This window comes from Rattus norvegicus, chromosome 1 (assembly GCF_021556685.1).
Source record: "Rattus norvegicus strain SHRSP/BbbUtx chromosome 1, alternate assembly SHRSP_T2T, whole genome shotgun sequence".
Lineage (NCBI taxonomy): Eukaryota > Metazoa > Chordata > Mammalia > Rodentia > Muridae > Rattus > Rattus norvegicus.
Genome location: NC_141534.1, coordinates 67,533,875 through 67,605,963, shown reverse-complemented (window position 1 = coordinate 67,605,963; position 72,089 = coordinate 67,533,875). Strand labels below are relative to the sequence as shown.

Sequence of the window (72,089 nt, the reverse complement as noted above, 5' to 3'; positions counted from 1 at the left end):
CTTTCATTCTTACTTAGTAGGTCAGTGTCCCCTAATCAGTATGGGTTTTCAACAAATGGTAAAGACTAACTTTCTACATTCTTATATTTTTTTAAAAAAATATATGTATTTAATAAAATGTGCCCAAAACAGTAGTACACACACACACACACACACACACACACACACACACACACACACACAAGTCACATTAGAAATCCACTAATCTTTTTGCCAAAAATATGACAAGTTTTTAATAAGTAAACGTCCAGCTCTGCTGGAAGATCCTGACTGAAGATTAGCCCCTCTAGTCTCCCATATATCTTTCACCTGTAGCTAGAGAGCCTACCATGGCACAATCCAATGTTCTACTTGGAAGAATTTCACTGCCTGCTTCCCCATCTACCTACTTATCATGTCCCAGGTTATTTCTCTGAAAATAAATTTCAAGTCTTCATTGAAATAAATAAAGATTTTTAATGACTCCTGAGATAAGTCTCAAGTATATACATCTTCATGTAGGCTTATATTTTTCAAAACATACTTTAATAAGGGTGCTTAAACATTTTAACCTCCCTTGTAGCCCACCACCCACCAGAGGGAGTGGAAAGGAAAGGTTAATAGGGCAAAGGGAACATGGACCTGTTTAGAAATAGTTCTCTGGGGCGATTTCAGCCTTCATTGTCAGGATATCAGCAGTTCAGTTCCCGTGAATCGGCAGAGGTAGCTCAATCTACTCGCAAACACCTTTCATGAATTAGCAACGGCAGTTCCATCCAGAAGGAGCCACAGGGTTCTGACAAACGGCCGGAGTCCACAGAAGCAGAAAGAAGCCACTGCAATATCAGAAGAAGTTCTTTGGCGTGTTTCCTCTCTATGAAGTCATGACAAGTGATGGTTAGCAAAGAAGGCCAGGCAGAGTAATAACACACAGTGTCACCAGAGAAGACAGCATCAGTAAAGCCCAAGGACGACCAGCAAAGGGTGGCAAGGCAAACCAATGCCACACAGTGTCACTCACTGTCTGTTGGGTTCTACTTATATCCTTTCCAAACATCCCAGGTCCGCTTTAGTCTATTTTTTGTGCTATAAATTAAACCCAGAGTCCTGTGCATGCTAAGCACATCCTTACACTGATAGAGCCTGCCTTATACAGGTAGTTTAATGTCTTCCATTTATAAGTTACTACCATAAAAAGGACTATTCGGTAGACCTTAATCTATTAGCTACATTTTCAGTGTTTATGCCATATTTATTATTATATTTATCAAAGGCGTGTATATATTATAAACTTCTTTTAGAGATGGTGAAATCGAGTTTGGGGAATTTCTGTCATCACACAATCTACTTAGTATAAAGGTGAAATGAGTCGATTGTTCTTTCTGCTCTACAAAACTCACTATAGTGGTCACCAAAGCTCATAAAAACCTAGCAAAGTGACAAGTATGACAAAAATTAGGTATTCAACTTAGATTCATGATCACCTGAAAAACTGTTTGTCACCATAAAAAAAAAGAATATCTTGAGTACATTCATATATAGAAGGTCTTTAAAAGGTAAGTATCAATCCAACTACTTCATATGATGTCGTCATGACGTTCGACTGTTAACCGAGTTTATTTTTGCTCGCAAAATGAAGATGAGTTCACTCCTTTACTTTTTAATACTGAATGAAATTATCATTTCTATTTTGTGATGAAATACAAAAGATGCGACCTCCTAGAAAATGATTTTTTATTTTATTTTAATTATTACTCAAAATCTTCAAATGTGAATATAAGAGAAACGTGCAAAAATAATCATCATGGTTTCCTTTAGTTATTGACACATTACGCAGCAAGAAGTGTGTGGTAAAACTCAGTCAATGTACATAATTCAGTTACATTTAGATCTTGGAAAAGATTGTCTCACAAAAACCAAACAAAATATCTTGGTAGATCCTTTGAGATCTACCTGGTTTTGTCTTCCTTGATTACACCCTCCATCCTTTCCCTCACGGAGTAAATAGAAAAGTGCAGAGGTGGTCGATTTACATTCAATCTCCTTTTTAGTTCAACTACTATAATTACTTGGCAGGACCAGAGGCTCAACATTTAAATCTGGCAGTGGTGGCACACACCTTTAATCTCTGCACTTGGGGTTAGAGGAAGGCAGAGCTCCAAGCTCAAGTCCAGCCTGGTGTTCAGGGTGAGTTCCAGGACAACAAGGAATACACACAGAGAAATCCTGTCTTGGAAAAAAAAAAAAAAAAAACAACAACAACAAAAAAAAAAAAAAGCATGAGGTTGTTCTGAGGACTTCTCAGTTGCCAAAACTGAATGCTTCTCTTTGTCTTACTAATGGGAAAAATGATAAAGGTAATTGAATTAATTATACATGCCATAAATAACTGTAGTTACTTTCTTGCATTAACTTTCTGTTATTGTGTTCAAAAGGGAACTTGAAGATTTTTGCCTTTTTATTCTGTACTTTTAAAGTTGAGTTGAGAATTTTCAATTCTGTACCCTTTTCTAAGCCCAGGCAGAAGTAAACGGGAAGTAGAGCTAACAAAAGACAGTTGCGCGCTTATAATAGCACTCATCGTTGTTTTGAGGTGGGAGTTCATGTAGCCTAGGCTGGCCTCAAATTCATCATGTAACCAAGAAGGAGCTTCTGATCTGCCTCTACTACCTGAGTGCTGGAATCGCTGGTTCGTGGCATTATGTTCTTAATTTGTTTGTTTAATGCAGTGCTTGGGATAGAACCTAGCGCTTTGCACATAAGAGGCCAGCACTCTACCTAGTGGACTTCGTCTTCTCAATAGTACTTTTGATCATTAGGATATATGGACAGTTATGAGAGTGTATGTAGAATAAACTCACAGTCTAACTAGATGGAAGAAATGGAGCATGATTAGGAAAACTGTAGGAATCATTCATTATTGTAAGTGTAACAGCCATTTAAAGTCTGCGTGAGTAAGTAATTAGTTGCTATAGTTACAATGTAAATTGAGCAATAATTACTACATCATCAACAAAAAATTTTAAAGATACAGTTTCATTAAATCAACAGTAAAGTGTACAAACGAGAAGGGAGGTAATTCACAAGATCTAAAATTGCAATTGTTGGTTAAAGTGGTAAACTACAGTGTGCTGCCATTTGAATATTATCTAGCGAAGCCGTAAACCATCACAATTTAAGTGAGAGAGAGACACACACGCAGAAAAGCACAGAAGGGGGTAATAGAAGAATTCATTGTTTAAAAAAAAAAAAGTCCTCTAAGGTCCTTTCTGCTTTTTAGATTCAGTTTTATTTTATGCATGTGTTTGCCTGCATTTATGTCTGTGCACCAAGTGTCGGGAGGCTCAGAAAATGGCCCTGGGTTCCTTGGAACTGGAGTTACAAATGACTGAGTCCCATGTGGGTGCTGAGAGTCGAACCCTGTGTGAGAGCACCCAGTGCTCTTAACCATGAAGGCATCTCTACAGCTCCCAAAGGGAGTCTTTCATAACTAATTTTGAAGTTCTTTACGATATAATTACCATATTGGAGACAATGCACAGACAGTGATCACAGTTGCCTCCCAGTGTCCTCCCTAACCCTCCCTCTACTCCCACCCACCTCCTTCTTACCAACTCATGACCCTCACACACTCATGGCCCTTCGTCTCCCCCTTCTGAATGCCATGCAGGCAGTCACAGCTGCTTTGTTTTCATGATTGTGATGCCATATCCAAATGACAATGTCCTAACATGCTCCTCCTGTCCTTCACCTCCCCTAGTCCTTCTACCCCCTCTTCTACAATGTTCCTGAGACTCTAAAAGTGAAACGGGTGTTCGGTTTGGGACCTAGCTCACTGACTCACTGATTCTTGGCACTTTACCACTTATGAGTTCCCACTTTGATCGTTACCTAACTGCCAAAGAGATTTCTCTAAACATACCCAAGACCTGCACTACCTATGGGTAAATACATAAGTATTTAAAACTCTATTACTAAAGTGTGATTTTCCTTCTGGTCCCAAGCTCCTGGAATAAAGACTCAGACTCAAAATACACTTACAGATACCTAGGCCATACAGCTAGGCTCCTTCCCCGACTAGCTAATAATTTAAAATGACCCATTTATACCAATATAAATTCTGCCACATGGCTGGTTTCCTCTGCTCAGATGCCAAGCATCTGTTCTCCTTACATCTTCCCCAGTGACCTCTCCCACACGTAGCGCTATCCCAGAATCCTCTCTGCTAGAGTTAGATGCCAAGGTACAGAAGACATAGCCTCTGTTCTGGGAAGTGAGATGCACTTACGACCTAGGACAATGATTGGGGTCCTGAGGTAGATGTGAACCCTAACCTGGGGAGTAAGTTCCACATGGTCCCTGCAATGACTGGGGAGGTAAGGTATCAGAATGTGGCCGATGGGGCCTCTGACCTTTGGAATGAGCTCCGTGGAGGTCATGAGGCTCATTTCAAAGGTCGAAGATGCAGAGCTAGACGATCTCTGACCTGAGAAGCAAGTTCTGCTCAGGTCTGAACAAATATTTTTAAGTTCCACTTTTCTTTTCTCAAACGACGATAAATTTGGTATCCTAAACAAGGCATAATTTTGTGTATTTTTTAGCATTTGATTTTGCCTTCTAAGTACCCATGATTTTTAACCTATGTGTAGACATGAAATGGGAGCATTACTGATGTCTTTTGTGGGGAAGTCATAAAACATAAGGTAGATTTCGAAGGTTAGTCCTCATGCTGTTAGTAGCACACAGATAGTCCTGGTCACGGAGTGATTATTTTTGCTATTAAGAGCATATAGGATTTCTTACATGATACTGTGAGAGATAAACGATACTTTTATTATTAGTTTGTCTAATATTATATTGGAGAACTAAACATGTTTAAAGTATTTTGATGAACACTGGATCACAGCGTTTGAAAATTTGTCAGTCTTAAATTTGTCAGTCTTAAATTTCTTACATTTCCCAGATACTGACTTTTTATTTACGGTTCTTATAGTTTATTTTATCCTCTGTTGTTTTGTGGCGTTAGGGTCAAACCTCAACTTTACACGGAAGGCGGATGCTTTATCACTGAACCCCACCTACAGCCCCTGGATCTTAAAGGTCCTTCTGTAACCCAGGATTGCTTCAAACTCAGAGCTTTTCTGCCTCAGCCTCATTGGTGTGCACCACCGTGCCTGGATTCACCTGTAAATTTTTGGAACTCACAACACCTTAATCATTTTGAAGATGAATACATTTAATTTAATATCTCTATCCATTGTGTGGGTATTGTTTTGTTTGTTTATTATGTTCAAAACCGTCAGAGTTAGAATTAATTCCTCGATAGTGGTTTCATTGATTTGATTCTTTCTCAGAAAGGCTCACACTTTCAAACAACTACTCATTAAAATGTGTCGAGGTAAAGCCAGTGGGAAAGCATAAGCCTGGTTAAACTTGGAATGTTTTGAAGTGACTTTTGGAAATGAAAAAGTTTCAAATTAGAATATTTATCAGGCAGTATCTCTAAGGACTCTGGAAATTAAATATTCAGATATCCCTAAGGCAGGAAAGTTAAAAAAAAATATTCTATCTAAACCGTTAATAACAAGCCAGCCAATTCTTTCCAAAAGATATATACAATAGAAAATAATATGCAACAAGTTATGTCTGACATGCAGACTGCTTCCCACTAGAACGCTATTATTCCAGTGCATAGCAGAATTTTTACCTATGTCTAAATATAGTCTGTAAATTTATTTCTTGTACTATAGAAAGTGAACACGTTGTTTAACATTTACAGCATCCAACATCGCTTGGTCCTGTTCCAGGTTGGGCTTTCTTCTCTTCCCTTATATGTACATAGCTCGACTCGACCTAACGTGGTCTAAAGTCCATGGCGGCTCTGCATATTCAAGCACTAGGGGCTTTGTCAGCGGCACTAATTCACAGTGCAAAACCTGAGAGGACAGAGCATTACACTGCAGTGAAAGAGAGACACTGTCACTTCTAAACTATGTGCAAAGGGTGAAAATAAGAACAGCCGGGTTCTGTTTTCAGCATACAGTTACCCTGAGTCATTACTGAAAAGTTATTGAACTCAAGGCATTTTAATGAGTCTTTACCATTAATTTATGTTGGACAACCCTGGAGAAAATGCTCAGAAAGATCTCCTTTCCTGCTTGCCAAGGAAATCCATAGGTTGAAGAGAGATATCGGCTTCATCGATAAATGTGTATGTAGATGCCACCGTAAAGGTGACAAGCTTTGAGATTTCTCCCATCTGCACAAAAAACAACCAGGTTAGTAGCAGATTGGTCTTCATCGCCATCTGAATTACCCACACTGGGGTACTTGCAAGAAACTATGAGTAGTATTACCAAAGGATGCCAGCTCCTAATTTAGATGACGCTAGGATGAATTGCGCTGTGGTGTTCGGAAGTGGTGTGGTCTACGGTGAATGAATGATATCAGCAAGATCCAGCCACTACTAACAAGATACTGAGCACCTTAATTCAGTCAACAAACCTCTACCTCAATGTAGGCGTTTAACAGATCGAAGTACGTAGAGAACGAATTGTTAATGTATTGTTCCAAATTGTTCCAAGTTACTTTAGTAAAAACATAAAAAAGAGAGCAAATATTTCTGTTAATATAAAGTAGCTATGATTTAGCTTAGTACTAAGCCGAAAGAGTACCTCCATCGGTTTTCTGGCTCGCTGACCCTTCGTTGCTAGCTCTTCATCGTGGTTTGTCTTCTAAATAACAAATTTTAATGATTTGCTGGCCCTCTCTCAGAAAATACCTTGTGCCATTTCCTATCTAGAGAACTAACCAAAACAAGGTGGAGTGGGGGACCTTGCAACTGTATATTCTAGAGTTGAGTCTGAGAATACAGAAAGAAACATCCAAAACGATGTGAGTGCATGAGACGGAGAAGTTCAGAAATGGTCAAGTGTTGAGCGTTCTTGAATTTTATGTATAAAACTGATAAAGAACTAAAGTAATTTGACGAACAATGCAAGGTCTACAGCAAGTAAAGACATCTGTAAACGAACAGCATTAAGAATTCCACCTGAAATTCTTATGTTACATGAACCATCTATCTAACAAATACTACATTGGTAGCAGAAAAAATGGAACAAAAAAAACTTAATGTCCCCCATTTTATTAAAATATATCATCCACTCCAGAAAGCAATTGTACACTCTTTGTCATTATTCAAATCTGTAGCAAACAAAAGTCCCATATTACATATATCACCATGTTTTTATAGAATACAGACCAGCTGTAACACAAGTACCGTGCAAGTGAAAATTGCATGTATATTTGCACTGTTGGGATGTCACCCCAAGAGAGCTACAAGAGGATCTCTGGGCTGATGAGATGGCCCAGTGGGTAAAGGCATTTGCTGCCAAGCATGGTTCTAAGTTCTGTCCCAGGGACCTGCTTGGTGGAAGGAGAAGAGAACTGAGTGTTGTAGGTTGTCTTCTGTCTAACGTCCACATAGTGTCATAGCAAACACATCCACCTCCAAATGAATAAATGAGAGATAAAGTATTAGAATCAACATTACTGAAGAGAGTTTTTAGAAGCAAAGTCTAAAAAGCAGAGAATTGTTTTATCTCTGCCATAAAAGAAAAACACGACAAACAAAATTCTCACAAGCCAAAGTCTACTTGTCTTGAGAAGTCTCCTTGTAAATGGGGAGCATTAAACGCTTTTTTATTTAATACTGATAACTTTACATTTTTTGAGGATCTTCCATTATCATAAACATCAAAACAAGCCCACTTAAATTTTGTCTTCCTTCATCTTCAGATCAACAGAAAAACTCAACCAGAAAAAAAAAACACACTTGCCAAAAATCAATATTCTTTCTTGACTAAGTTTCAACATGAAAGACCTGTACTATAGAAAAATAACATAAGTTATATGTGTTCAGGACTTGGTAACAAACAAACGTCCACTCACTATTCAAGCAACCACCACAATTGAAAAGACCCAACTTACCCAATTCTGAATATTCTCGTACACAAAAAAAGCCCACGGATGCCGGCTGTCATTGTCTTGGCAGAGAGTGTATTGCTTTTCCTCCTGCCAAGCCCACACACCTCCTTTCCCTCTCTTGCTTGTTTGTACAAGCGAACCAACCCTCCCTACAGTTTTCCCTGCTGTCTATGGGGTAGAATTCTTATGAATATTCCTATCTGTTCTTCCGTGAAAAGAAGCTAAAATTACCCTACTTAAACTGAGCCTTACTCCCCTTACCTCTAAAGGTAACATAAAAGGACTCCATGCAAGGAAGGAGTTACTGCACACTGCTCAGTAACTTCAGCCCCAGGGATGACACTCACAAGTCCTGGGATAGGAACGTCAGCTCCAGGCAGGAAACGCAATAGCCTTCTTCTCTGTCCATAGTACAGGATGTCAAAGTCACGCCAAGTCCCTTCTTCCTTCTCAAATATCTTCATGGGGCTCTTCTTTTCAATAAGAGTATGATCTTATTTTCAAATTATATAGCAAATTTCTATAGAGTATAATCCCATGTTTATTATTCATAATCGCACGCTATTAGAAGAACCAACAAGGAAAAAGAATTTAAATATCCAAATTTCCCTTGCAAAAGGTAGCATTTCAGACAGAAGGGGAGGTGTTGAGTTAGCTTCTTTTGTTAGCTGATGTGTTCGTGAGAACTTGCATGATCTTAATGTGCAAAAGTACAAATTTCATTTTCTGAGAATATTTTTATTTTGTAAATATTCTCTAACATGTAATTATTATGATTGTCAATTTTTAAAAATTAATTTCAAAGTCTAAATGACTGTATCCACATCTTCTAGTCCTAACGGGCATTAAGGAAAAAATGATCCTCTGTTAAATTTTGATTGCCCTTTCCCAATCAAATTCTTCATGGATCGAATTTTCAGACAGTTGTTATGAGTCAGAAAATATTCACTCTAACAAGAATCTCTATTTAAGAACACAAGGACTGGGGCTGGGGAGATGGCTCAGCGGTTAAGAGCACTGACTGCTCTTCCAGAGGTCCTGAGTTCAATTCCAGCAACCACATGGTGGCTCACAACCATCTGTAATGGGATCTGGTGTGTCTGAAGACAGCAACAGTGTACTTACTCATATAAATAAAATAAATCTTTTAAAAAAAGGGGGGCTGGGGATTTAGCTCAGTGGTAGAGCGCTTACCTAGGAAGCACAAGGCCCTGGGTTCGGTCCCCAGCTCCGAAAAAAAGAACCAAAAAAAAAAAAAAAAAAAAAAAAAAAAAAAAAGAACACGAGGACTATGGAAACGGTCTCTCTTATTTTCTCACCACCTCAAGAAAAATTGAAAAAGTAGTCACAGGTATCAGAAAAAAACGTGCTGACAACTCTCCAATTTGAGGGCAGCAGTCTGACCTGCTGGAAAACAAGTTTCCAACAGGAAGATGCAGCTAGACTACTTACTCCACAACACTGGAAACAAGAAGAACCCCCTCCGTTACCTTATTTTTCTCTCTCTTGAAAGCTAAAAAGTGCATGCTGAAAGGGATCGGTTATAGATCTCTCCTGAGAGACGCAACCAGAGCATGTCAAATACAGAGGTGAACGCTAGCAGCAAACCACTGAACTGAGAACCGGACCCCCTTTGGGGGAATTAGAAAAAGAATTGAAAGAGCTGAAGGGGCTTGCAACCCCATAAGAACAACAATGTCAACACACCAGAGCTTCCAGGGACTAAACCACTACCCAAAGACTCATGGACTGAGGACTCCAACTGAATATGTATCAGTGAACAGCCTTGTTGGGGCACCAGTGGAAGGGGAAGCCCTTGGTCCTGCCAAGGTTAGACCCACAGTGCAGGGGAATGTCGGGGGCGGGGGGATGGGGGGAAGCACCCGTATGGGGAAGGGGGAAGGGATGGGGGATTATGGACAGGAAACCCAGAAAGGGAACATTTGAAATCTAAATAAAGAGATATATCTAAAAAAATAAAATAAAATTCCAAAGAAGGAATTGGAAGACCTGTGAAATAACTTCCCTAAACTAATTCCATCCCACCACAAATGCTTTTGGAACTGAACAACAGAATAAAAGAAAACAAAAACAAAAACACACCAAGATGTCAATCGCTAGGTGAAAGAAAAGTGAGCCTGCTAAGTGAAGATCGCTCGCTCGCACTGTCGGAGTTAAATGGCACCAGAATCACCTAGAGAACTTATTACATTTGGACTCAATGCTCTCCCTCACAGATAAAGGAAAGCAAGCGATTAGATGAAGAGAGAAGAGACACAGGAGGGCTTCCAGAAATAAATGTAGTAGAACCGAACTGGTAACCTTGCTATCACACAGCAACAATTTGGACCCAATAGCATTTCCCAATAGGTAGGGGTAGGTATCTTCATAATCAATTCGGTTGGATCTGGACTCAGGCCTCTGGATCGATCTATAAAGGGGCTAAACGAAGGGAAAGACTCTACCCCAAAATGGATGGCATCTTCCACCTCCAGCCTAAATATAAAGAGGTGCAAGGAGAAAGCTCTCTCTTTTCACCTGCTAGCTTCACACCCTACTAGTAAGTGCATCTACTCTATTGCTGCCTCCGTGGTTGCTCCTTCCCTAACAGAGGAACCCATATTCTTCAGGCTTCCAATATAGACTGGAGACCAGCAGATCTCCAGGAATTTCCAGGCTTTCTCCTCATGTTGGGAAGGCTGAGGCATCTATCTCATTGGTTGAGCAGCTCCCAAGTACTCAGCTTCTCGGAAGTCCAGACAGCCATTGCTGGGGTACCCAGTGTATCATGTAGACTAACAAATAAATTCCCTTTGTAATATATGTTTTTCTAGTGGGTCTGTTCCTCTAGTGAACCCTGACTAATGCAGTATCTAAATACACTATTTTCATGTAATGCACTCTCTTGATAAATAATCTGTTGATAAATAATCTGTTACGTTTCCCCTGCTCCACCCTTTAGTTCTATTGGCCTAGAACTTGAAAAATCTTAAGCCTCGCCATCTTCCTCACATATCCACTTGGTCCAAAAGAAGTCTCTTAGTATTCATCTTCCACCAACTTACAGAATAAAGCCTGGCCAACTGCTCACACGTCTTGATGTCTGCTTTACAACAAGAACACACACCTGCTTGACCTTCTTCTTTGGAGTTTTCCAGATACAAGGTAAGTCTTCTCTTTGTGTTTTCAATTTTTTAAATTATATTTATTAGTGAGTATATGAGTGCAGGCATCCAGAGGCATCAAATCCTTGCAACTGAAGTTGAAGGAAATTCTGAGCTGCCCAGTATGGATGCTGAGATTGAACTTGGTCCCCCAGGAGAGCCATGAACTCTCTTAACTAATGAGCCATCTCTGCTGTCCCAAGTCTTCTCATTTAACAAGTGGTTCCAATTTCCTCTATGGATATTTTCAGCCCCCTGCATCTCTTTGGCTTAAGAAAAAAGCACACTTCCCAAAACTCCTTTTCCTTCCCTTAAATCAAAGAGGAAAAAAAAATACTTCTGTCTTATTCGTGCCTAAAAATTTCCTTTGGAAATCTATTTCTCAGGTACTGGCTCATATCAACTACATGGAGTGTGGGTCCCAAATCTGCAGAGACACCAGGTAAAGGCCCAAGAGGTACGTCTAACATATTTTATCCATCTCTTCTCCACTTTAAGGCTTAGCCAGCGTTCTAAAGTCTAAGGGGAAGTCCTGTGTGCTTTGTGTTACATAATATTTGAAATAATTATGTTTAAAATATTTGCTTGCAGCCACAAACTTTGGATTTTTCTATCCATGTTTGCTAAATTAGTCACCCTTCCTTCAAATATTAAAAATAGCATGTAATCTAACTCTTCTATAGTCTAATAAAAAGGTCATGCTTTTTAATACTTTGGTTTAATGGTTTATGCAAATTTCAAACATGAAGTTCTGTTTTTTATTAGCTAAAACGGGCGGCTGATGCTCAGTTCACTGGGTTTTTCACACAGGAACTGAGTTTTGTCCCATGAGTCTAGGTATTCTTTCAAAATACAAAAAGAGGTAGATATTGTATATATCTATATGTATATGTATATATATCCTTATTTTATTATGTCATGTGTGTATGATTTGTGTGTGAATATAATAATGCATGCTGTGGTGTGCATGTATAGGACAACTTTTAGAAGATGGTTTCCTCTTTCCACTTATACTTGGGCTCAGGGGTGTGAACGCAGGTCATCAGGCTTGTGCCATCAACAAGTATCTTACCTGATCAGCCTCTTCTTTCCTTTATTATTTATTTATTTATTTACATCCCAAATGTTGACCCCGCCTTCTGAGGGGTCACAGAGTTCCTCCCCCATCCCCTCTTCACCTCTGAAAGAACAGCGCCCCCATATTCCCCCACCCTGGGTCATCAAGTCTCTGAGGCCAGATATGGCAGCCCTTTGCTACATATGTGCTGGAGGCCTTGGTGCAGCCCATGAATGCTGTTTGGTTGGTGTCTCAGTCTCTAGGAGCTCCCAGGGGTCCAGATTGGTTAACACTGTTGTCCTTCCCATGGGGTTGCCCATCTTCTGAGGGCCTTCAGTCCTTCCCCCAACTCTTCCACAGGAGTCCCTGACCTCTGTCCAATGTTTGTCTGCAGTTATTTGCATCTGTCTCCATCAGCTGCTGAGTAGACCCCCTCAGAGGGTGGCTATGCTAAGCTCCTGACTGCAAGCACAATATAACATCATTAATAGTGTGAGAGATCAGTGCCTACCCATTGGGTGGGTCTCAAAATGGGCCATTCACTGTTCTGGATTAAGAAAAAGGTGAGCCTTGCTTTACTTTGAGAAGTAAGTACAACTTATGCCAAAGTATGACTCTTCACAGCCACACATTTGCAGTGAATGTTGAGGGTGAAAACTGAGCTCATCTTTTTGTAGGGAAAAAAAATTAAATCTAACAGTGTAACTTTCAGGAAGGTACAGAATTTCTCTAGAACTCATTGAAACATCTCTTCATCTTCTTTTAGTAACAAATCTAACCCACATTTACCAGTGTTCTTTGCAATTAAATGTGTCCATGTGGCTCTTTTGTAAATCAATAGAACATGAACAAACGTGATATGTACTTGGCGTATCTAGCCCATGAAAGTTTTGAGTACATGCTCCTCTGTCTTTTCTCTTTCAGCTGATAGGATGTAGATGAGTCTTAGGATGATTCTGGCAGTTCTGATGAATGGACAAAAAGCATGCACCCTCTGAGAAAGACTCAGTATCTTTTCTTCTTCTCAAAGACAGCACATGCTGCCTAGACAACTCTGGCTCTGTCAGTGTTCATACCCCTAACGAGAATACCAAGTTACCTGGATCATTAGGAGCACCCCTTCCAAACAACACTATACCTGTAGTGTCTCATTGTCTGAGTAGTTACTGCAGGGAGAATCCTATATGCTAAGTCAGAGCTCTATAGGATGACTTTTAACCTCACTCCATAGTGGCTGACTTCAAATTATCACAGGTAGAACATCAATCTATCTCTAGGTGAGTATGCATACATGGGTGTGTGTCTATGAGTCTGTGTCTGTGTCTGTGCCTGTTTCTATGCCTCTATACATGATGGGGCTGTGCATGTACCATGGCATGCATGAGGAAGTAAGAGAATTTCTCTTCAAAAGTGAGGGATGGCGCCCTCACTACTTTATGAAATCAGTTCTCTCTTTCCCTCTTTGTATGTGTTCCAGAGATTGACCTCATTTACCAATTTTGTGCAGCAAGGGCCTTAACCTTCTCTCTGTTCCTTCCCAGTAACACATAATTCTTGTAGTCAACTAACACTTCATTTCATGATGTTTTGCTTTGTCATTTAAGCCCCCAATAGAGATAACTTTAGAGACATCTTTTGAAGAGAAATTCTATACATATGATTCTTCGAATATAAATCCCATTCCAACGCCAAATTTGCTTGCCTCATGCACATTATGACCTTAGCCATTGTGCCTGCACAACCTGTCTGCTGTGCTCCCGTCTTTTCTTGTGTCTCTTGCCCAAGGGAGTGTTTCTTCTGAGTCCATCTGCTCTGCGCACTTTCTATTCCTAATGCCCTTTGTTACTCGTGCTCTTTGTTACTCTGTTCTGTCTACGTCTGGTTTTAGATTCTGGCCTATTTGATAAGAGTTCAGGCTACTTCTACTCTGAAGAGGAAATATGCCACAGCATGGATTCATACAAATGGAAGTATGTCACCACATGGTATATATCACTTTCCATGAATGAACTCTTTATTTGGAGAAATATAATGCTTCCCCATACCATGATAGGGAATATATTTTTCTGATTACTCAGAATATTTGAAATAGGAAAAAATGTGATATTAAACTCTAGGTCTATAACTTTCAACTTTAAGTTTCAACAAGCAAAAGTTTTCCCTGTGTGAGAAGGGATTTAGCTTAGTAAAAAGAGCAAGAAATAACTGCGTGGGCTACAAAGACCCCACCTTCAAGGGGACTTAGAGCACTTTTGCCCTCAGCTTTCTTCCTAGCCCTACTTATTATATTTGTTCAATCTTTTTCATTAATAGTAGTAATATGGAGTGTGTGTATGTGTGTGTGTTTGTGTGTGTGTTTGTGTGTGTGTGTGTGTGTGTGTGTGTGTGTGTGTGTGTGTGTGTGTGTGTTTTCAGGGCTGACCATTTGACATTGAATAACCAATTGTGTTCTTCCCTGGGCAAGACGATTTCTTCCACTCTTGGCATTCCTTAGTTGCCTCTAGTTCTTTGTGTAGGACTGAGGCCTTGTGGGCTTTTTTCATCTACTTCAGCATGCCTATGTCCTGTGAACAAGGATACGTTCATATTTAGAGTTGTGTAGACTTAAAGTTGTAGCTTGTAGCTTTTGACATGTCTAGAAAACTCAATGTCATAGCAGACTCCCTTATCCTTCCACATTTACAATCTCCTTTACCCCTCTTTGGGGATGTTTCCCAAGCCTTAAGTATGGGACTTGTTTTGCACAAGTATCCATTGGTTGGGACTGGGCTTCCTAACTCTGCTGTGATTGTGATTTCTGTAATGGTCTCCATCTGATATAAAGGGAAGTTTCCTTGATGAGACCTGAAGACTACAGTTCTCTGTAGATATAAAGACAAATATTTGGAGTGCACTTAGAGATTAGGCTGCTTCAGCAAAGTGGTGGCTAAAGCACTGTGACTGTAGGTTCTCCTCCAAGATCTATGCCCTCACCCTCCTTGAGTAATTGGCTAGGTTTCCAGTACCAGGCATGATTTCTCTCTAGTTGAATGAGCCTTAAGTCCAACTTAAAGAGCTGTTGTTTTCTGCCAAGTTATGCATGCTACTACTACAACCTTAGGAGCAAGATGGCTCCTGTGGTTCATAGGTGTCATAGCTGGGTAAGACTATTAGCGCCTTCCTCCATTGGAACCTTATATAGCACCTTCTAGAACTCTGAAACCTAGTCCTCAAGGAGGAGGTATTCAGGTCATTCCCAGCACAGGGGACTCTATCCAACCTTTCTCAAGGTTGTGTTGACTCTAAATTCATTATCCATCAACGCTTAACTATGTATATAATTTCTGCCAACTTCAGCCTTTCACTGCCACGAATTGTCTAGAGGATCAAGTATGATAATGTGTTTAGAATGTTCTAACATATGAGCCATCACATGGTACATAGTTAGTAAGGCAGTGTGCCATTCTCTTCCCTTTTCTGATCTGATCTTCCTATGGATAATTGACACTGAGTCAGCGGTAAGCATGACCATGAAAAACAGATCATAGTCAACTGCAGGTAAGAAAGTTAAGCTGTTCCCACCACTCGTGTATAATTTATGCAACAGGACAGACTGCCTCCTGTATGAGTAACTGACCCATTCACAAATCTTGGCTTTGATAATTCTAGGGCTTTTGTTGTAAAATCAAGCCACACATTAATGAGTTTATCCTTATTTCAGGATAGGGAAGTATAGACTCTTATAAACACTTGGGCTTTCCTAAACCCATCCCAGTTCCTGAATGGGGGCTATATTTTTATTAACAATGCTTATGGCCTTAGTTTATGCTTTGTTCCCCAACTAGCTCCTAACATATTAACCCTTTTATACTCATATAAGTTCTGCCACATGGCTGACTACCTCTCCTCAGTTTCATACCTCCGACTTCCTCCGAGTCTGGGTAGCAAATCTTCCTACACCTGACACTTTCTCATGGTTCCTATCCTTCCTGGAACTCGCACCTACTTCCTGCCTCCACTCTAAGCCATTAGCTTTTTATTTTATACAGTCACAGGGTGCCTTAGACAGGCAAGGAAGGACAAAGACACATCTTCCCCCAGAATATAAACATTATCCCTACAGGCTCTGTCCTAGAAGCTTCTCTATTCCTTTTAAAATCATTAGAAGTCCTGCATCTGTCAAAGTAAAAGCAAAGACCAGGAAAGTTAAAGACAAACTGTACCGCCTGATACTCTCTTTACTGACAGCTAAACAGACACTAAAATAGCACAAGAAGTTAATCTTTTCTAACAATATGGATATGAATAACATTATAAGCGATCTCTTTCGACCATCCTTAGGTCACTTGGTCCAGTTCTTATAGGCTCCAACTAAAATCCATCAAAATAAACGGAAGCCACTATTTAGACCAAAACCAAAGTGTCTGGGATCTTTTAGCCTTTAAGCTATGTTAGGGTAAAAAGAGTTATATACAGTCTTAGTCACATACTCTTTTTTGTATTTTCTCTCTCTGATTTCATTTACCATACATAGGTCACAGTCAGTCTCTACGGCGTGCTGTGTATACACGCTTGAACACGCATTTCTAAAGTGGAGTCATCTCATCGTATAACTTTCTAAAAACCCTCAAAGGCTTTGCAGAGTAGGATCCCAGCTCTTACAGGCCAAGCATTGCTAAGAGAATGAGTGTCTTACCTGCTTATTACAACTCGTGCCTTTCAGCCACCCGCTCTAACGTGCAGTAATTCAAAACATGGGAAAATAAACAAAAGCCAAATCACTAGACCTTTTTTCAATCTAGGAGACTGTGTCTTTTTCAATTTAGCTCATAATAATAAGCACCCCATTGAGTTCTTATCATGTACGAGAGCATTAGGGGCTATAATCAAATTATCAGGTTAAACGTCACACTAGTGAATTCAAGTTTAGAAAATTAAGCTCCAGAGTGGCTCAATTAATACAGCTCTATTATCTGACCACATTATGCTTATCTAAGGCTAGAACTTGAAAGTTAAAGATACCCATTCCTCAGAGGAAAGAGAAACTAAGCAAGAGTATGGCCCCTTTAGAAAGGTCCATCACATTCCCTCCAGCTCTGACATCCAATAGAAAAACTTATTAATTGTTAAGTAAGTGCCTACAACTCTGAGCTTCTTAAAGCTTCATCACCTTTAAAGTGTTCCTGTTTAATTAACACATTTTCACAGTAGCCCATGTGACACAACCTCTCAGATCTTTCCCCAACCTTTAAAAGGCCGTTGGCAATCTGGTCCCATGTTTTACTTATTAATTCTGGTGTTTTATGAACCTTCCTTATCTCGGAGCTTCGACTAATGAATGTCATAAATAAATATTATTTCCCTATTGCTTTTCAACTCTGGGGTCGAAATGTAGGCTTCATACATGCTAGGCCAGTGTTCTGTCACTGAGCTTCTCCCCAGCCAAATACTCCCCGCGACACACACTGGAATTTTAACACCAATTAGATACCTTGGACTGTGGAATAAACATTTTGAGCCGTGTTGAACTACTTCAAGTTTTTCTACAACTTTTCTTCAGATAGGAAAAACTGCTGGGCTGGTAAGATGGACCAGAAGGTAAAGGAAGGTGCCTGCCTCCAAGCCTGATGACAACGGAGCTCTGAGTTTCTGTGAATTCATCCTTCAGTTCTCTGCAATACCTATGGGTACATGTTTACAGCTATGAAATCTAAACTCCAAAGAGTTTCTAAAGTGCTCCTCTTTTCTCTAATGTGGCCTTAGATAGAAGTGTCCAGAGATCATGCTCTACTCTTTCCTTTTCATTTACAACACTGGAGAAACAGTTGAAGACTCGGCAGAGACTGCTAAGTCCCAAGGACATATTGATGGGTGTTAGGATGATACTACAGTTGGTTGCCATCATTCCATATTTATGAATTTACCTACTTGATAAATCTATCTGCCCAAATCAGTGTTTGTTGTGCTTTTCTGGGCTTGTTCATATGTGTGGAGAAGAGAGATGTCTGAGAGAGTGGTGTGCCTGTTCCCAGCTGACACTGCACTAGAAGCCAGGTGACTCTACCTTTTCACTTCTGCTTACTTTTGTGAGCTACAATACTAGTTCCCCCACCTCATGATCTACTTAATGTCAGTTTGTTCAAATTTAATAATTTTTCACTTGGTGAATTCAGTGTTTGAAATGTCCTTCAAGTGAAAAACTGAAGTGCCATATGTCATCTCTGAATACAAGAAGGCTGTGATGTGTCTTATGAAAAAAACATGTGTTGGATAAGCTCAAAGCCCAGTTGTAATGCTGACAGCCAGGGCCTTGGTATTAATCAATCAGCAATATTATTAAATAAGGTGTTTTTAAACAGAATCACAAATGACAAAGCTATTTATTGATTGGTTGGTGCAAACTTTGTAACCATAACACAGAAGAACTAGACTGTACTTTCCCTGATTGTATATTCATTAGTTTAGTATTTTTAGTAACTTTTAAAAAGACAACTACTGCTAATACAGAGAATTAACTGTAAAAGCTTGTGGTTAGAACATACAGATGACCAGATAATAGTAAACAGACCCCCTCAAGGTGTTCTTGATCATGACTCCATCATTGTGTTGATGTCAAACACCATTACACAAACACATACAAATACACACATGTACTCACTCATGCTCTCACACACATGTACAAACACACACACTCACATGCATGTACACACATACAAATACACACATGAAAATACATTCATCTTTATGAAATTCGTAGGCAAATGGTTGGAACTGGAAAATATCATCCTGAGTGAGCTAACCCAAACAGAAAGACATACATGGTATGCACTCACTGATAAGTGGCTATTAGCCCAAATGCTTGAATTACCCTAGATGCCTAGAACAAATGAAACTCAAGACGGATCAAAATGTGAATGCTTCACTCCTGCTCTAAAAGGGGAACAAGAATACTCTTGGCAGGGAAGAGAGAGGCAAAGATTAAAACAGAGACTGAAGGAACTCCCATTCAGAGCCTGCCCCACATGTGGCCCATACATATACAGCCACCCAATTAGACAAGATGGATGAAGCAAAGAAGTGCAGACCGACAGGAGCCGGATGTAGATCTCTCCTGAGAGACACAGCCAGAATACAGCAAATACAGAGGCGAATGCCAGCAGCAAACCACTGAACTGAGAATAAGATCCCCGTTGAAGGAATCAGAGAAAGAACTGGAAGAGCTTGAAGGGGCTCGAGACCCCATGTGTACAACAATGCCAAGCAACCAGAGCTTCCAGGGACTAAGCCACTACCTAAAGACTATACATGGACTGACCCTGGACTCTGACCTCATAGGTAGCAATGAATATCCTAGTAAGAGCACCAGTGGAAGGAGAAGCCCTGGGTCCTGCTAAGACTGAACCCCCAGTGAACTAGACTGTTGGGGGGAGGGCGGCAATGGGGGGAGGGTTGGGAGGGGAACACCCATAAGGAAGGGGAGGGGGAGGGGGGAAGAGGGATGTTTGCCCGGAAACCAAAGAATTATTATTAAGTATTAAATAAATTTAAAAAAAAGAAAATACATTCATACACATATACACTCACAGACACACTTACATATGCCAACACACATACATAAGTACACACACATGTGCAAATGTACACACTCACACACATATACACATGCATGTTCGTACACACACAAATATTCATTCACACATGTGTACACACACTCACACACACACATACACACACACACACACACACACACACACACACACTTAGCTAAGCACCCCTTGTGTTTTTTTCCACATAGTCAAATTCATTTTTATAAACACTTGTGGTGGGGTGCTTGGTATTTCTGCATGAAATTCTAAATGCTATATGATTTCCTCACTCTCCTCTGGCTCACTCTGCAGCTCCTGCTGACTTCATTCAGTTTATGAACTTTCTAACCATTTCATTTTATTAAATCTATGCAAATTGGGGGTAGAAGTGACTCCCACTGCTTAAAATGCGGCCTGACATGAGATTTCTCATATACAAAAGGGAGAATGCAGGGATGCAGGGAGAAAGGAGCAGAGGACTTGCTAGTAACGACTTTGACTTTTACAGAAGCTACAAACCTAAGACTACGAAGGGAAACCCAGCCTTGGCACTAGAAGCTAAGCTAACCCCTGTGATGGGTCTTCAGTGTTCCCACTCCCCTGTGGACCACGCTGTAAAGGTAGGCTGCAGAGCGGAGGCTTAGAGAACTTGGAAGCAATTACGAAATAGCTCAAAGAGTCTGCAGCATTCTAAAACACGGTCATGCAAAGACAGTTACCACACTCATAGGCAGTCTCTGGATTTTAAAAAAAACAACAACAACAAATAAGTAGAGGAGGGACCCTTGGGGGACAGAGAGAGAACAGCAGAAGATAAATGGGACAAAGAGGGCAAGTCACATGAATACAAATAAAGTGAATTATTCCCATGCCAGATCTTATTAATGTGTCTCTTCCTTTTTCTTGGCTTATCTGAGAATCGTAACTACCTTCATTATTATCTGTGAATTTGCTTGTTCCTCCCATTTCCAAATGTACAGATGATACGGAGCTCTTCTTCGTGTGGTCCGGTCTCCTCTCTGAAATAAGAGCTGCACAATGGGGAAGATTATGGCTCCTTCATTTCAGATCTACGGAGCCTCTGCCTTAATTTGGGGAGTGTAGTGGATTTTCACACTAACTTATAGAACAGGTAATAGAGAGAAGACAAAGGAGCAAGCACGAGGAGGATCAAACTAGCCACTTGTTATATGACAGACATGTTGGCATCCCCAATAGCCTCATACAAAAAAAAATAAGCATAAAAACGCATCATCTGTAACTGCTGAAAAAATTAAACGATGCTCACAATGTGTCTATATAATGACTATTGAAGAAAATTCTCAATATCTCTTCATTGTTTTCTACCCCATTCCCTATAAACTTTATATTAGATGATAAATTATGTAACAGGTAATGAAGGAAATACTACAGAAGTATACTTACAGGCAACAAGAAAGATAAAATTTAGTAAATTATAGGAATCCCAAAACCAACAAATTTTGACAAAGTACTAACTAGAGTAAAAAATAGAGAGAGAGAAAATTAAATGCAACAGAAGATTAGAAGTACAGAGAACTTGAGTGATGGTTTCCACTACAGAACAGAAAATAAGCACAGACCATATTATCTGCCATTTAAATTTCTTTTCCAAAGTTCCAGCAATGTAAGTAACTATGGTAACATAGTTACATGCATAACAGTAGCTATGGTAAACTGTATTCTAACTACTCTGAACTTGTTAATTAGTCAGAACCTTACTTATGCTCTGTTAGAACTTCATCAGCAATTCCAGGAAGTAATCGTCCAAATGAGTTGTAAGCACTGAGCTCATTCCTAAACAATTTAATGATAACAGCATAAAACGAAATTGCTAAAACTCAAAGCGAAATTTCCTTGGCGCTTAGTTGATTACTATTCTTTCACTAATTACTTACATAGTTTGATAGCCATTTATATAGACACATTGCAATCATGATTTAATTTTCTCAGCACTTATGGAAGATATATTTTTATGCTTATTTTCTGTATGATAATATTACTAGGTTTACCCATGAAATGTCCATGGAACCTCTTTGATGAGGTCTGAGGACTAGAAATACAGAAATTGATCTAAATATCAGAGTGAAGAGTGAAACATCTCCTCTGTTCACAGCTACTGTAGATTGAGAGAAACGTCTTAGTCACTAAGCTCTTCCTCATTGCTAGAGGACTACAACTCTATGGAGATGCATTTCCACTGATGGAAACGGTGCTGAAAAAGTTCTTTGTAGATGAGCTGCAGTGTCAACTGTACCTCTGTAACACAACCTATTGTATCCATATTTAGACAGAGGGTGCCATGGAAGCCTGGATATATGGATTTTTCTAAGTAGTTAACTTTATACTTGTATATGAATAAGATCTTTTGCTTTAATTTTCATAGGTAGATAAAATAAAACCTCTTTTTACTAGCATATATTAAATATAGATAATAAATGGTTTCTTATTACATTTTCATGCATACATATATAAGTACTTTGAGCATATCCACACTTATACCATCCCAGCCTCTTTTCTACTCTAGGTAGAATTTTCTTTTTCTCAAATAAATCACTTATGTGATTCTTCAGTGAAAAATGTCATTCATTGAATATAAATAATAATTATGAAATTGTTAAATATTTGAACAAGAAGAACCCGATGTCCAGTTAACTTCTTCTGAGGGCGATAATGAATATGGAAGTAAACGAGCAAACATCATTGCAGAGAATTATCACGACTCGGATTTTCAAAAGGAAACTAACTAAACAGGGTCTTATCTCATAAAGGTCCTGGAAAACAAAAAGGAAAAAAAAAGAAATGGCGCTGGAAACTGGAAACAGGTTTTCTAAATGGAACTGGAACTTTACCTTTAGTTGGCACAATTATCTAAGAACCTGGGTTCAGGTCCCAACCTGTACATGGCAGCTCAAATTGTCTGTAACTCCAATTCCAGGGGATCTGATACCCTTTCTGGCCTACGTGGGACAGGTACACAGTGGTACACAAATATACATGAAAGCAAGACACTCATATACACACACAAACACTAATTGAAAAATAGAACTATGGTACGATCAAGCAATACCACTCTGGTACATGCCCAAAGGGTATAAGTCAGCATATTATAGATCCATGTTCATATCCATTTTATTGCTGCACAAATCACAATTGACAAAATATAGAACAAGCATACAATCCATTAATAGATGGAGAGATAAAAAAAGGTCAGATAGATAGATAGATAGATAGATAGATAGATAGGTAGAAGATAGGTAGATGGAAGATAGATAGATAGATGATAGATAGATAGATAAATAGATAGAAGATAGATGGATAGATAGATAGATAGATAGATAGATAGATAGATAGATAGATAGATAGACAGACAGACAGAATCTTATTCATCAGTAAACAAGAATAAAATTACAACATGTGCCCCAAGGAAGGTAAAACTGGAAATAGTTATGTTTAGCAAAATAAGCCAGATCCAGACAAATACCTCATTTTCTCTCATATGTAAAATGTAGTTTTAAATTCTCTCTCTCTCTCTCTCTCTCTCTCTCTCTCTCTCTCTCTCTCTGTCACACACACACACACACACACACACACACACACACACACACACACACACTGAAATGTAGAAAGAAGATTATAAAGGGGGAGAAAAAGATCTAAAAAGATCAGGAAGGAATCAGGGAAGGAAATGGTGACCAGAGAGCAAGAGGAACTGTTTGAGGAGGAGCAGAGGCGCACGGGGGAACGGAGGGTAATGGCATGCAGGTAAGAATAAAATATAGCAGGTCCAAGGCACAAATATAGCAGAGCACTGCCTGGTGGGGCCTCAGTGGAAGAAGATGCGCTTAATTCTCAAGAGACTTGAGGCCCCAGGGAAGAAGGAGACCTGGAGTGGGAGCACCCTCTCAGAGGCAAGGGGGAGGAGGAATGGGAAGAGGAACTGTGGGAGGGGAGATTGAGGGGGGCAATGACTGGAATGTAAAGAAAGGAAAGGAAAAGGAGGAAGAAAGAAGAAAGTATAGCGATATAATAGTATGCAAATGTCACCGTGAACCTCCCACACTGAATACTATAAAAACGTAAGGTTTCTATGCCCAGTTCTCACAGGATTGATTGTTCATTTTATGTTGCTTGTGTTTTTCTTCAGAAGGGAGCTCAGAACTAAAGAGAGAATACCGACTGTGGTGTAATCATTTACACTGATCTGAAATAATCATCTCTTAGATTGTTCCTCCTTAACAAGATTAAGATTCCCTTCAGAAAACTAGGGTCTGGACAGGCTGGAGATGCACCACCATGAACACCTACTTGCCTAGCACCAGGAGCAAACACAGTAAGTGAGGGAGCTCGTGGTGACAAAAATAACCTGCATGGCACTCTAGCTGTTCCTGCCTGTCAGAGAAGACTGACAACTTTGTTACCACCTGTAACCCCACACATGTGCAACTAATATTTTAGAATCATTAAATTAGAATCTCTAAAGATAAACTTTAAAATTGTCCCCGGTGATTCATTACGCATCCCAAGGCCCAAACCCTTATGACAAATAGCTAACCTGTACTACCCAAACTTTGATGTACTAAGGACCGACTACCAAAGGACAGGCTATTCAAAAGCATACTCTGGGGCCAGTGGGATGTTTCAGCTGGAAAAGGTGCTCGCCAAAAAGCCTGAGTCACATCCTTAGAACTCATATGGTAGAGGCTGAAACAAACTCCCACAAGTTTTATTCTAACCACAAGCACACCACACACACACACACACACACACACACACACACACACACACACACACACACGCACACATATATAAAATCTTTAAAGCACATTCTGACTTAGTACATCTTAAAGAACCTAATGATCTTTTTCATAGATTTTTTTTGCTATAGCACACAACCTATTTCGGCAAAATTTTGAATTCTTGTTTTGAATTCTTGTTTCCGTTGTCTGTGTACTTACTACGTGTGCCTTTTGTGAACATACTGTATAATGTAAAGTAAGAAAAACAAAAACCATTAAAGCGCAAAGAGTTGAGTTCTGTATGTAGAAAAACTTTTCCCATAAGAGTCCCAGAATAATCATTCTGCCAGGTCACCTGCATATGAAAAGGAGAAATATATTTGTGTGCCCCACATATTTCTGGTGAGATATTACTCATTCTCTTCCTCTGCATGTTATTCTAGAACAATTACTTAAATTATTTTATTAATAAACATATATTGAAAGGTAGAGGACTAGAGATCTAATTTTTATTTTTATTTCCCTAAAGTCTTTTAGTTTCTTTTCATTCCTCGCCTGAATTCCACCTACAATTATATCAATCTACCCAGAAGACCTAGGCACAATTCCCCAACACAAAATAATAAAACATATTCAAAATGATAAACTAAGAAATATTGATTTTTCCCTATAAAAACAGTTTAATCTAATAAATAATTGGGGTTCTGTTGCCAAGATCTTCAAAGTAACCCTTAACTAGCAGTTTGTAAGGAAAATATTCAGAGGAGGAGCAGATAAGCTATCTGAAGGTCTTCACCCTCACCTCTAGCTCCTCAGCAGACTACCAGCAGTGGCCCCGCCTCCCAACGCTGTGACCCCGCCTCCCTCTGTGCCCCTATCTCCAGGGGAACACACAGAGCTTCTCTTCCAACCTCCCTTCCTCCCACTCACCCCTTCATCGCAGCCCCCCATCCCAAAAGGCATTCCAAGGAAACCCACTGGACTCACAGGCCAGGAAACAGGTATTTCCAAAAATCTTTCTGGAATAAATATTCCAATACCAATGAGAGTAGGAGTGCTGATGTCATAGGTAGACCTAGGCCAGACTACCTCCCCGAAAGGCTTCGATGGTGGGTGTAGTTTCTATTCTCATTTTATGCTTTAAAACCACAAGATGGATTGAGGAAGCAAACGAGTATACAGAAAAAAACATGGCTGTTGTTCAAAGCAATGGCCCATTGTTTTGACTATTTCTCCAGTCATCCTGTTCCAGGTATCAAGAGAAGTCATGATTGGTAGAGAGGCAGTACACTCAGTGAGTTTAGTAAATCAGAAAAAAAAAATCAATAAAATAATGGGGTTTTTTTCTACCTTATTCTACCTCACAAGTAGGCTAACTGCAGATCTTCACCTCTTCCCTCATCTCCTCCAAATCCAATCCCCCAGTCTCATTTCCAGCTCTACAGGAGACCACCAGCTACGACCTCACTGTCCTTTCTGTCCCATCACCTGTGGAACCATGCAGAAGTTCTTCAACCTTCCTCCCCACTCATCCCATTGTCCAAGACCACAACTCCAGCAAGCATTCCCTGGTAACCTGTCAGCCATGCCTGCCAGAGAAGCACACAGGCCAGCTAAGCAGGTAGGTGAGCTTCAAATCTTCACTCTCCCTCCTCTCCTCCAAATCCTGCCGCCCCTCACCCCCCAGTCTCATCCCTGGTTCCTGCACCCATGAAACGAAGACAAAGCCGTCTATCAGCGCCTGGAATCACAATCATACCAAACCCAGAGGTCTTGATACCAGCTTACAATCACAGTCAATAACAATCAGTACAGTATGTCCTGACTAAAGCCCAGCAAGTGTACTACAGCAGGGCCTGAGAAATTCAACATAGCTGAAGCATGAGACAAGGACCTTAGATAGCCCTTACGAATATGATATAAGTCCCTAGAGAGGAAATGAATGAGTACTTAAAAGAAATCTGTGTACATGCAAGCACATAGTGAAAGGACATCAAGAAAACAAGTCCTGAAATTGGGAGTAGAATTAATAAAGAAAACCCAAAAGGAGGGAAATTTGGAAATGAAACATTTAGGAACTTGAACCAGTACTTCAGAGGTAAGCCTCACCAACAGAATCCAAGAGATGGAATCTCAGGCATTGAAGACAAGATAGAAGAAATGGATACTTGGGTCAAGAAAATGTTAACCTAAAAAGAAAAAAGAAAAAGAAAGAAAGAAAACCATGCTGCAAAACATCCAGGGAATCTGGACTACAATGAAAAGACAAAAATCTAAGAATAATAGGACTAGAAGAAGAAGAAACCAGGTCAAAGGCAAAGAAAATATTTTCAACAAAATCATAAAAGAAGAAAATGTTTCCGCTGTAAAGAAGGTGGTGCCTATCCAGGTAGAAGAAGCACACAGAACACCTAATAGAGCAGACCAGAAAAGAAATTCCCCGCAATGCATAATAAACAAAAAACCAAACATACAGAATAAACGAAGAACATTAAAAGCCGCAAAGGAAAAGGATCAAATCACAGACAAAGGTAGATCTATGAGAATTATACCTGACTTTTCAGGAAAATCTCTAAAAGCCAGAAGGGCCAGGGTAGATGTTCTGCAGACTCTAAAAGAAGAGCAAATAAAGATTCATAACCTGAAATGAGTTACATATAATCAACTGGCTTGTCAAAGGAGCCCATGGGAACCCTTAAGCAAACCAGGCTATCACAAAAGCTATGGGGTTCCATATCCCCCACTGGTAGGAGTCTCACTTAGGGTCACCTTCACAGACTTCCCAGAACCTCCCCATACAGCTCTCCAGTTATTCCCAGAGATGCCCCCCTCACTCACACCCAGCCCTCTCCCGCACCTGATCCCCATCCTCATTCCTGCGTTCACCCCTCTTCCACCCAGTTCTCTCCCTCTATCCACGCCAATGTCTATTTTATTTCCCCTTCACAGTGAGATTCAGGGCTCCTCCCTGGGACCCTCCTTGTTCCTTAGGTTCTCTGAGTCAGTAGATTATAGCCTGGTTATTCTTCACAGCTAGTACCCGCTTGTAAGTCTGCATTACCTCACTCAGGATGATTGTTTTCTAAAAGTTCTATCCATGTGCCTGCAGAAGCCATGATACCTTTGTTTTTAATAGCTGAGTTGTGTAGATGCACCACATTTTCTTTATCCATTCTTCAGTTGAGGGCATGTAGCTTCTGGTTACTATGAACAAAACTGCTATGAGCATAGTGGAGTAAGTGTTCTTGTGTTATAGTGGACCATCTTTCAGGTATAAGCCCAGGAGTGGCATATACCTGGCACTTGGAATAGAACTATTCCTCCCAGTTTTCTGAGAAACTGCCAAGTCGATTTCCAAGGTGGTTGTATAAGTTTTCACTCCCGCCAGCAATGAAGAAGTGTCCCCCTTCCTCCACATCCTCTCAAGCATGTGTTAGCTCTTGAGGTTTTTTTTTAAGCATTTATTTTTTAAGATTTATTTATTATATATAAGTACACTGTTACTGTCCTCAGACACACGAGAAGAGGGCATCAGATCCCATTACAGATGGTTGTGAGCCACCATGTGGTTGCTGGGAATTGAACTCAGGACCTCTGAAGAGTAGTCAGTGCTCTTAACCGCTGAGCCATCTCTCCAGCCCGAGGTTTTTTTGTTTTGTTTTGTTTTTGTTTTTTTTTTTTAAATCTTAGCCTTCAGTTTTTCCTCTTTTGATCTGATGGCTATAAGAAATCTAAAATCTCAGAATTGTTTTGATTTGCATTTCCCCCATGACTAAGGATGCTGAACATCTCTTTAGGTTGCTTCACAGACATTAGAAATCTCTCTGTTGAGAATTCTGTTTAGCTCTGTATCCCATTTTTTAAAAAGAATTATGTATTTATTTTATGTATATAAATACACCGTAGCTGCTTTCAGAAGAGGGCATCAGATCCCATTACAGATGGTGTAATGGTTGTGAACCACCATGTGGTTGCTAGGAACTGAGCTCAGGACATCTGTAATTGCAATCAGTTCTCCCACCCTCTGAGCCATCTCTCCAGCCCAACTGTACCCCATATTTAATTGGGTTATTTAGTTTCTAAATATTTAGTTTAGTGCCTAATTTCTTGGGTTCTTTATATATTTTGGATGTTATCTCCCCTGTTGCATGTAGGTTTGGTGAAGATCTTTTTCCATTTTCCTGCAGCCAGGTGGGACTTGCCATGGAGGGAGAAGGATATCAACCCACTCACAAAACTGTCAATCCAAAATTCGTCCTGCCTACAAGATATGCGGGGATAAAGATGACTAGCCAAACTTGAAATACATCTCATGTAAGATAGCCAATCCCTGACATTATTCATGATACTTTGCTATGCTTGCAGACAGGAGCCTAGCATAACTGTCTCCTGAAAGGCTTAATCTAGCAGCATGTAGAAACAGACACGAGACCTATGGCCAAACTTTGGGTGGTGCTTGTGGAGTCTTGTGGAAGAGTGGGAAATAGAATTGAGTAAGTCAGAGGGGTCAAAGACAGAATAAGAAGACCTACAGAGTCAACTAGACTGGGCCCACAAGGGCTCATAGAGACTGGACCAATAACCAAAGAGCATACACAGGCTGGACCTAGGCCTGTACATCTTAGTTTTCATGTGGGTCCCTGAAAAATTGTCTCTGATTCAGTTGTCTGTCGTTGGACCCCCATCCCCTGCCTAGACTACTTAGGAGGGATGGGGAAACGAGATCAGGACATAAAATGAATTGTAGAAGTTAAAGTCTGATTCTTTCTCACAGTCCCATGCTCCCAGAAATAAGAATCAGACTCAAAATGTATTTATAAACACCGTGGTTATATAGCTAGGCTCTTCTTTGACCAGATCATAAGTAAAACAACCCATTTATTTTAACCTACATTCTCTCATGACCATTACCTGTACTCAGGTATCATGGTACCATCTCCTTACATCTTCCCACTCTATCCCAGAATTCTTACTGCATCCAAGATATACCACCTTCTATTTCCTGCCTAAGTCATAGGTCATAGGGTTTTTAATTGACAGGTGATGTATCAGTACAATATGTAAGATATTCTCTCTATAGTGAATAAACAAACACACGCAAACAAACAAATAAATGAATAGCTATGGGTCATTATCCACAAACTGACAGCAAGGCTTTGTTGTTGAAAATAAGACATGAGCGACACATTGAACATGGAGAAGTTAACTTGATGCCTACTTAGGGACTTCATCCTTCCTGGCTAATCTTCCTGGTACCAGAGGAGACTCTGCATACTACCAAAGGAGAAACATAAACACCAATCCAACTACAGACCCTTCAGTTTGCAATGGTGCCCTGTCAACAAGATATGTCACTGCAATAGTGGCACAAACCTTGTGGGAGTAACCAATCAATATCTAATTTGATTCATGGCCCACTCCATGAGATAGAACCCATTCCCATAACTGCTCGTGTGAACAAGAACCTAAAACTAGATACCCTAGACACCTAGGGAAAAAAACAAATATTACTGTTCTACAAAAGGAATGTAGCAATGAAATGTTTTCTAATGACTTTCTGCTATAGTAAGTCATCATGAGAGAGTCTTCCTCCTGCAGCAGATAGGAACAAATATGGAGACCTACAACCGGTGAGTAAGAGACTTTGAAACACTGAACTCTAAACAGTATGTCTTCATCAAATTCCTACCTCCAGGCCTCAGGGAACCCTGTGGAAGAGACAGACAGAAAAGTGTGTAAGAGTCAGAGGGGATAGAGGGCACCAAGGAAGAGAGCCTTCTAAACGGAACAAGATGGAGGCATACGTTCACCAAGACTGAGGCAGTATGCAAAGGGCTTGCATGAGTTTGTACCAGACGGGGTCCTAGAGCAGAAAAGAGAAATGGGCCTATGCCTCCACTCCTAACCCACACACTAACTCCAACTGATGACCATTTACAGATTGTCTTAGTGTTTCCATTGCTGTGAAGAAACACCTTGACCAAGGCAACTCTTATAAAGGACATCTAATTGGGGCTGGCTTACAGGTTCAGAGGTTCAGGCCATCATCATTAAGACAGGAGCATGGCAGCTGGAGAAGGAGCTGAGAGTTCTAACCTTGCTCCGAAGGGAATCAGGAGAAGACGGACTTTCAGGCAGCTAAGAGGAGGGTCTCAAAGCCCAACCCCATGGTGACAACAAGTCCACACCTACTCCAACGAGGCCACACGTCCTAATAGTACCTCTCCTTGGGCCAAATGCATTCAAACCACCACACAAATGAAAATTTAGTTTTTCTCAAGGGAGTTTCTCTGGGGAAACAGACTATTATTAAGGGTAGACCCCATGCCCAGCTGTAAATGGCCAACAGAAGACAAACTCAAGAACGTCTTTGGAGGTTCCTTGTCTCATGTCATTTTCTCATTATTCTTTTTTTTTTCATTTTGTATTTATTGCCTATTTTTTTTACACTATAGGTCTCTTGCACATATATTGTGGCTTCCAGGTTTACGTTTTTATGAGATTCCTGAATGTGCAAAGAGCATGTCTCTGAGTCTAAATCTGTTTCTTGTGTCTTTCCTTTTGTTTGTTTGTTTTGTCCTTTATCAATGTGTTTGCTTTTGTCTTATCTTGAATTTTATTGTGTCTTATTATCCCTTAGATTCCTCTTTGTTTTCTAATGAGAGACAGAATCTGACGGGAGGGAAAGTTAGGAGGAATGGGGAAGGAGTAGAGGAAGGAGAAACCATAATCAGAATATATTGTGTGAAAAAAATTTATTTCCAATAAAAGTATCCAGCATTCTGCTATGAATCAGTTAAGAATTCATGCACTGGTTATAGAATCAAAGCCATGTTTTAAATTCATAAACCCAGTGTGGTTTTATACATCTTTAAATCATAGCATGAAGATGCTACCCACACACCTGCCAAACCAGAGGCTAAGGGGTGGATGACAGCAAGGCTCCAGATAGTTTGTCAAGTTCCTGTATTCTCAGAACAAAGGATAGGAGTGAGAAAGGTAACAGACTTCTCCATTTAATTTAAAAGGTATCATATAATTTTAATCCTGGTGCTTAGAAATAGCCTCTTATAAATAACAAAAAGAGAGGAAAGTAAAATTTCAAGTTGAGCTTTGATGAGCCGGTTAACTACTTGTGGATGTGTTTACTTGTAGCAGTGTCTCGATAGGTCACTCTGTCTGGCATTGAACTTTCCGTCCTCCTGCTAAGAACTTAGGCTAAAGGTCTATGCGTCACTATTGTCCAGCTTTGGAATTTTTAAGAAAGCAAAAGCTTGACTTTTAAGGTGTATTATAATAAGTCTGGAACCCAAAAGACCTAGAAATTGTATACTAGAAAGTGAGACTTGATTGACATCACACTTTATAGCCAAAGAAAACCAGCCCAAATTGCCCTACAGAGAAGCACAAGAAAGCCAAGAGATGCGCAAAGACTTGAGAAATATTAGAAAGGTAAGCTTTGCTTCTTTGAGGTATGGGCTAAATAGCTTGCCTCACGAGTACTGGGGATTATAGGTCATGCCATCACACCTGGGTCCAGAGAGGCGAGTTTTAAACACTGTGTCCAACAATACTTCGGCACCATGATTTCACTTACCGAGACTCAGACAAAGCCATGGCCAGAAATTCATTCTCATGGGCTTCTGAGTATTGTGAGTGTACATGCACTCTGATTATTTGGGATTTGTCCTTTAGAACAGCTCTCTGGAGGACAACTAGAATCCTGGCATCTAGGAGAGAACACGACCAAAGTCAACTGCATCCTAAATAACCTTAATTGGAAAGCACTACCAGAAATTGTTACTAATAAAGTATAACTTCTTTCATATGTTAGGTTCCGGAAAATAAAAGAGACTAAAATTAAATTGTTGGTTAGATGGGGTCCAGCACTTCAGAGTCTGAGTCAGGAGGACTGTCATAAGTTCAAGGCCAAAGATAGAAGGCGAAAGACCACTAACCCAAATCATCATGAGCAAATAAATTAAAGCAAGCAATTAATTAAAGCAAGGGTTTTGGTTTTTTGGGGGTTTTTTTTTGTTTTTTGTTTTTTGTTTTTTTGTTTCTTTTTTTTTTTTTTTACTTTGGTACAAGGGCTGCCTCCCCCTAAGGTGATGTTTAAAAGGTCACCATTGCTGTGAGGAAGACTGGTTTTTATAGCTTAGGAGCAAGGGGGTTTCCATATGGGGCATTCAGTGGGCAAAACAGGCAGGGTTACAGGGGTACAACAATCTCCTGAAACAAAGACATGATTGCAGGGTGATCGTAACAGCAGGTAATCATAAGAAGGTAGCCATAACAATCCTTTCGAAACAAAGGTAGGGCTGCAAGACAGTTGTTGTAAATTTTAGGCTGTTCTTTCCAACCACTTATTCCCAGAAATCCAAGACCAATTATTTATTAATAAATGCTTAGGCATAAGCTTTAGCTTGTTCTCTAACTAGCTCTTAACTTAGTTATCCCTTTTATTCTAACTTTAGTTCAGCTACATGACCGGTTTCCTCATCGGATTCTTATGTCAGTCTCCTTGGCATTCCAGGGGCAAATCTCCCCAATCTCTCATTATTTCCTAAAATTCTCTCTATCCTTGCAGGATGTCCCACCTCCTATTTCCTGCCTTGCCTCATTGGCCATAGGCTTCTTTATTGTCAGGTGATGCTTATATGCAGTTCATAAGAGATCCTCTCTACAGGTTATTAACTTTTTGAAATGAAGGCATGATTACCCTTCCTGGAAAAGGCAGTACAGAACCATTTGTAGTTAAGGTTGTAAGTGGGTGTTTGGTTTCAGACCCTGGGACAAGGGAACCAAAGCAGACCTGGCTTTCAGGTTCTCCCAGCATACCCTCTGTTCCTACCTGGCATACCCTGCCCTCAACCATGACCATTCCAGCCCAGAAGGTAGGTTGCCCTTCCCCCAGATGGTCTTTCCTATGTAATCCAGACATTTTGGTATCTCCCCCACCTCCCTCTGGGAATTCATTCTTTCTGTTCTTTTCTTCCCCCTCCCCTCTCTCTCCCTTCCCAGGATGACTCCCCTGGTCTCCTTCCTTGGGACCAATGAATTTACCCAAGAGTAGCTTCCCAATAAACCTGCCTTCGTTACCTTCGTTACCGTCTAATCTGGTTTGAATTGGCTCACTTCACTGGCAGAGAAATAACTTATCAGTGGGGCATAGCCCAATCCTTTAGAAATAGGTTCCATCAGCAACAGGAACGAACCCAGTTTGTCTTTACTCTCAGTTGGCTTTTATAAGCCTAAGTGGAGGGAGGATGATTCTTCACTGCAAAGCGAGACTATCTGAAAGCAAAGCAAAACAAAACAAAACGAGCATTGCTTAATGAAACAAGTAAGGCTTGACGTGGGTCAGATTCACTCCTTCACGGGGAGCAAACATGAAGGATGGGAAATCCTTTCCAGGAGATGGCAGGTTATGGCGCCTCACCTCCCCAGCCAGGCCCGCTCCTTCAGGGTCCTGAGGAAAAGAAAACTTGGGTTTCAAACAGCTGTCCTCACCAATCATGCATTCCTGACATTCTTCCGTGATAGGCAGCTCCAGCTGTGACAGCTGAGGAGTGCAAAACAACTCAACAGCAGGAGGCCGGACCTCAGAAGTCCCTTCCTGCTCACAGATTGTCATCTTTTGAATCAAGCTCTTATTAGCATGAACTGTTTCCTCTCTGCTCATTATCAACTTGATGCTGGTGCTGAATCCTACCTGAGGCCTCTATGAGGCTTGAATAGCTTATAAGGACGAGATATGAGAAGGAAAAGAATACTTAATATTTTTATATTTGTAATGATTTCTACAATGATTTCCGTGTACTTAGTATAATTTATCAAGTTATCTTAAAATATACTTGCAATTTTATAACAATTGTATAGGTACATTTTTTTTTTGGTTCTTTTTTTTTTTTTTTTTTTCGGAGCTGGGGACCGAACCCAGGGCCTTGCGCTTCCTAGGCAAGCGCTCTACCACTGAGCTAAATCCCCAGCCCGTGTAGGTACATTTTATCTGTATATTAAAATATACCCAGTAGTTTTTCTAACTTAAACTCTTAAAGGGCATACTAGGCTTTTAGAACAAAGGGTGTCCAGTTTTCCATTGTGCACAAAGATTTTGTGGTGCTTTAAAGACTGATTGTAGATGAACTAACTGGAACCCCTATTCCCAACCCCACCTCCCTACCCCCTCCACCCCCACTCCCAAGAGATCCCAGAGACTAAACCACCAAACAAAGAGTATACATGGGCGGGTCCATGGCTCCAGCTGCATACGTAGTAGAGGACCGCCTTGTCTGGCATCAGTGGGAAGGGAGGCCCTTGGTCCTGTGGAGGCTTGATGCCCTAGAGTAGGAGGATGCTAAGGATGCTAAAAGGGTGAGGCAGGGGTGGGTGGGTGGGTGTAGGGGAACACCCTCTTAGAGGCAAAGGTGGGGGATGGGATAGGGGGGTTGCAAAGGGGAGACCCCAGAATGGAGACAGCATTTGTCATGTAAATAAATAAAATAATCAATTTTAAAAAAGAAATCTAAAAACAAACAAACAAACAAACAAACAAATAAATAAATAAATAAAAGACTGGTTGTAGTATCTTCTGCTTGTCTTTTTCTGCAATGTTCTTGCCATTATGAAGATAGGTGAATGTGGGGGAAAAGATTTTTGTCTCTGAACAAAGCTATGAATCATGCCGGTTGGTCTAAATCGTTACATATATGTATGGCTTCATTGTTTACTTCTCTACAAAGGTTCTCTAGCAGCTTCTTGGTGTTCTTTTGTCATAGAAGAAAAGTGTATCGTGTGAATGCCTTTGGGACAGGTCTTCCTCAAGACTTATAAGATCTAAAACCATTCTGCCTGTGTGAGTCTAATTAAGGCCTCCAATTGTAGACTGCAAATCCAGTAGAAACAGTTCCTAATCTTTCTCTTCTGCTGTCTTCCAGAGAGGTGGATGGCTAGACAACACCATCAAGTTTTTCTAACAGTAAAAGAACCCAAAAATATTTTATCATGACACCAGAGAAATTGCTGTCAATTTTCTCTTTATTCACATAGTCCTCGTGAATTATGACTTTGTTAATTTAATACGAGTCCACTTATCTGTGTCATTGTGTGCCTCTGTAGGAACACGTTAGCACTGCAGGCTTTCTTTCGACTATCAGGCTTATCGTACTAATAGAACATAAAGTTTCTATTACTTATTTGCTTGTTTTATTTTTCTGCTGGGGAAATCAAACTTAGGGCCCCGTGCATGCTAGGCCAGACCTTTCCCACAGAGCAATCTTCAACACACCCACACTTTCTTCTATCCCTTAGCTCTGTGACTGCACGTTTTATATTTCACACTTACAAGTTTCTGGAATCCCATACTTTAACCATTATAAAAGGTGATGCAAGGAAGCTGATTCGGCTCCTTGCACAGTAGGATAAAAAGCAAAGTAAACTTTTACCATCTTAAATTTAAAGGGAGGTCTACCTTTTTCATTCATTTTGAATGGTAAGCCTATAAGATAAAAGTGTAAACTTCAATAATTTAACTAAATAACTAAACCATGTTTATTAAATCATACTTCAAGTAGCATTTTATCTATTGCTTACAAATATGATATGCCTTACTAATTGTCTTAGTCAGGGTTTCTATTCCTCACAAATATCATGACCAAGAAGAAAGTTGTAGAGGAAAGGGTTTATTCAGCTTACACTTCCACATTGCTGTTCAACACCAAAGGAAGTCAGGACTGGAACTCAAGCAGGTCAGGAAGCAGGAGCTGATGCAGAGGCCATGGAGGGGTATTTCTTACTGGCTTGCTTCCCCTGATTTGCTCAACTTGCTCTCTTATGAAACCCAGGACTACCAGCCCAGGGTTGGCACCATCCACAATGGGCTGGGTCTTCCCACCTTGACCACTAGTTGAGAAAATGCCTTACATCTGGGTCTTACGGAGGCATTTCCACAACTGAGGCTCCTTTTCTGTGATAAGTCCAGCTTGTGTCAAGTTGACACAAAAAAACCAGTCAGTACATTAATCATATTATTAGAACTGCTACTATTTAGTGCAGCATGATTTGTTAGCAATAGCAATTCTAAAATATTATGAGTGAATAACTGGATTACTGAGTTGGACATAATCTGAAAATGGTTCAAAGATTTTCAACAAAACATGCAAGCAAAGAATAGAAAAGCAAGGCAGGTGAAAGGATGCTTAGAAGGTAAAGTGCTTGCTATGTGAGTGTAATGTAAGAGTCTGAGTTTAATCTTCACAACACATATTTAAAAGGCAGGGTGGTGTGCCCTTGTAACCTCAGAACTCCAAGGAAGACCATATAGACCCCTAGAATTCATGGGCCAACTAGTGAGTGAGTGTGGGTGTGGGTGTGTGTGGGTGTGGGTGTGGGTGTGTGTGTGAGTGTATGTGTGTATGTGTGTGTGTATGTGTGTATGTATATCTGTATGTGTGGATGTGTGTGTGGATGTGTGTGGATGTAGATGTGTATGTGTATGTGTGTATGTGGGTGTGGTTGTGTGTGTATGTGTGTATGTGTGTGTATCTGTGTGTATGTGTGCGTGTATGTGTGTATGTGTATGTGTATGTGTGTATATGTGTGTATGTGTATGTGTATGTGTGTATGTATGTGTGTGTGGGTGTGTGTGTATGTGTGTGTATGTATGCGTGTATGTGTGTATGTGTATGTGTATGTGTGTATATGTGTGTGGGTTTGTGTGTATGTATATGTGTATGTATGTGTGTGGGGGGGGTGTGTGTGTATGTGTATGTGTGTGTGGGTGTGGGTGTGTGTGGGTGTGTGTGTGTGTATGTGTATGTGTGTGGGTGGGTGTGGGTGGGTGTGTGTATGTGTATGTGGGGGGGCGGGTGTGTGTATGTGTATGTGTGTATGTGTGTGTGTGTGTGTATGTGTATGTGGGGGGGTGGGTGTATGTGTATGTGTGTATGTGTGTGTGTGTGTATGGGTGGGTGGGTGGGTGGGTGGGTGGGTGTGTATGTGTATGTGTGTGTGTGGGTGTGTATGTATGTGTGTGTGTGTGTGTGTGTGTGTGTGTGTATGTGTGTGTTAAGTGCTCCACCAAGGGAGAGACCTTGTCTCAAGAAAAAAAATGTAGGTGGTATAGAAAAATGAGGCAGAGAAGCGGATGGTCTTGATTTCAGCAGGCCGACACTGCTGTATTAGAACAGTGATGGAGTCTAGCTTTCCACAGGATGCAGGTTGAGTACATTTACAGGGCCTGAAGATATGTCTATATAAATGGGTAGGTACCAGGAAGTTGCAGCTAATTTTTTGTGGTTTGAGTTGGGAGCAGGGTGGGTTGTTTTCCATACCAGGACATATTGTTTCTGCAGGTGAAGCAGACAGGTGAGGCTGGAGCCAAGCAATTCTTCATGGCTAGAGGCTATTGCCTAGTACTGCCCTCCTCAGTTCTTCATGACCTGAGGCTAATACCCAACAGATGGCATCTGAGGAACAACACCTGACTTTGACCTCTGGCCTGCACTCACAGATACAGACATGTGCAAGTGCACACACACAACGTACACATGAAAAGAAACACAAGAAAAAACAAAAAATGTTCCTATGTTTCTTTTTTATGTGTGCAAGTGCCAACAAAGGCCAGAAAAGGGCATGAGAGCCCCTAAACCAAGGTGTGAACCACCTGACATGGTGCTGGGAACAGAGCTTGGCTCCCCTGAGGAAGTGGGGAGTAATTTTAACTATTGTGGTATCTCTCCATCTCCTTGTATTCTTGGTACTAGAGAAGATGTCCACAATTCACAGAAGGGAAATTGTAAAAACATCAAAAATAAGCAAGCTATGGCATTGCAGCTGGAGATCTTGAGGCATTAGCTAAGCTGATTAAAATTTCAACTTTCATCACCTTTAAATGTGTATTCCCCAAACTGTATCAATAAATGTTTCTTAACAGTCACTATAAAAACAATAAATACATTTTACTGAAAAAATAAGGCTTCTTACCCGTGTGTGTCACGTGTGTGTGTATGTGTGAGTGTGTGCCTGTATGTGTGTGTGTATGTGTGTGTGTGTATATGTGGGTATGTATGTATGTATGTGTGTGGGTGTGGGTGTGTATGTGTGTATGTGTGTATGTGTGTGTATATATATGTGTGTGTGTTTATGTGTGTGTGTTTATGTATGTCTGTATATGTGTGTGTGGGTATGGGTGTGTGTATGTGTATGTGTTTGTGGGTGTGTATGTGTATGTGTATGTATGTGTGTGTATGTATGCGTGTATGTGGGTATGTGGGTATGTGTGTGTATGTATGGGGGTGTGTGTATGTGTATGTATGTGTGTGTATGTGTATGTGTGTATGTGTATGTGTGTATGTGTGTGTATGTGTGTGTGTATGTATGGGTGTGTGTGTATGTGTATGTGTGTGTGTATGTCTGTGGGTGTGTATGTGTATGTGTGTGTATGTGGGTATGGGTGTGTGTGTATGTGTATGTGTGTATGTGTGTGTGTATGTGTGTGTGTGTATGTATGGGTGTGTGTGTATGTGTGTGTGTGTATGTGTGTGTATGTGTGTGTGGGTGTGGCAGTGTGTATGTGTATGTGTGTATGTGTGTGTATGTGTGTGGGGGGTGTGTATGTGTGTATGTGTGCATGTATGTGTGTATGTGTGTGTGCGTGTGTGTATGTGTATGTGTGTATATGTATGTGTGTATGTATGTGTGTAGGGTGTGTGTGTATGTGTGTGTTTATGTGCGTGTATGTGTGTGTGTATGTGTGTGGCTGTGCATGTATGTGTGTGTATGTGTGTGTGGGTGTGGCAGTGTGTGTATGTGTATGTGTGTAGATATGTGTATATGTGTGTGGGGGTGTGTGTGTATGTGTATGTGGGTTTGTGTGTATGTGTGTGTGGGTGTGTGTTTATGTGTATGTATGTGTGTGAGTGTGTGTGTGTATGTGTGTTGTGTGTGTGTGTGTGTTTGTTTGTTTGTTTTCTGAGGAGCTAACTCAGGTCCTCATGCTTACAAAGCAAACATAGAGGCAAATGTCATCTCCTCAGCACTATTATTCCCTTTCCGTGCCTCTCTTCTATTTATTTAGATTGGTTTAAGAGAAGGAAACCTCAATCTGAGCTGAGACTGCAAGGAGTGTACAACTTTAAGCAAAATAGAGAATTTGAGGATGAAAAACACCACAAGTCATAGCCTTTTATTGATGGAACATCCACGATCCAATTAGACACTTACATATTCTAGCCTAGGTGAATGAGACAGTGGGAGTGTTGAAGTTGATACTGTTACACCGTATAATTGACCATCGTTAATAACAACCTGAAGGAACTCTTAAGAATCACTGCAAATAGAAGGTGAGTATTCTCACCCCCTCCAAAAAAAGTAAAGCCTAAGCATTTCTAGCATACGGAAGTAAATTTAGGCATTCTACAATGTATACCTACTTCAAAGCATTGTGTTGCCATGACAACACAATGACATATATGTAATTATCATTTCTTAGTTAAAATTTTTACATAGTAGCAACAGAATTTTAAAAGTTCACATTTCTCACTACTATTCATTACTCAAAGACAGGTTTACCTTCTAACATAGGAGTGCTTAGACACTGAGTACTGCTGAGATGGAAACATTAATTACCCTGATTTGATCAGCCCATGTTGCATTCATGTCCCAAAATATCATACTTTAATCCATAAACATGCACAAATATTTTTGTAAAAAGGCTTCTTACCCTGTGTGTTAAGACACTTGTTAGAGGAGATGGAAATGTCAACTACCTTGATTTAATCATTAAACAGTGTATACTTGTATTAAGTTGTCATAGCTCTTCCCCATAAATTTGAACTAAAGGAAATTCTCCTTACCAGCTCTATTTTTAAAGTGTATATTGCTAGTAAAAGCTAGGCATGGTTTCAGGTTTTGTTACAACAGGAGACAAGATGTGTAGTTTAAAAGTAGCACTTCATGCATGGCAGCCAGCAGGAGGCTGATGAAGGAGCTTGAAGAGATCCGCAAATGTGTGATGAAATCTTTTCTAACACCCAGGTTGATGAAGCTAATTTATTGACTTGGCAAGGGTTTATTGTTCCTGACAGCCCTCCATACGATACCTTCAGAATTGAAATCAACTTTCCAGCAGAGCATCCATCCATTCAAACCACCCAACATCACATTTAAAGCAAAGATCTACCACCCTGACATCGATGAGAATGGGCACGTCTGTCTGCCAGTCATTAGTGCTGAAAACTGGAACCTAGCGACCAAGACTGACCAAGTAACTCAGTCCCTCATAACACTGGTGAACAAGCCGCAGCCTGAGCATCCACTCCCGGTTGACCCAGCTGAAGAATACTCTAAGGAACATAAAATATTCTGTAAGAATACTTCAGATATAGATAGATAGATAGATAGATAGATAGATAGATAGATAGATAGATATTAAACTGACTTGTGGAACAAAATCTACCATGCGTAATTCTAACAAGTTTGAGCAGAGACCTGGAGCAGTACCCCACAAAACACTGATCTGGAAAATCAGCATGTGCCACCAAATGGCATCCGCTAAAGGCAGTTATGAACTTTCTATAGTTTTCTTAATCAAAAGTGGTCTAGCTATACATGGACTGACCCTGGACTCTGACCTCATAGGTAGCAATGAATATCCTAGTAAGAGCACCAGTGGAAGGGGAAGCCCTGGGTCCTGCTAAGACTGAACCCCCAGTGAACAAGATTGTTGGGGGAGGGTGGCAATGTGGGGAGGATGGGGAGGGGAACACCCATGAGGAAGGGGAGGGGGGAGGGGGATGTTTGCCCGGAAACCGGGAAAGGGAATAACACTCGAAATGTAAATAAGAAATACTCAAATTAATAAAAAAAAAAAAAAGTGGTCTAGGTAACCCGTAAAGAAGGATTTAAAAATTCAGATGCCCTAAAAAAAAAAAGAAAAAAGAAAAAATAGTACCTCCTACTGAAATTTCCACCGTTTTGTGCATTAATTTCAAAGATTCTACAAGGAAACAGGCACAGTTGACCACAGAGGGAACTAAAGATCAAGGTTCCAAAGTGGGACCTGACGAGACAAGACTGTGGAAAAGTTAAATGTATGATTTAAATAAATATAAGCTGAGGTGATTTGCATAACAATTGGTGTCCATTTTGGCATTGGCCAGTATTTATGGAAAGGGGGATTGTGGTGGTTTGTGTCTGTGTTTATGTGAAGCCTGGCTAGCTGTGCAGAGGAGTGAAAAACTGGACTGCATCAGAAGTGGTCTTCTGAGCCGGCTTTCTGGATTTCCTTTGAACTCTTTCTCAACATTATGCTATGCAGCAGCTCGCCTTTGTTGGTAGAAGGGAAAGGAAAAACACAGGAGACTGGGCTTTAGTTTCTAAATTAAAGCTCTGCTAGGCTGATTGCTCAAGTGGCTTTTCAAAGGCAAAACAAGTGGGGACATTAAAATTCCTGTTTCTATTGGACTACGAAATGAGCCCACCACCATCGCCACCTGTTTCTTTTTTTCTTTTCTCTTTGTTTTTTTTTCATTCTCAATACTAAATAGAGCCGGTTTCAATGTATCTTACAGACACCTTAAACAGTCTCAGGGTTTTTTGTTTTGTTTTTGTTTTCATTTTGTTTTGTTTTTCTCCCCAGTTTGATTGGCATTTAGAGACGATAACGTAAAGTGAAATGCAAACATCCAGACAGGGAATACGACGAGGGGTCTTTTGTCATTACATTTCTAAACCTGAGGTCCTGAGTCCTCAACCTTCCACATTTTTCTTGACAGTGAACCCAAGGTTCAGAAGTTAAACCCGCTGAAGTCCCGCCCTTTTTATACTACCCTGTGCTGCCCCTACCGTTAGATGGAGAAACTGCAGGTAAAGGTTAGAGGCGAGAAGGTGATCACGGGAGGGTAAGGTTTAACGACCTGAGTCCAGATGCTTAAAGTTTTAACTGAAAAAAACGCACTCTTGTTCTAGAAAGAGCTGCCGCTAAGTACCTATCAAGCTCAAGAACATAGCTCGATCTCCCCTCCCCCATCTCCTTCCACGGAATGGAAAGGATTGTCGCCCTGAAACATTTCCTGAGCCAGCTCTTTTACAACACACTTTCTCTTTTGGGTCTAGGAGTTCTTTCTTCCCTACCCTTTCTCTCGACGTGAGGCCAGGTCATTTTGGCACCTCAGATAGACAGGAACGATAACACCCTTATGCTCGCACACGTCCAGAGGACCACCCCTGTCACCTCCTTCATAGTTACACACAGTAGGAAACCCTGGAGGATAGTTGGAGGGACGTTCTTTTGAGGGCGCTGACGAACAGCTATAGAAAACGAGGAGGAAATAGAGGGGAGGGTGTCTGTTGCCCTAGTGGGGGCGCGGAGTGCGAACACCGCACGCGTCGGCCACTGCCGGTCCGGGTGACAACTGGCAGAGTCCGCAGCCGGACCGGGATGTGCGGGGTGGGTAAAGGCAGCGCTGCGGGCCTGAAGGGCGGCGCAGAGGGCGGCGCTGGCGGCGTGAAAGGCGCCTTTGTGCAAGCAAGGGTGTAGGAGCCGGGAAGAGGAGAGATCGGGACCTGGAAGCAGGGGTAGAAGCGTCCCACACTCCCTGCCGTCGGGTCTCCAGCCGGACAGTAGGGCAGTGAGGTGGAGTGGGGACCGGCGCGGCGGAGGTTGTCTGCCGCTGCGGCTGGGGGCAGGAGTGGGAAAGAGGCAGTTTGGAGGAAGTTGGGGAGAGGGACCTGTCTCCCCGCCCTCTCCCCCTAGGTGACAGAGAGGCCCTGCTGGCTGGCAGGGTGCGAGCACTGCCCCGGAGCTCACTCCGGAACCGGCATCTGGAGAGCGGCCCCCGGGTGGAGCCGCCCGCCTGCCGCCCACCTGGGGCAGAGTGGCGGGCGCGGCGTGGCCTCCCTCCAGCGCCCCGGCCGCGTGGCTTGCGGCTTATTTTCCCAGCTGGCAAGCGTCGCGCTGCAGACAAGGGAATGCCTGTGGTGAGTTGTTTATTTTGTTGAAGTTTGCGGTGGGCCCGGAGGACGTGGGGGGCGAATGGCAGGCAGCGGCGGGGATTGTTTTGTTTAGGTCTTGGGTCCACCTGTGTGGTATAAATCTGCCAGGCTCCGGGCTGTGGGGTCCAGGGTGAGAAAGCCCTGGCGTTCCAAAAGCTCCTGGCCATGTTTAATTCGCAATGCCTGGAACCGACTAGAGTCTAAGGAAGGCTACCCCGCACCCAGCTTTCCATGGATGCTTCCCAAGGGACCATCGTTGCCCATGACCTGGGAATAGCTGGCCAGTGAAGTTTTCCCATTCCTCGGGGGTAATGGAGCTGAAGCTTTAATGTGAAAGGAACCCAAGAAAAGAGAGAAAAACTTATCCTCCGGGGCTAGGGGGTGGGTTGGTGTGAAGTTCGGTCAGGGATGTTGGGTTGGCCTGCTTCTACAAACTGGGATCCTGTGTTGGCCAATTTCCCAAAGTAGACTGGTGAAAGGCTGGCAGCTGGCTCCTGAGGGAGCCCATAGGAACCCCTGGGGCTGATGTTAGTACAGCCTCGGCTTCGTTTGCCTGGAAGAAAAGCCTAAATACATTAGTGAGAGGGTAAAGCTTTTAAGGCCTTCTTGGGAGTGAGTGGCTGGCTAATGAGAGGTTAATTTTGTTTCGAAGGGAAGGCTGTGCTGGTTTCCTGAGATAAATGGACAGGAAGCACATTACCTCCAAGCACTGGCAAGCGGCTCCCAAATGCTTTTTGCACCTGCCGCTTCTAGTCCTGAGAGCCAGAAGCGAGCCCTACTGGAATCTGTTAGGGATCAAGGGGCCCGGGATGTAAGCGCGTGATCTCCGTGGTCTCTCTCTTTCTCCAGGGACTCAGCGCTCATACGGAGCCCTGGGGCTCTTCTCTCACACCTAGGTCCTGCGTGTTCCGGAGCTCGGGGGCATCCTGATCCCGCTGAGCCCCCTCCAGGTGCAGAAGGGTTAAGAATGATGTAAGTACAAGCCAGGAGCTACATGCTGCTGGACTCTGGGCTATTCCGGGCCCCCTATTTTCAAACACTGTGGAGCAATGAGCAGCAGGGGAGCCCTTACTCAGGAATGGGTTACACAAATCGCTCATTGCTGGCTTCTCTGTCCTGGGTGAGCTGTTAAGCAGAGACCCTCTTGTTAGGTTTTTGGGTATGGAGATTCAGTACCTGGGGAACAGTTAAGACACAGTTAAGGATTTGGGAAATGAAATTGCATCATGTTTAGAATCCATTAACGTTACTGGCATCCGTTTTAATTACCCATTCGCATGCCCATGGTGTAGGATACTTTGCTGGGTCTCTTAGATGTACTGTTCTGGTCTCTTCGAAAACAAAGAGGAAGAGAGAAAGAATGCAGATGGCAAGACACGAGGTGGATTTTTGGGTTGCTCAAGTTGCCAATCACCTCACTTTTTTTTTCCTAATTAAAAATGTAAAACTTATAATCATCAAATTTGTTCTAGCTTCCTCCCTGGGTTTTTCTTTGTCCAGTCCCAAATTCTGCTTAACCATGCTGCACAGGAAGAGTGGCTGCCCTCTAAAAACCATTCAACATGCTCTTGATTTCCAAGCTGACTTCAAATCTTGCTAACATCCAGATTCACCCCAGACTGTGTCAACAGACCCAATGTCAGGAAAATAAGAACCACCTTGTACTTTAATTGTTAAAAAGAAAAAGCATTTTCCTCCAGCAGCTGAACACTTACGCAGTAATAAAAAGTGAATTGTTAGGCATACATGTCTTAAGCTTGTCAAATTTTACAACAGAGGAGCAATAAAACACCTTAGAGATGAATTTTTTTTCCTCTGAACAGTTTTTTTTTTTCCTTGACACCAGGATTCGAAGCAACTCGAGGGTGCCCTCTACTGATAAGAATATCTGGAGCCCCTTGTATTTAAAAAAAAAAAAAAAAAAAAAAAGCAAAGTCATCAGCAGAAAGATTCTAAATTGAATGTATTGATCTTTAACCTTTTGTTTATATGAAACATGATAATAACATAAGGTTCCTTTCGGAATATAATTAAATATTGAGGTAAGAAAACCCTACATTTTTCTGTGAGCCAGCTATCTAAAAGCACTTAAAATCTTTATGTGTAAGAACATTTTGCCTGCATGTATGTCTGTGCACCATGTGCCCCTTTGGTGCCTGTGAAGGTGAAGGGGATTCAGATCCCCTGGAACTGGAGTTACAGACTATTGTGAGCTGCCAGTGCACACTGAGAAGTGAACCTCGGGTCTTTTGTACAAGCCACTCAACCATCTCTCCAGCTCTAAGCTAAAAGGACTTCTAAGAAGAGTGTCATGCGATCACTCTTTAAAAGAAATATTTTCTGAACTGTATTTCATGGATTATATGTAGTAACTGCAAAATGGTTTTTAAAAAAAAAAGTCCTGATAGCATTTAGTATACACCATTATGTAAAACTGTCAGATCCAGCCCTCCCCCCATCAAAAGTCATTTCTCCAGGCAACTGTGAAGCTATTATTAAGCATATTAAAGATAGACATAAGGCTTGGATTATATCTTGGGTAGTGAAAGGTGTGTTTACCACTTGAATCATCATGGCCTGTAATAAGTAATGAAAAATTACAGTAAAAACAGATAGGTCTCCTTCATTAGGGACCTGGTGGTTTGAGGAATTCACAATGTGTCTAATAAGTAAGATGGTGAGACCTAAGGCTTGCCCCCCAATTATCCTTGTCCATTGATTAGCACACTGTAACATGTGGACTATTAATGTGTCTGTGGTTGATAGGAGATTCCTAATTAGAGATTCTGAGTAATGTAGCAGGTAAAGTTGCAAACTGTAATTTAGATTGCACTAAGTGCATTTTAAATGCCAGTCCTCAACAGTTTGGAGAATGGCAGAGGCAGGGGGAAAGTAAAGTGGCTTCTTAGGAGCACTGACGCCACTCTCCGAAGGAGATAGATACCACTTCACACTAACTGATAACAAATTGGAGCCTATCGTCAACTCCGCACGTGCTTTCTTTTGTCTCCATATATTAGCCCTTCTCCTTAGAGATAATTTGAGGGGGATTGCCCTAGGTTTTGGAGGACAACTCAAGTAGAAACAGACCTAACATTGGATTAATTTAATAGACTGGAAATTTGTGGAAAAGCCACCGAGCAACAAGAAATCGTGGCATAATTGCACTGCATAAAAACTCACCACTCTCATTAATCTAATTACCTTGTAACCGAACACGTTGAAGTTCGCCCAATCCCTGACTCCCGCTCTCCGCTTTGAAGCTGGGAAAATGTCAAAGAAACCAAAACACCAGAGCCTCACGCAGCTGCCAGCGAATTCCGCTGGGAGCTCGCAGGTACCTTCTCAGTCCATCCATCTGCTACGGACCTCGGTGTCATCTGAGTATCTAACAAGGCTTGGCTGGACTCTTGATTTGCCAAGAGACCCCCCAACAAGTTTGCTATGAGGTCCAGCAGTCGATTGGCTGAGTCGGGTGGGGGGTGGGGGTGGGGGGACCTGCTACACTGAGCTTGGGAAAGCGCTGGCTTCCTGCAAGTGGCTGCAGCTAGCAATAGGACAAGGGGTTGGAGAGGGTCATTAAAAACAACGAACAAAAAACTAGGAGGAAGCTGAACCTGAAGCTCATTAATTCAAGGAAAGGTTAAAGGCCGGTTCTCCTGGAACGCGGGCCAAGTGAGAGTCGCTGTCGCCCATTTCTATTGGGTACCAGAAAACAGTGATCGCGGAAAGGGGTGGAGGAGAAAAGCACAAGGAAGCCGGCAGGAGGGAGGCTGGGCCCTGGCGAAGCTGCCCCACCCGCGGGCGGCGGACACGGAACTTGAGTGAGATGCGAGGGCGGGAGGCACGTTCGCAGCCAATGGGGAGTGGAGAAGGCGGGTGATCGGAGGCGGGGCCTCCGCGGATTGGTGAGAGCCCGGAGGGGCGGGGCGAAAGTGCGGGGCTGAGATTGATTGACCGCGCAGGCCGCGGTGCGGAGCTCTCCGGGCCGCTGCCTGCTACGGTTGGTGAGGTTTTCTCGATCCACGCACGTCCAGCCTTCGCCAGCTGGGTCTCAGCCACCCTTGAGCTCCGGGCTGCTGTCGGCGCTCGCTCACGGTCTTTGTATCTTTTTCTCCCGCCTCTTTCTGCCTGCCGCGTCCGGCCGTCTCGATGTCTCTGCGCCCTATTGCCGCCTCCCTCCACTCGCGACGCCCTGCTCATCGCGGCGGTGGCGGCCGGTCTCGAACGCTGGCCTGAAAGGAGGAAGAGGAAGAAGAGAGGCGTGCGCCCTGGCCCATGCCGCAGCCCGAGGCCCGGCCCAGCCACTGCGCCCGCGCCGCCGCCCTCGCAGGAGCGCACGAGACCTGCATGGACGGGCATGGGCGTGAGAGCAGCACCTTCCTGCGCCGCCGCCCCCGCCGCCGCCGGGGCTGAGCAGTACCACCGCCCCGGACTCTGGCCGCCGTCGCCCCCGCCGCCGCTGTTGCTGCTGCTGCTGCTCAGCCTTGGACTGCTCCACGCAGGTAGGCGCGGGCCGGGTGGGGAGCGGGCCGCGCGGGCTTTGTTCTGGGTGCGGAACGCCACGGCCCTGGCGGGCGAGCAGGGCACTCACGGTCGCAGGTTCACGCTCCTGTCTGCCGCCTCTTGCCTTCGCCGGCGACAGCCGGTGGTCCGGTCCCAGCGTGCGGGCTGGAACCGCGTGCGGGACAGACACCCCGGGGCTTTATTGCCCTCTGCAGGGGTGTTTACTGGAGCCAGCTGCGGATCGGGTTTCCACCGCCCTGGTCGCCTGCGAGCGGAGACTCTGTGCTGTTCCTCCTCTACATCTGGGGGTGGCGGCGAGGCCCGGAGTCGCACACGGTGTAAAGATTTTCACCCGAGTTTGGGGGATGAATTCCAAAGAAACTTAAGTTAACCGGGATCTCTTTCGGTTTTGCCAGTGCTGCTTTGGACGCAGTTTGGCGAATCGAGGACGTGCTTTGAAAGCCTTGGGTTTTCGGCTCCTAGCGGGCTTGACAGATGCGCCCTGCAGTGTGGAGGTTCGCACAGCCCCTGCCCATGCAGCACTAGGAATATGCCCTAAGGATATACCTGAACCTGACCCTCGTGACGTGTGATGCCTAATTTTGTTGTCTTTACAAGGAAGTGCCATATCTTTTTAATACTTGGCCTAGACTGTGCATTTCCCTTTAATACAAAAATTAAAAGGATCATTGTTTTACATAGATTTCCTTGGAAGCCCTTTCCCCCTTTGTTCAGCTGACACAACACTAATCTGGAGAATTCTAGTTTAATAACACTCAACTGTACTGAAAACTTTTTACTTGATAAGATATACGAACCGTCCTAAAATAACTGGGAGGCCTTTTAAGTAATGGAATAAAATGACATCGAAGAGACAAGTCTTCGAGGTGTTATAACAGCTGCATTGTAACACTGTCACTTGTGGAAATGGACGGGGTCATGCTAAAATGTAATAGCCAGTTGTGGAATAATTAAATTTGGCTTTAAGTTAGTAATTTAAATAGAACCTTAGAAAAATATCTGCATGCGGTTTCATGGAAACTTTTTGTTAATGTTCCAGTATTCAGGAGCGTTGGGGTGAGAAAAATGTATGATTTATGTCAAACGGTGCGTTTCATGAAAGGGACGCTGAAAGGCTAGGTTGAGCTCTTGGCAGCTTGGATATTGGTTGCTGTGGGGTCCTGACAGGGTTGGAGAGTAGTTCCTGAGGAGTTGCTTGCTGCCCTGTCAAAGGCATGAGAAACTGGACGAAAGGCTTTGGAACACGAGGTTGGTTTCAGTAACTCAGTCTGTGCTCACATTGAGATTGAACCCAAGGCCCTCATTACTGTGAACAACTTGTTGAAGTCGAGCTGCTTTTCAGAGATCTCTTTGAAGAGTGGCTCTATTGAAATGCTGGGGTCCTTTTCCAGACCAGGGAACCCAGAAAGTGCTGCTTGCAGATGGACCACCATATGTTTTCCGTCTGAGTCATATCGCTTGCCTCTGTGCCCCATATGGCTCCATAGCTCCCTCAATTCAGCCTCAACAGATCTCATTTCCTTTACGATAACCTGGCAATTGTGCTGTAGTCACAGTCCCCGTGTGAAGGAAGCTGTCTTGCCTATGTTCATTAAAAAATAATGAAACGAAATCTCTAGACCACGAATCCTTTTAGCACTTCCAGTAACTGGCCGAAAGCACAAGTCACACCAACTGTAGATGGCCTGCTGACACCAAAATAGAAAATTCTTCTTTGTAAGTGCATCGTTTGGATTCTGCCCTTGGGAAACGGCCTGTTTATTTTTCACATGTATTTTATGATTTTATTTTAAGAAGACCTTTGCAGTTCAGGAGTGAATATCACATACCGGCCTTCTTGCTTACTCATACACTCCATGGCCTCCTTGGCCACATCCTGGAGAGTGTTTCTGCCCTGCATTATCTTGGCATTCTGACAGGGGGCTTACATTACCGCCTCTAACAGGCAAAGTGTGCATTGTCATTATAAATTCATGAAGCTTGGATATTTCTGGGTGTATGCTACAAATTAGTCATTATACCGGAGCCTGTGATGGAGCTGAAAATGCTGACCTCAAAGCATTTTCTCTTCAGTTAGCCCTCCACCCTGATCCTCTCCACAGCCGAGGGTAGGCCCCTCATCCAAAGCAAAAGAGCTGTTGTTTTGTGTGTGATTTCTCAAAGCAGTCAGCACCTACCCACCATGAAAAAGGGAAAGCTTAGGAATGGGGGTTGGGTACAATAGAACACTGGGAATGAACGCTGCATCTTCTCCCCCCCCCCCAAACTCTGGGATTCTGTATCTCCACGCTGTCCTCACTTTTGATATTTTATGACTATTCGAAATAATTATAAGTAACTGTATGCTCAGATAGATTTTATAGACCATAAAAAGAACAAATAGGCCCCACGAGTTTAGCGGAAAGTTCTAGTGCTGTCATTATTTGAGGTCCAAGAGCTGTTCGTTAGGGAGCGATCTTGGCCCTGCTTTTACTTATTTTGCACTTGCTCTGTATCGTACTTTAAAAGGAGGGGTATCATTGTCCCCCAACTGCTTTCTCAGCTATCGGTGACTGACACTAGTTAGTCTCGAACAATCCCAAGTCCAGAGCAAGACCTTGGATACTCCTTTCCCTCGATAAACAACTTGAAGGCTTTTGGAATAGTGAATTGGTTTGACTGTTTTGGTCCTCGCTTTGTTGTCCAGTAAAAGTAGTTGAAAGTAAATGCATTTGTTTTCAAGAAAGGAGTCCTGTAAATCAAACTCCCTTTGTCAGCACTGCACTGAACAAGCCTTGAATGGACCAAACACATGGCAATGACTCTTTTGTTTTGTTTTGTTTTGTTTTTAAAGTGGTCTAGTGATTGCTATAAATCCATTAACTCCAAAATAGTAAAACAATTTTAATCTCCTTTATTCTGGTAAAAAATGAAAATGAAGGCTCAACTGGGTCTTTGAAATTTCACAATGACAGATTGCTACCCTCACACTTCCCTCCAACCAAAGACAAAAATAGTTTACCATTTAATTAAAATTTAAAAACACTGAGGCACCTTTCTAAACAATATAGAGGTTACTAAATGATGTCCTTCATCAGGTGACATTTTAAGTACTGATATCCTGAAATATATTGTATCCACATATTGTAATAATTACATACTTAAAAAGTAACCCACCCACTTCTGTCAAACATGGTGGCATACACCTGTAGTCCAACATTCTGGAAGCTGATACAGAAGGATCGAAAGTTCAAGGTCAGCCTGGGCTGCAATGCAAGGAGACCTGCCTTGTCTCAAAACAAAAGCAAAACCAGGCTCTGCAGAGATGGCTTATCAGTTAAGAGGGTTGGCTGCTCTTCCAGAGGATCCCAACGTGGTTCCCAGCACCCACACAGTGGCTCAGCCATCTGTAAGTCCAGTTCCAGGAAATCCAATACCATCATCTATATGGCCTCCAAGGGCACCAGGCATGCATGTGATGCACAGACATACGTGCAAGCAAAACACTCATATACCTACCAAACATACCACAAAACTAGCCAAAACCAGTGGATCATCCAGTGATGTCAAACCCTCACCACCACCAGTACAAAAGGTGAGACACTTTATGCCAAGAAAAGACCATGAGGCTGTTACAACAGCTGACACATTCTTCAGAAGAGGATGCTGCTAAGATGGGAAGAAATTAAGCTTTTCATAAGTTAAACAGTTAAACACCTACTAGGAATTTTAAGTAACAAATATATGTTACAGTTCATTTTATACAATTTGAAATAGAGGGCCAGTGTTTCTCTTCAGTAAACCTTTTCTCAGTTTTGAAACAATGTATAATTGATTGGTACACATGACTAACCTAGTTTTTTGTTTTGTCTTTTCCTCTTGTGCTCAGAAACATTTCATGAATTGTTATATAAGAGACAAGTGACAGATAATTTGGAATTTCTTAATACAGGACTTTTTATACTTGGGTTTTCATTTTAACTTTTTCTCTAAACTGTTAATTAATTGAATTAAAAGGGAAAGGAGTTGTGTATGATCACACAAACACGTACACAGTCACACACATACAAATTCTTGGCTCGATAGTTCTCTGATCCCATTTTGAAAAACAATTTTGATGTTGCATACTTTTTTAACTGTCTTTTGCCTACGGTTTGCTTGACGTGTTAAGCTTGCGGTATGACAGACATGTGAAGAGAAGTAAAATCGGATCTTGGTCAAGTGAATCACTTTCTTAGCAGAGTACTTAGGTTTGATAGACACTAAGGCGTGGTGACTGGATGTGGTGATGCAACTTATTAGTAATACATCAGGAAAAGTAAAACAACTTACTACTTGAATTTTTTTTTCCTTTGATTTTCTTACCCTGTAGCCATACAAAGCCAGGTAAAGATACTTTAAACAAACTATAATTTAGAGTTTTAGCCTTTCTTCGGTGTGTGTAGGCTTTAATCATAGCTATGTGCATAGTGTATCCCCCCCCCCCCCCAGCTGCTTTCCAGAGCAAATTACTCATAGGACTTTAAAACTCAAAACAGCCCATATCTTTGGCTTTGCTTTGGAGCAGAACAATCTTTGTCAAAATAGCAAACAAGAAACAATATTTCATTGGCAATTTTAACCTGGAGGCATTTCTAGACTAGACTCTTGTTCAGTTACCAAAGCTCAAGCTTGTTTGCGAAGGTGTCTTAAAGTGGGAGTATATGAGGTAGAACAGAGAGTTCATAGGGAGAAAAGCATCTTCTCTCCTGCTGCCCAGGAACTGATGACACAGTTGCATGCTTGTTCCTGCCTTCTTTCCCATAGGTGATTGCCAACAGCCTGCTCAATGTCGAATCCAGAAATGTACCACAGACTTCGTGTCCCTGACTTCACACCTGAACTCCGCGGCCGATGGCTTTGACTCTGAGTTTTGCAAGGCACTTCGTGCCTATGCTGGGTGCACCCAGCGAACTTCAAAAGCCTGCCGTGGCAACCTGGTGTACCATTCTGCCGTGTTAGGTATCAGTGATCTCATGAGTCAGAGGAACTGTTCCAAGGATGGACCCACATCCTCCACCAACCCGGAAGTGACCCATGACCCCTGTAACTACCACAGCCATGGGGGAGTCAGAGAACACAGGGGAGGGGACCAGAGACCTCCCAATTACCTTTTCTGTGGCTTGTTCGGAGATCCTCACCTTCGAACTTTCAAGGATCACTTCCAAACGTGCAAAGTGGAAGGGGCCTGGCCACTCATAGACAACAATTACCTTTCGGTTCAAGTGACGAACGTGCCTGTGGTCCCTGGATCCAGCGCAACTGCCACGAACAAGGTAAGTACATGTCTTTCCCCCCTTTCTACTCAAGTTGTTTGGTCCTTCAGACAACTGATAAAATGCGTTGTTATAAAGGCCTCGTTCAGAGGAGCTGTCTGAATATCTTCTTGGGAAGTTATTAACAGGGTTGGTAAAGGTTTGAAATTGTTTGATGAAAGATCTTCTCCGGCATGTAAGACGTGGGTCTAAAGTTAACTAGACAGTGATATGAAGGACAAAACAAAACAGTGAAATCAAGTTCTCCAGGGAGGAAAAGGCGGGCCTGTTTAATGAGGAAAATGTGTGTGCTCCCCAGTGCTGTCTTGTGAGTGCTTGTGTGTGTGACTCTTCTCAAAGAAATCCACATTCAGAGTCTTCAGATGACGAGAGAGTGGGTGTTTTGAGTAAAGAAAGCTGTGAAGCCTGGGGCAGTGGCCCATCAGGAAACCTACTTTATTGGAGATTTAGAAGCTATAGTAAATGTAATGGCGGTAAGCCAGGCTTCCCAGTGGCAAACCCACAATGGTGCTTTAGTTACTAACCTTTTGGTAACCAAGGAAGTTAAGGATTGGCTGTTGCTGAACAGTGCCATATAAGCCCTGTGTAACTTCACACCCTCTTTTAACAGTTTCAAGTCAGAAGCTAAGAAGAAAGTTGGCAAAATTAAGTTGAGCTTACCCTGAGCCAGTGTCTGTGAGCCTGGTTTGTTTATTTTCAAGAAATTGATCATGTATAGGGAGAGACCTTTGATGCCAGCTGCAAGGTACGATGTCTTCCCGCAAGGTGGAAGAGACTGTCAGGAGGGTCTGCAAGGACCAGTCAGTGCTAAGTAACTGACCTTTCATAAATAAAGTCAGAGGAGTTTCTCCTAGTGTCCAACTAACCCCCCTCCTTCCCTGTCTTCCCCGGCCATGAACCCCACAGATAGACTTGCTTTGATTTCCTGTATTTATTATACCTGCTCTTTAGTAGTCATAGACTAAATACAATTGACAGAGATCAAGCTTTGGAAGTCCTGTGGCTGTTCCTTTGGCTCCCTCCCCTGCCTCCAAATGTGTGGCATATTTTTAAGTGAGTTTAAATTATTTTACTTGGCATTTTGTGAAGGGAATTTTACAACACCTCAGGAGATATCTGGAGACACCCAGGAGTGTCACAAATCTAAAAATAGAAGCCATTGCTCTTGAACACAGAGAGCTGTTCCAGCGCAGCAGACTTTTTAGGGGAGTCTCCAAAATGTTTATATTTCAACCCTGTAAAATCTCAGGCTTGCCTCTTGCCTTAGCAAATTCTACATCTCAAAAATAAAGCTTTCTTTCTCTGGCTCTTATATGTTTATAAATAACTTTTCTATCATAGATCTCAGAATATGGGGTTCGTAGAAAAGTTCACATATATTATATATATATAATATGTGTGATTATGAGACTGGTGAGAAGGCTCAGCAGTTAAGAGCAGCTACCGCTCTCGTAGAGGACTGGGTTCAGTTACCAGCACCAACTTGACAGCTCACAACCATGTGACTCAAGTTCTCTGTTCTGATGCCCTCTTCTAGATTCTGAAGACACTTGCATGTATGAACTCAAGGCACATACACACTCAACACAAAAACCCTTAAGATATATATATATCTAAGATTATGATATATCATTCATATATATATGTATATATATATATATATGTATGATTATGAAGTTGTAAGGTAGGCCATTGCCAAAAATCTAGGATTACAACATTCATAAGACACCTCAAATGTGGCAATAGTTATCCATTGTTCAAATAGTTGAGGATTTGGAAGACTTTTGGTCAAATTAAATAATAATTTGTTGCACACACACACACACACACACACACACACACACACGTGTATATGGAACAGTGCATTTAGATTAGCAAATAAATAAATATACATACACACACACATACAAGTCTGTTTTCTTGATCTGGTAAGAGCCCAAGTCTTTGTTCTTTCAAAATGGAGGAAAAGTCCTCTGAAGGGGTTCAGGAGGTCAGCTGGAGTGTGTGGTTTCTGGCTGCGCTTTAGCGCTGTTCCCCCATGCTGCTCAGCCATACTCCATGGCCCTCCGCCATTGTGCTGTGTGTTGCTGAAATCAGCAAAGGCCGATTACGCTGCACAGGCTCGTTTTTAAGGACTTTAAAGAAAAAGTGGTAATAAAAATAAAATAAAAATAAAAACACATGAGGCACAATGTCCTTACAAAATACATTCTAAGCGAAATCTGATTTTTTTTCAAAATCTGTTTTAAAACATTTTCTTTTATTAAAAAGTTTTGGAAGGGTTTCCTTCATGTGACTCTCAGCACACAGTAGCCTTTTCCGTTTTTTGTCTCTGTGACAAGTACCCGAAGAGAAAGCGGCAAAAAGGGAGAGAAGGGTCATTTGGGTCTCAGTCCTATCTTGACCAAATCCACTGATTTGAGCCTCAGACAAGACAAAGTACAAGCATCCAGTTGTGCAGAGAGAGGAGAAAAGAAAGAGTGTAAGCGAGGAGGCTGGGGACAAGGTGTAACTTTCTGGGAAGGTGGCCAGCTCCTTCCACCTAGATGCCAGCTGCTTCCCACCACTCCCCAGATTCTATATGAATCCACCAGGATTGTCCCACCAGCTAGAACACTTCCCATAAACAAGGGTCCCAACCCAGTCTCCTGGGTATTCTTGCACTGAGAATTGCTGGATCTACCCGACCAACACTGTAGGAAGCGTACCTGCGTGCTACATCTCTGTACTTAAAGAGTAACTGCCCCACGGAAGGCCATCTGTGAGGCTGAAGTGTTACGTTTAAACATCCATGCATCTCACTGTGAGAAATGCTAGACACTGGGTGTTCTACTCAGTGTGAGGTCACTAAGACAACTGGCTTCTGGGAGCCTGGCTTCATGAGCCAGCCACCTGCAAGTTGAGCTTAGCAAGGTCTCCCTTCCAAACATATCTGCCCCCTGTCACCAAAGGACACCTAAACAGATTAAAGTAAGATGAAGTCACTGTACTCGGGGACATTTATTAAGTACACTTTTTTCTGCATATGAGCAGCGAGTGGGTTCAGACAGATAGACCTACAGTCTAATGTGTCTTTATCTCTCCTTATCCACTCTTCTCACCACACACTGGCTCTCCCTTCCCCAAGGGAAAAGAAGGGCTTGTTTTCCAGGTGGTCACGGTGTGCACGTTTGCTTTCTTAGGGCCTCCGTGTTTTTGTTTAGACCCTGCTCGATGGAAGAGACTGTACTAGTGGACCAGCTCACCAGGTCGATGTGTTACTCAAGGAGGGAAGCCAGGGCAAGCTTTTCATCTCTCCACCCCGGGGCTGCAAGAGTTTCTGGCACACCTACACACATCACCTCATCTCAGATAGACATCTTCCCCACCTTTGGCTGTGAGAGGCAGCTGCAGGCATGCAGGCACAGAGAATGTGAAATGGGGGGGCTGGGAGGAGGGAGATGGCACTAGAACTAGAAACGTTAGGAGTGCAGAGATAAGGGTTTCCTGCTGGGGAGGAGGCAGTCACACCTTGCCAGTTCCAGAGAAGCACTGGGCAGTGGCTGTCCTGACCTCACACGCCCCAGAGGAGCCAGGTAGCCTATCCTCGGGACACCTGGCTTAGGACCTTTGCTTCCCATTTTCTTTGCCACTTTCAGACTCAACACAACCGCTCAGTAGCCTGGGTCTCTGCCCTTAAACAGAGGTCCCTAGAAAGGATACGTAAATGCATGATCACAGAAAGCGATTAGAAAGTAAAACTTCTCAATCCCTTTGCATGTGCCCATGTATTAAAGTTGCTGAGACAGGAGTAGAGTTTAGTGGTAGAGGCTTCCTACTGTGAGTTACCTCCTCAGACCTACAAATGAAAATGAAAGTGGACACTGTTTAAATACTCAGTCTGGGGCTAGCAAAATGGCTCAGTGGGTAAAGCGCCTGCAGCTAAGCCTGACCCACCTGATGTTAGCTCAGGAAGTAAAGTGGTAGGGGAGACCCGACTCTACAAACTGTGCTCCGATTCCAACGTGAGCTCTCCATGCAAACACAGAATAAACAGATAAAATGTAACTTAAAGAATTAAAACTCAGTCTCTTAAGTCCATTTTCAATAACCTTTCAAAGTGCTTTTCAGTTAAACTTTCGTGTTACCTACCTAACAGTGACCATATTTTTAGTGATGATTTTCACAAGTATTCCTCCGCTTTATTTTTCCCTCTAGCTTGTCTGTATTCACATTCTTTCCCACTTCTCTGGCTTTCTATAAAATACTTAAATCTCATGTAAACAAATCAGAGGTAGGGAAGGTTGGGAACCACACATCCTGGGCTCCTCCTTGAGCCACGGAAAGGGTTTGCTGTAAGGCAGGTTAGTTACCTTTAAGAAAGGGGTTGTTCATTATGCTTCCCTGAACCAGATGACCATTGGCCAAGTAAGACACTAGTTCTTGCAGTGGCCACCACCTCCTGCTATCCTGTGGGCCGCACCCAGTGCCGAGCCAAGGCAGTTTCATATCTATACATCTCAAGCTCTTTAGCTGCTCTCTTGGAAGTTGTGAGAGTTTCCACCAGACATGTAGACAGCTTGGTCTTATTTCTTTTTGGTTAATATCTTTCTTGAGCAGTGTAGCCTAAGGTCTCCATTCTGATAAAATCCACCTTGGTAGCACTAGAACATGTTGTGGCCACTCTTTCTGATGGCCCTTAGACACTCGCACAGCAACAGTGGACATGTAGGTCATCGTTCTGGAGTCATCTGTTGCTCAGACATGCCCGCATTGCAAAAGCTTTCAGCTGTCATTTTAAATGCATCTCCAGATCACGGTTCAGAAACCTGTACTCTCTTGACCTCACACCTTAGCATATTTGTTTCTTGTAGCCAAGTTTCTATAATGACTTGTTTTAATAACTGTGAATACCTTTGAGCTACACAGTAGTGATTTTTTAATTTTTATCAATAAAGATGTCCCTCCTTCACTGTGGTTGAATTGTGCTTAGATGTATGGACCTGCATTCAGTGGTAGTCATGGTGGCAAAGGGTCTAATTTTAGAAGTATCTAAACATTGAAATCTAAGATTTGCTTTTGTAAGATGTGTGTGTGTGTGTGTGTGTGTGTGTGTGTGTGTGTGTGTGTGTAATTATAGCCATTTGTTCCTTTTGATCCTTTTTGACTACAAAGATACTAGTTTATAGTTGTAGCTCCCTTGGTGTAATAATTTCTGATAAAAAATGTCATTAATTTGGTGCTGCTGCATTTTTTTTTATCCTTAAATCATCATGTAGGAGATGTAGGGGTGAGCGTAGCCTCGGTATTGCATTGTCTGGGCTGAAATGTACAACATTAGGCAAGGGTGGGTTTGTGTGTAGACCCAGCTGTCCTCAGAGCGTCTTGGTAGAATGCATTGATTCCCAGAGACATTAGTTAGCAGGTTGACACGGCTGTCAGGAAGCAATAGAGAGCAGCTACTGTGGAAGTGCATCACAGGCCATCCCCCAGGCACACCCCTCCTGCCCTGCTTGCTCCTGGGATTTGGCACCTTTGTCTTCCCACCTCCCACAGCCAGTGCCTGCCACCTGCATCTATATTTCTACCATCACCAGTCTTAATTACCTTTCAGAGTCCCATCTAATTTTTAAAACCCTCGCTAAGTCATGAGTTAGACATTTTTGTCATTCCTGATATTTTTTTTTTTTTTAGACATAGCACTGAAATGTTAAAGACTGGGTTTTAGAAGAACAGAGGAGCTCTGCTTCTGGATGGGACTGGTCTGCTGTCTTTCTCAAGGTCCCAAAAGGCTCTCGTTTGTACTGGATTATAAGGTGTTAGCCAAAGGAACTACCGTGTGGTATAGTTTCAGTAAACTGCCTGGAGGTAGAAAGATTTCCAAGTGCTTGTTAGGGAAGAAAGGGGAAAGGAGAATTGTCACTGGGTGACTGGTGTATACAGTACGAGAGCATTTGGTAAGACAGATGGGCTCCTTAGTTATTCTTTCTGCTGTGTTTTTCAAATAAGGTATCACTTTGGTTTTTCCACATATGTTTAAAAAAAAATACTCTGGGTAAAAAGTTCTTTACCATCTTTTAATCTTCTTGACACTGCCCACTCCCATCCCAGATGTCCTTGGAAGGAGGCTTTCTAAAATCCCCCTTGGTAAGTGAAATTAAACCGAGGTTTGTCCAAGCCAGGCAGGATTCCTTGTGTGGTATAGGCCTCTGTTGCTGCAAAGCACATCCACACTCCTCCATAGTTTAAGGCAGGGGCAGGAAGCCAAGTCTGATACACAGCTGAGAGTCAGAACTTGTTTCACTGTCAAGTTTCCAAGTGTCTCTCTCTGCCCTGCTCAGTTTTCTTTGAGTCAACCTTTGGAGGGGAAGGGTCGAGAAGGAAACGCTGGTTGGTTGGTTGGTGTTCCCATGTGGTGTTGTTGCTGCTGCTGGCTTCAGCTAATGCTAGCCAGACGTGTTCTGCCTGGCATATGGGCTGAGAGTTACCTACGGTGTGCAACATTGCAACAGTGAAACAATGAAACTGCAACGGTGACAATGTTCCCTTCCCCGCTTTGTCTTTGTTTTGACTGCCAGAAAACTTGCTCTTCCAGTGTTTGGATTTTGTGTTCTTGTGGGTGGGGTAATTTAACCAAGTGCTCCGCCTGTCTGAGTGCTAAGGAGCAAGAACTAACACACCTAAGAGAGATTAACCTGGAGAGCCTTGGAGTGAACCTATGGTACTGGTGGGTCCTAACTGGAACTCAAGTGAAACCAGCTTGCTAGAGAATGGGAGCTCTTTCTGCTCCACAGCTGATTATTTCAATACCTAGGGCCGGGGAGGGAGTTCAGCTAATTCTGGTAGGTTTCTTTTATGTTGGCTTTCTGTCTGCACTGTGGAGGGGATGGACACCTCAGCATTTACACATGAACTTCTCATCTCCCGTGCAAGTGCTCTTGACAGATTCGGGCTTCAGTCTGGACCTACAGACATTTGTCAGGTACTGACATCTTCCCATCTTCCTGCCCAGGCACAAGGATGTTTTTGGCCAGTTACTGACCTTTTAAAACATGTGGGCACCAATTCTGAAGGTCTTAATCCTTTTCTCTTTTGTTTCTGGGAACTTGAAATTGAACCTAGAGCTGGCAAAATTGGTATATTGTGAAGACGATGAGGGTTTTTCTCCCTTTCTCCCCTCCCTAATGCTGAGAAGTAATCAGAGAGGCCATGGTTTCCCACAATCCATCAGTCGAGGAACCACAGTGGAACCTAGACCCTGAGCACTTGCAGGATCTGACCCCTGGAAACTGGGACCTGTGTGACAGATCCTGCCTAGCTGAGGGCTGTGAAGTTGCTGAGATTTGCAGGCCTGGAGGGCTTGCCTCCTCATGCTCGGCATGGTGTTACTCTGGTGTGTAGAAGGAAGTTGGCTAACTTCCCCACCTCTGTGCCTATTTATGCTTCCCGCCTTCCTTGTTTTAATTATATAGAAACTGGTTTTTGAAAGTTGGCATTTCTGTGCATGTCCGTCTCGTGTGTTATCCCTGGGCCAGATTGCTTTCCTTCTCGGAGTTTTTTCCAGCAACTGGACCGATGCTTCTCTGGACCACCCTAGCAGCCTTCAGCTGTGGGTGTCCTTCCCCTCTGGTTTGGCTTCTTAGTTCTCCATCTGCTGCCAAGTACCCCTTCAGCAGCCAAAGCTGCCCCTGTTCTTGCTTGTGCTCATTACCTAGGGCAACACCGAAGGCTGCATCCTGCCCATGAGTGCTCAGAGCAGAGAGCTCTGTAGAAGCAAACACGCCTGGTACCTGTTTTGAAGGCATATATAACCCTGGTCTTGCCTAAACCCTAAAGGAGTCTAGGGTAATATGTTGCTCACCTTATAAACGTGTGCTGTCTTAACTGTTGGTATATTGTCCTAACCAATAAAAGTAATTAACATCTTATACTTCTGCAATTCCTAGACTTTCTGCGAGTATAATATTTGATGTAAGCTGAGTAGTGATTGTAAAATTGCTTTCTGGTTTATTGAGTTTACAACTTCCTAACAGACCCTCTCCCTGATGCTTTTGGGAAAACGGTCAGTGACAGCATGTACCTCCCGCCCAGCATTTAGTATACTGCATATAAACAGACTCTCGTCTGGGTTCTGCATCAAATTGTTCAGACAGAAAGTTACTCTGAATGAGTGTGTGTGAATTTCCCCATTTCACAAAAGTGAGAGAGAGTTACGCTCATTTTTATATAACTAAAGGTCAGTTCCCTCCTTGCCTGCACAGAAGAGGCCTGCCCCAGCTAGAATCCACACTCCAATGACCCTGGAAATAAAGTAAGGTGCAGTCGAGGGCCTCAGCTTCTTTCAGAGCTTCCTCCATGAGCTTCTCAACATTGAGAAAAATTGGCCTCCTGAGTAGAATTTAGGTTTGTTAGTACTGGAGACAAAGCCAGTGTGGCTTCAGTATTGCTGTTGTTGGAATGGTCATGTTAATCTGTCTAGAGGACTGAGGGGGAAAGCCGTATTCTACTTACATGTGCAGGCCTGAGAGGGGCCCTGAGCCTGGTCTTGATCTCCTTGAGGGTCTGCTGGTGTTTTTTTTTTTTTTTTTCCAACATAATTACTCCCAGGTGACTTGACAACATGGACATATCAGTTAATTAGATGAAATAAAATTCGCTTTAACTTCCTTGTACATGGCAGAATTTTAAACAGATACAAATCAAATTACCTTTCATTGCTTCAGTTTCGTTTCTAGTCCCATGTTTAGCTCTAAAAGCCCAGTTCTCTTGTTGAGGATTCATTCAAGAAAGTTCTTTGCACTTGTGGTGCTAAGTAGTCTGCTGGAACCCTGGTAAATGTTTCTTCCACAGTGTGTACCAGAGCTACAGTCTACACAGAGAACTGAGGGCAAAGCCTTTGGGGAGTTGTGTTTTAAAACCTGTGCGTGGTGTTTTCCAGGCTGGGAAGATTTCTCTGTATCCTGGGGAAGCAGGGCCTAGATTTTCCTCATGACTTGTTCAATTCCATTTCATATATTTCCTTTACCTGCCAGTTGGAAAGAAGCAGGCGGGTGCCTCTTAACTAATGGTACTCAACCTGTGGATATCAAACACCCTTTTCACAGGGGGCGGCCTTAGACCATTGGAAAGCACAGATAAGTACTTACATTAGGATTCATAACTGTAGCAAAATTACAGCTATGAAGTAGCCACAAATAACTTTATGGTTGGGGTCACCACAACACAAGGAACTGTATTAAAGGGTCACAGCATTAGGAAGGTCGAGGACGGCTGCTCTTCCTTTACAGCAGCCCTTAAGTTCTTTCGGCCTTTTGTGTGTGGAAAGGTTGATTTGTAGCTGCTATCCCTCTCTCCCTCATAGACCTTGTGGGTGGTAGAGATCTCAGGAGTGAGATTAAAAATGAATGAGGAAAGCTAGAGTAGTTTGTCTAAGGTGGGGTTAAGAGGAACTAGACGGAGGACGTTTAACAAAAGACATTGATGTTTTAAATGCACAGAAATGCCACCCATCAATAATAAATGGTGTGGCATGACAGATGTGACAAATTGAGTTATTACTGCACATGGATCAGTTAGTGGAGGGAAGCCAGCAGCATAGCCACTGTTTTACAGCTTTTAACTGCGGAGTGAAAGCTCTAAACAGTCTGAACACCCATTTTAGGATTACGATGGCTGCTATATTAAAATTCTTAAAGTTTGTAATTTGCAGAAATTCCAGTGAAACTTTGAATATTATTGAAGTGAAAATTATTACGGGTGAACAACTTTGCTTTTCTTGAGAGTTGGACAATCTAAAATGGATTTCGTGCTGGTCACGGCTGAGTGCTGGTCGAGAGCTTGTGTTGTAATTGTTCTGAGGAATGGCATCGCAGTACAAAAGTCAAGTCATGTGAAACTGCCACCCAGAGTTTTTTCTACATTGCATTGATTAGGAATCTAGGTCCCTGCTTAGTACACACTGAAATTATAAGGGACTTCTCAGGGACCCTTTCCCATGCTCTGAAGTTCTTTCAGCCTCCCTCTCCCCCCAGCAAGTTGATTCAACAGATAATTTTATACTCATGCCCAAGTGAGAAATCACATTGTAATTTTATCGGATGGAAAGTCTCTTCAAGTAAAATGGGTAGACAAAACCCATGAGGTAGAGTAGAATATTTGATAGGTACAGGTCCTAGAGAATGCTAATTTTCCACGAGCCCTGTATCACAGAAGGTGATGGGTGAGGGGTGTTTAAAGTGAGTCCAGAGTTCCAGGTTGGAATTGCTGTGCCTAATGAAAAAACCAGGCTTGGTTAAACATGAAGCTATTCCACTCATCTTAATATAGACTCCTGTGTGTCTTTTTCGGTAACTCGTTTGCAATTGGATATCTCTGCTTTGTTGCCCCAACAAAAGTGAATTCCTTTTCTCTCTTCCTAATGTGAACAAAATGCCTGTAGTGTTGCGTGCAGTGCCAAGCTGGCCTGAAGGTTTGTTAGCCCAGAAAGACTCATGGCTGAGTTGTTGAGCTTTCTGTTTTTAAATGTGTTGTAGTTGAGAGGATCCTCATACCGTGAGGATCACGACTGTGTGAAACAGTGTTGTTGACTTTTAGTTTGGTTAACCTTTAGCGTTTTCTGTCCCTCCTCCGGTGTTTTCAGGTACAGAATTTACTTTTCACCTCCTAGCAATCCCAGCTTGTCTTAAAAAGGGACTTGTCAAACTGGCGTTAGAGCCACCAAATAAATCTGTTTACAGTCTCCTTAGATACCCACCTCAGAACCCCTCACAGGGGAAGGCCCTGGTTAGAGTGAGCAGCTCTCCTGAGTCATCTCTGGTCACCTTCTCTGGCTTGTTAAGAAGGTGTTGAAATGTGAGAAGGGCTGGTCGTGAAATCAAATTGTGGCTCTGGGCAATTAGGAGAGAAAGGCCCGGGTTTTCACAGCACATTGTCCGGCTTTCGACTGCAGCTGCAAACAACGGATATGAACTTAGCCAGTTGCTGTCGTGCAGCTGGCTCTGATCTGGGCTTTGTAACTGGCTGAAGTAAAATGAAATGGCTGGAAAATTCCAGTCAAGTAACACCAGTGGGAACATGTGGAATTAAATAGTGTGAGCAAATGCCGGCTGACTTGGGGAAAAACTTCAGACATGAGCTTGAGGGTGGTAGTCAGGATTTGGGGGGCATTTCTGGCCTTTTAAACAAGGGTCCATTGTTTTGACTAGTTTCCTTGCAGGAGCTAAGAGTCTCATGCCCTCAGAGTTTCTTACAGAATGTGTGGCTTGCCTGCCTTCTTGATTCAGGTCACCCAGTGTCCTTTAGTTTATTTCTTTTTTTAAATTAAAAAGCAGAACAAGCAAACTGTTGCCGCGTAACCAACAATAAGCCGAGTCTCAGGCGATGTCAGATGGTGCTGGGGGAGCGGCACACAGACCCTCTGTCCCTTCCCAGTTACCCTCTCTCACCAGAAGCTGGCTGCAAAAACGGGAGGGGGTTCATTTGTTACAGATTTTATAAATGTTAAAATAAAAGGATTCCACAAGGAAGAAGGTGGGTCTTGCTAAGGAAGGTTTTGTATTATCAATGGGTAGGGTTTTTTTTTTCTCCCTGAACTATTTGCTTCATTTGGAAAATTAAGAGCTTACAGGGAAAAGCCATGAGGAGTCAGAGGCCCCGGCAGTGTTTGGGGCAAACCTCTTCTGTTACTAGGTTTGGGGCTTGTTATCTCTGCCAGTGCTGTGCTTGCCAAATAATCCCCTGTCACCGGGATTAAGCAGGGATGCGAAACATTTGATTAAGAGACTTAAAGGACTCTCTCCGCAGGCACATGATTGGTAGTTGTTGCGGATACCCCACCCCCACCCCCAAAGAGCCTCTGTTTTTGTCTCTCAGTATTTATATTAATAGTGATGAGTCATGCAAAATGGAGATAGTCCAATGAATGATCTCCCTGTAGAAGGCAGGGCTCTGTTATCATTAATTAAGTCCCTAGAAGCTTCTGTACGTCTTAGCAAGGAGCCCCCACCTCACCCCAACTATGCTTGCTGTCCCTTGGTGATTTTTAGAAGGAGACAAATAAATGGACTGTTCCCAAGGCCTCAGTTCTCCCTCCAGCACTCCCCTCCAGCTGTGTTAACTTGTACCTCTTCCACCCCACAGATCACCATTATCTTCAAAGCACAGCATGAGTGCACGGATCAGAAGGTTTACCAAGCTGTGACAGATGACCTGCCGGCTGCCTTTGTGGATGGCACCACCAGTGGGGGGGACGGTGATGTGAAGAGTCTTCACATCGTGGAGAAGGAGAGTGGCCGATACGTAGAGATGCATGCCCGCTACATAGGCACCACAGTGTTTGTGCGACAGCTGGGTCGCTACCTAACCCTCGCTATCCGGATGCCCGAAGACTTGGCCATGTCCTACGAGGAAAGCCAGGACTTGCAGCTGTGCGTGAATGGCTGCCCCATGAGTGAATGCATTGATGATGGACAAGGCCAGGTGTCTGCTATCCTGGGGCACAGCCTGCCCCACACCACCTCAGCACAGGCCTGGCCTGGCTACACACTGGAGACTGCCAGCACCCAATGCCAAGAGAAGATGCCAGTGAAGGACATCTATTTCCAGTCTTGTGTCTTTGACCTGCTCACCACTGGTGATGCCAACTTTACTGCTGCGGCCCACAGTGCCTTGGAGGACGTGGCAGCGCTGCACCCGAGAAAGGAACGCTGGCACATATTCCCCAGCAGCCATGGGGGACACAGCGATCTGCCTGTTGGTCTTGGACTCACATGCTTGATCCTTACTATGGTTTTGTAGGAGTTCTCTGTTGTTTTTGTTTTGTTTTTCTGTTTTGTTTTGGTTTTTTGTCTATAGCAAAATTTTAAATATATATTGTCATAATATATTGAGTGAAAAAGTATATATGTATATACCATGTATATGACAGATGTTTGTCCTGGAACACCAGATTGTACATTATGTGTTTGGCTGTTTTCACATATGTCTGTTATAGTGTTTTTTGATTGTATCAATTTTGTTTTGCCGTTTTGTGAAATGTTTTATAATGTCCCTGCCTAGGGACCTCTTAGAAAGCACTTTATTTTTTATATATTAAATATTTATGTGTGTACCTGGTTAATATGTACAGTGCATATACACAGACACCAACCACAGCAATCCCTTTGGAGGTGACTAATTTATAGCTCCTCTGGTTGCTCCTCCTGCCCTTCCCGTTACTACTGATTTGCCAAGGTACCGGTTCCTGATGGAGCTGTCTCCCTTCCTTTGAAGTCTCAATTTGAAAGTTGTCCCCTCACTTGTAAGTACTTTTGATTCTTAAAATGTGGATCTCACTAAAGAGCCCCATTTCTAACAGCTCACTTTTCCAGAACATGGGGGCATTAGTGCTACACCTGCAGCCATTACTCATGTGCATTTGAGCACATATGGTCGATTAGATTGACCCTTCTGAAGCTGCTCTTTGTCAGGTGCCAGTCTGGAGGTGGCCATTTCAAGTGAATACCAGGCACCTTGCTATAGCCCAGCTAATAACTCTTTTCCATCCTCTGTCCCTGTTTAAACTGTACTTTCCCCTCCATTAAGTCGTTAAGCAAAACAAAACCATCAGCTTAGAAGAGATCATGCCTCGCTCTCCTTGGTAATTTGTAAAACTCACGTTCTTAACTTTCTCCTTGGCTGCTTGGAGTCCTAACAGTGTTCTCTGGCTCTGCTCCAGCATCTCCTTAACCTCCCCTCAGGATTCCAAACACTGGCTGTTAGTGCTCCTCTGATTGAGGTCCAGTGGTACAGCCTTAAGAACAGAAAAATCTGTCTTGGTGTTTATTAGTGGGCACTTGCCCATGGATGCTATTGAGTCCTGGTGTTAATAACCAGGCATTTCACTCCCCAAGTGATGTCCACCTTTGCAGCTGTCTGCCATCTTAACACCTGTAGATGAATATTATAGTTACCTGCCAGTTAGTGAAATCCTCCTCAAGTAAAATCTCTCCTTGCCTCTTCCATTACACCAGCTATAAAAGGGACATAACAGAAGACAGTGAGACTAGCAAAGTTAACTCCCGAGTAGGTAGGTTTGTATTCTATCTAAATGTGTTTGGTTCCAAAAAGTAATAGGATTTGTGTTTTCATATTTAAGGTTTGCATTAATGCGCTCGCAAAGATACAAACCTTAAATAAAGTCATTGGGACATGGCGATGCCCTTTGACATGTCCTGTTGGCCAGGGGGACTGACAGGCAAAGGCTGTCAGTAAACGGAATCTTTTGTGAAGTTGTGTTTCTTAGAGAAGTGATCTCACCCATGGGTGGGATTGTATGCTCATGTAGAGGTGGCAGATTCTTACCTTGGGGGCAGTTAGGAAGGTACCCTGCTTTGTGTTCTTAAAGGTTGAACTCCAGAGAATTAGGATCTAGCCCTTTGAAAGAAGGTCCTTGTAAGAAAGCTGTATTAGGACCAACCAACCCTGAGCCTTGAAGCATGGCCACCTTTGTTCACCTATGAAGCCATGTGCCAAGCTCAGAAGCTGTCAATAGCTAAGTGACTTGTAATTGAGTAGAACGAGGGAGGGAGAGTGTTGGATACTTTTAACCACTATTTTTGTGCAAATGTAAAAGTAAAATAGAAGGTCCTGCCGTGTCTTCCTTTAGAGTATGTGATCCATACACCTTTGATCCTTTTGAGGAGAACAAAGCCACCATGTCTATCCATAGTTTGGAAGAGAAAGTTTGCCTGTTTAGCTGTGTTGTTTAGCTGGGAAGGGTGGATGCCATGATACACTACAGCAGTAGTATTAGTAATAGCGTGTTGGAGGTTCTCTTCATATTAGTGTCCCTACGCGTCCTTTACGGTTCCCACAGATAACTTTTAGAAGTAAAGTACTTCTGTAGAGAAGGGCCAGATTTTCTTTGGGGTTTCTAAGGAACATAGTGCTTCAACTTGTTTCATGAAGTCCATAGCCAGAAGAATTTCAGCCCGTACTGGCAAACAGATAGGCTATTGCTTTTCACGGGTCTCCTGGGAGAGCTTGAAACTTGGGGCAAAAACACTGATTTTTTCACAGATCTTCCCAGGTCTCTCTTAGGAAAGACTCAAAAAACACATTGCCCTCTTTGCTGTGCCTGAAACCCACCCCCATTGTGTCGAGTCCTTGCAGAGAAACCTGTAGATGTGGTTCATAGGTATATGAGTAAGCATCTGTGTAAAAGCAGTGAGTGTGTGCTATGTAAATACGTTAAATTATTATGCTAGAAAAATAAAGTTACGGACCATGCTGCCCCATGTCTGCTCTGTGATTACAGTGACACCTGTTGGACGAGCTGAGGAACCTCTGCAGGAGGAGGAAGGGACTTAATACCTAATCAGTTTTCATGAGTTGTACTTGCCCACTAGCCCGCTTGACTGTTACTGTAGTTCTTTTTTTTTTATAACCTTTAAGCGATCACAAATAAAGCAGTGCCCCACTGGTCCGAAGATCTGTCTTTAATGAGTAGCCTTGACCCTTAAGGACACTGCACCTCAGGTCTTTTGAAGGCCGACTAGAAAACAGCGACTTAACCATGCTGAAAATACTTGGGAGGCAAGACTGGTTTGTTTCGGTTTGGTTTGTTTCCTGACTTTTGTCTTTGAAGGCTTGCAAACCTTCATTTCTTGGGTGTTTTAACAGGAGATGTCACGTGACTCTAAGTGATCTGCGTTGAGGAAGTAGGAGGTAGGAGAGTTTGGAAAAGAAACAGACTCAGGAAAGCGCCTGCTGTTGCCAGGTGGGATGCTAAATGGAGTAAACCCAGAGTGAGGGAACCAGGGTTCTAGAGAGCTCGCTGCGTGTCAGAGCACAGAAATGGGAAATTTTAGGTCAACTGGATCATGTGAGCTACATGCACCAGAGATACAGTTCCTGGGTGCTCAGTAACCATGTGTGTAAGCCATTTCGAAAGATGTGCTCAGCCATGCAACCCCATTTCGTCCACAGCAGACCTCCAGTTTTCCAGAGACCCAGACAGAAGTTTTCCATTTTCTTAAACAGCAAGTGAATTTGAGTTTTCTGGAACTCAAAAATCTAAGAATCCTGTTTGTTGCCTGATTAATTTCATTTTATATACATGTACATATATATACATATATATGTAGCTATTTTGTTGCCTAGAGTGGGCCAAGGTATGACAGTCTTAGATCATTATAGATTTACCCTGTATTCCTGTAACCAAATGTCTATTTCTATGTGAATCGAGAAACAGCTCTCCACCCCCAAGAAGGTAGGTGAAAAGGAAGACGTTCAGAATTCTACCTCCATTTTCTGTTTGTCCTCTAAAGGGATGTTAAATCAATAGTGGTGTTTTGGGGTTTTTGTTTTGTTCTTTGGTGTGTGTTTGTTTTTGTTTGTTTTGTTCAGTCCTCTTCCTCCGGAGAACCTCTAGTAAGATGTTTCACACTGTCATCTCCATAATACAACGCTCCCCAACCCACACCCAATGTGCTGTCACTGTGTTTGGAGTGATGTCTGTGTCTTCTCTCTTGTGAATGGCTTGCAGATTAGCAGAGACTGACACCCAGGGCCAGCAGACACAGTGCAAACAGCCAGGTCTCACTCTGTTTTTATGAACTAAGCAAAATATATTAAGAACATATTAAGGAAGGCCTATCAATCTACCACAAGAAGAAGCCATTAAAAGGCAGTATTTCCTAATTGAAGGTTCTTTTCTCCATTGTCATGAGCCCAGCCCTTTAATGGCTGAGCACATCTTTCCAATCCCTAATTAATTTTTTATGGGTGATATATCTATGATTCATTTTTTATTTCAAAAATGAAAACACTCCAAATTAAAAAAGCACTCTGTAGCCAGATCAAATAGGTGAGACTAAACCACAAATGTACTGACAAAGTGCAAACACACCTGCCATCAGTAAGCAATCTTTACAACTAGGACTATTTCAAGATCTGAGAAGATAGGCAACTGTTGGTCACATAAACCTGAGAACCTGGGTTCAGATCTAGATGGGGTGGCACAGACTGGTGATTCCAGTTCTGGAGAAGTGAAGCCAGGAGGATCTCTGAGCTGGATTGGAGACCTCCACGTTTAATGAAAGATGCTGGCTCAAGAATTAAGATAGGCCATGAAGAATGACACCCAGTGTTGACCTCTGTCCATTACATACATGTATGCACATCAACAGAATACTGCATATACCACACACCAAAAAGAAACTAATGATAAGAATGACACCCCCCCCCATAAGCTTCTATATTTGAATGCTTGCTCCACAGTTGGTAGAACTGCTTAAGAAGGATTAGGAGGTGTGTCACTGGGTCCGCATGGGCTTTGAGATTTAAAAAGCCCAGGCAATTCCTGTTCTCTTGCTCTCTCTGCCTCTTGCTTATGGGTCAGATGTATGTGTCAGCTACTGCTCCAGCACCATGTCAGCCTGTCTGTGGCCATACTCTGCCATGATGGTCATGAACAGAACACTCTGGAATTCTAAGCAAGGCCCCAATAACGGTGTCTTTCCATGACAGTAGCAAAGTAACTAAGACAGAACTCTAGGAACATGTCAGTCAATAAAACAGAACTATCAAGAGGATGGTACTGTTAACATATTACTGGTTACCAATATCCTGGAAAGTGAGGAGAGAGGTCCTGATCATCTAGCTCTGGGTGCAAGAAAGTTCAAGCCTGTGTCTCTCGAACATTATTCTCTTTCTTGGCAGGGGAGGGGAGGCCACTGAAATAAGACAGTGTATAATACAAGATCATTAGCTTCGATCAAATTGGAAATTTGGGTGACATTTGGAGTTCAGGATTACCTAGGAAAGACAGAAGAACACAGCAGATAGGGAAAGTTGCAGATCAAAATGGATGCTTTCTGGTTGCTCTGAGCTGCAGGGCTGGTAAAGGCTCTGTTTATTGTCTGTCTACTCAGGAGGCAGATGATGGCCTATGAGAATGCCAAGGGTAAAGTCTACATCCTTTATCTATCATGCCTCCTGTGGATTCTAAATCATGTCTAGACTTCCTCGTCCTCATTGTTATCCCCGAGAATTCTAACGTCACGCCTCAAGCACTCCCATAAGAAGTAAATTTACTTCTTTATCTAAGTTTCTGAGCATAGCTCTTGACTCGTTACCAGTCCAGACACTGCTTGAAACTGTACCTGAGATGTGCCACTTGTATGTTCACCCTAGGGTACTGGCAGGCCCAAGTGACCATAGAACTATATTTAGTTTTAAGCTCCCATGAAGATTCAGGAATTAAGGGTTGGGCCAAAGTTCTGAAGAAAGTTTGGTCACCCTGGAAGGAGACAATTACATCACAGCTTCCAGGAAAGCACCTGAGACAAAATCAAAAGTGCTACAAAGAGAGTTGGCCATGTGTTTGTCAATCACTGTCCAAGTGGAGGAGCCTGGGACTGAGAAAGGACTTCCTCGGGGGATTCCCTTAAATGGAGTGGCAAGAGATGTAGTTATTCAATGTCTCACCCTCAAAGCAAAAGGAGTCTTCCATCTGGACCCTTCTAGTTCTACGAACTAGACCGATGGTGATGTTTCCATCTTCTCAGGGTAGAAGCAGAAAAGGCCAACTGTAGAAGGCTGAGAGATTTAGACTGGCCTAACCAGGCAAAGTCCTTTCCCTCTGGTTTTCGTATCTCTCTCAGGAGCTGAAGAGATAGCTCAACAGGTAAAAGTGCTTCTTGCTCTTTCAAAGGCCCCAGGTTCAGTTTCCAGAGCCTACACTACTAGTCAGATAACAGCCACCTATAAAAAGCTCCAGGGGGTCTGACATCCTCTTTTGGCCT

General features: G+C 42.5%; 1 protein-coding gene and 1 pseudogene across 4 annotated transcripts; both read left to right on the top strand.

Moving 5' to 3' along the window:
* The first annotated feature begins 40,469 nt into the window (after window positions 1–40,469).
* LOC134484167 (ubiquitin-conjugating enzyme E2 L3-like) lies at window positions 40,470–40,904 on the top strand (annotated as a pseudogene).
* Window positions 40,905–42,848: 1,944 nt separating this feature from the next.
* Window positions 42,849–68,771, top strand: Rgmb (repulsive guidance molecule BMP co-receptor b). Of its 4 annotated transcripts, none has more exon segments than NM_001432540.1 (5): window positions 42,849–43,489; window positions 44,401–44,476; window positions 47,747–48,009; window positions 52,817–53,325; window positions 65,443–68,771. In NM_001432540.1, coding segments are annotated over 4 exon segments (1,434 nt in total). In that variant the 5' UTR covers window positions 42,849–43,489; window positions 44,401–44,471; the 3' UTR covers window positions 66,100–68,771.
* The last annotated feature ends 3,318 nt before the right edge of the window (window positions 68,772–72,089 follow it).